This window comes from Grammomys surdaster, unplaced genomic scaffold (genome assembly GCF_004785775.1).
Source record: "Grammomys surdaster isolate TR1022 unplaced genomic scaffold, NIH_TR_1.0 137, whole genome shotgun sequence".
Classification (NCBI taxonomy): Eukaryota; Metazoa; Chordata; class Mammalia; order Rodentia; family Muridae; genus Grammomys; species Grammomys surdaster.
The window spans coordinates 3,881,777-3,943,302 of NW_021604595.1; the positions used below are offsets into that span (position 1 = coordinate 3,881,777).

The window sequence follows — 61,526 nt, forward strand, 5'->3', positions numbered from 1 at the left end:
GGAGGGAGGGAGGGAGGGAGAGAGAGAGAGAGAGAGAGAGAGAGAGAGAGAGAGAGAGAGAGAGGATAAGGCAAGAGAAAAATGAGAGCAACAAAATGACCAAGCACTAAGATTATATTCTATCTGAAATTATAAAAGTAGATTGTTGGGTCATTGCAAATATAGTTACTAACTGGCCTCAAGGGATAAAATAGATTCTATGATTACTTTAATAGTATGAATGGGACTAAGAGGGTTGGTGTTATGGTTTCATATATGCTGCTGTGATAAAAAAATACGCTGACAAAAAGCAACTTAGAGAAACAGGAATTTATATCAGCTTAGAGTTTTGGGTCTATCACTGATGGGAAATCAAAGGAGTAAGAACTTAAAACAACTGGTTGGTTCTTTAAAACAGAGAAAAATAGATGCATGTATCCTTACCCACTTATGGTTGGCTCAATTCATCTCCTCTTACACAGTCCAGGATTCCTTACCTAGGGAATGGTAACACTCATAGTGGGCTGGAATTTTCCAAATCAATTAACTTAATTAAGACATGCCCACAGGCCAACTCTATATAAACAATCCCTCACTGAGACTTTTCCTAAGTGATTCTAGATTTCTTCAAGTTGACAAAGCTAACCATCACAGGTAGTAGATGAAATAATTCCAAAATTTTCAACTAAAACAGAGGAAAATTAATTAGTAGTCACTTGTGGGAGAACTCATGCTGGCTTGTTGCTGGAAGGCTCTCTAGAAGTACATCCAGGATCCTCATATCCCTCAATAAAAGCCTAAGTTTTCTTCCTTTTCTGGCTATCCAAATCCCAGGAGTAGACAGCTTATATGGGCCTTGAAATGCTCTTGGATAATGTAAACCAGCAGGCAGTGATTAAGGTGAGCAAGATGCAATTGCCAATATAGCATTTCAACCAAAATGGTTCAAGGATATTACTTTTCTCATTTTCCATGCAATGTGTTGTGACAGAGATGGGCGTCTTCCCAGTGATGATGCAGACTAGAAATTGCTTCCCTTAGCCCAGACACTTTCTTGGAATTTATCTCAGCTGTAACTAGTGATGGTTCCTTACTCTGTTCTTCTTCTTTGTGTGTTTCTAAGGACCTTGCTGCAGACAAGCGTAGAAGGACAAAGGCATAGATATCCGTTTCTTGGAGAACTGAAAGGACAATAGCCCTATATTCCTACACTCCTCACTTTTTCCCCCTGCCTGCATCCAAGTACCCAATAAGAAGTAACTAACTTAAATGAAGAAGGCTTTATTCTGTCGCATAACTTGGAAGTACAGTCTACCTTGGCAGCTGGGTGGTTCACATCTGAAAGGATCAGGAAGCAGACTGGGTGGAATGCTGGTACTGAGCTGTTTTCCCACCTATGGTAGGTTGCTGCTTGCAGTTAGGGGTATCCACGCCTTTCAGTTAATCCCTTCTGGAAACATCACCCACCACAAGATATGTATCATCAATGCCTTGGGTGTTTCTTATTCCAGTCAACTAGCAATCAAAATTAACAATGACAGGTTCCATGTCATTTGGGCTAATTGGACAGTCACTCACACTGCCAGAACATTTTTGTGAGGATAAAAATTCTCTAGCAATGGTAAACATAAGAGTTCAAATTAAAATTTCCATTTCATTTACCTCATAGTCTCCAAAGGTGTGTCCAAAAATCTGGGTCTTCAATTTGTTTCCATTGATCAATCTGTCTGATGTGTGTGTGTGCGGTGTGTGTGTGTGTGTGTGTGTGTTTGTGAGTGTGTGTGTTTGTGTGTATGTGTGTGTGTTTCCATATGAAGTTGAAAATTGTCCTTTCAAGATATGTGAAGAATTGTGTTGGAATTTTGATGGGTATTACAGTGAATCTACAGATTGCTTTTGGTAGGATGGCCATTTTTACTATGTTAATCCTACTGACCCATGAGCATGGAAGATCTTGCCATCTTCTGACATCTCCTTTGATTTCTTTCTTCAATGTCTTAAAGGGTTTTTTTTTTTCATATAATTCTTTAGCTTGCTTGGTTAAAGTTATCCTAAGATATTTTCTATTATTTGACCCTATTGTGAAAGGTGTTGTTTCCCTAATGTTTTCTTTAATCATTTGTCATTTGTATATAGGATTAGTGACTTTTGTGAGTTAATTTTGTATCCAGCTACTTTGCTGAAAGTATCAGTTGTAGGAGCTTTCTGGTGAAAATTTTAGGATCACTTATGTATATTATCATACCATTGAAAATAAAGATATTTTGACTTCATCCTTTTTAATTTGTATCCCCCAATCTCCTTCATGTGTGTTGTTAATTTACTAGTATGAGATCTCTCCATTTTTTAAAATGTAGACATTTATTGTGAAAATTGCCTCTTAGAACCACCTTCATTGTGTGTTCTATAAGTTTGTATTTGCTGTGTATTCATTTTCATTCAATTCTAGGAAGTCTTTAAATTCTTTCTAAATTTCTGTCTTGACTCATTTTTCATTCAGCACTGAGTTTTCAGTTTCCATGAATTTGTAGGCTTTCTGTTGGTTCTATCGTTGATATTCAGCTTTAAATCATGGCCATCAGACAGGATGGAGGGTACTATTTCAACTTTTTGTATCAGTTTAGATTTGCTTTGTGTCCAAGTGTGGTTAATTTTGGAGAAAGTTCAATGAAATACTAAGAAGAAAGTATTTTTTTTCTGTTTAAGTGAAATGTTCTGTAAATATTTTAGGTACATATGGCTTAGAACATTTGTTAGCTCCAGCATTTCTCTGCTTAGTTTTTGTCTAGATAGCCTGTCTATTGATGAAAGCTGGGCTTAAAATCACCTACTATCAGTGTGTGACGGTCAATACGTGATTAGAACTGTGTCAGTGTTTCTTTTATGAGTTTAGGACCCCTTGTGTTTGATGCATAGATGCTTATAATTACAATATCCTCTTGGTGTATTTTCCTTTGATGAGTGTATAGTAACCTTCCCTATCTCTTCTGAATAGTTCTGGTTTAAAGTCTATTTTGTCAGATATCAAAATGGCTACCCCAGCTTGCTTCTTAGGTTCCTTTGTTTGAAATGTCTTTTCTCCATCATTTTACCTTGAGGGGATGTCTATCCTTTGGGGTTGAGGTATATTTCTTGGATGCAACAGAGGGACGGATCCTGTTCTCACATCATTCTGTTAGGCTTTATCTTTTATATTGGGGAGTTGACCATTGTTATTGAGAGATATCAGTAAGCAGTATATGTTGAATTCTGTTATTTTGTTATTGTGTTGTATGTTTTTCCTCTTTTCATTTGCTGATCTGGGATTATATTCCTTATGTTTTCTTGGGTGTGATTAACCTCGTTAGTTTGATGGTTTCCTTTTAGCACCTTCTTTAGGGCTGGGTTTTCAGATAAATACTGCTTAAATTTGGTTTTATCTTGGAATATCTTTCTTTCCCTATATTTTGTGATTAAAAATTTAGTTGGCTATAGTAGTCTGGGTTAGTATCTGTAGTCTCTTAGATTCTGTAGAACATCTGTACAGGCTCTTCTGGCTATTAGAGTCTACATTGAGAAGTTGGGTATAATTCTATTAGTTCTGCCTTTATATGTTATTTTGTCTTTTCCCCTTACAGCTTATAATATTTTTTCTTTGTTCTGTTTGTTTAGTGTTTTATTATGTGCCAAAGGGACTTTCTTTTCTGGTTCAGTCTATTTGGTGTTTTACATGCTTCTTGTACCTTGATAAACATCTCTTTAGGTTAGGAAAATTTTCTTCTATGATTTTGTTGAAAATATTTTCTGTGTCTTGTGTTTCTTCTCTTGTCTCTTTTTATATTATTTTTAGATTTTTTCATAGTGTCCAAGATTTCCTTGGATCCCTTGTGCCAGGATTATTATTTAGATTTAACATTTTCTTTGAGCAAGGTAGTCATTTCTTCTCTCATGTCTTCAATGCTTGAGAGTATCTCTTCCATCTCTTGTATTCTACTGGTGAGATTTGCCTCTGAGGTTCCTGTTTGTCCCTAATCTTTCATTTCCATATTTCCTTTAGTTTGGGTTTTCTTTATTGATTCTCTTTCCAGCTTTGGTTCTTGAAGCATTTTATTCATCTCCTTCTGCCATGTGTGTTTTCAGAGATTTCTTTAAGGAGCACATTCATTCCCTCTGTAAGGACTTCTATCATATTCATAAAGGCTATTTTGAGGTCTCTTTCTTCTGCTTCAGCTATGTTGCCATACTCAGGGAATGCTGCGGTGAGGTTACCGGGCTCTAGTGGAGACAGATCGTCCTGGCTGTTGTTGATTATGTTTTTATGCTGGAGCCTAGGCATCTGCATGTGGGAAGACTGTAATTCTAGGTACTGATATCTGGTCTTGTCTTTGTTGAGTGATATTTTGTTCCTTAGTTTCTGTTGCTCTCTCTGGTTCTTAGGAGAGTGTGGTGACTCTGTGTTGCATGGTAGGAAATTGTTCTGGGATTGATGTGGCCACTGGGGGAGTCCCAGGTAAAATGTGTTTCTAGATTAAGAGCTGATAGGTAAAACTGCAAGGAATGGGCCATTGAGGGGGTCTACAGGAAGGAGGAAAGCAGGGGGTTCCACCACAGTCTGCTTAGTCTCCTGGGAATGAGGTCAGAGAGTGAGGAGAGGCCAAATGCAACAGGCAGTCTGCTACAGATCTGGAAATGAGTCTGTGGGATTAGATTTGGAGGTGTTGAGGGAGAGGTGAAGATCTGCAGTTTTCCTACCTGCTTCACTGGCAGGAGGGGCCTGGGGATTCCAGGTAGCGGGCTGTTGGAGTTGGGACTGGGTTAAAGCAATGAGCAGAGGGAAGGAAATTTGGAGGGAAGATCTGTGTGATGGACTGCAGATGGAAACAGAGAGGAAGGGGAGGGCCCAGCAGGTTGTCTTTTCCAGAGCTAAGGATGAGACTGGGGGTCTGATTGTATTTGGAGGAGCTGAGGGAGAGGTGACCATCTATAGTCAGTCTAGCTGCTTCTCTGGCTGGAGTTTCAAGAGTCATTTATTTAAACACAAACTTTAAAGAGCAGATAAAAATAATGAAATTTAAAAAAATGTTTTCTTTTTCTATCCAATAATGGTCAACTTGAGAGTCTGAAGACTGGTGCATCTGTACCTTAAATGATGTTTTCTGAAAACATTTACGGATAGTTTCGCTATTAGATGTTCCAATCAACTCTCTTCCCATCTTGCAGATGTGAATGGTACCATTAAGAATATAAAAAGCTGGGCTGGAGAGATGGCTCAGCCATTAAAGGTTAGGCTCACAACCGAAAATATAAGAGTATAAAAAGCTGTTATTCGAGAGTCTTTACAGAGACACAAAGTTCACATGTCTTGCCAAGTTCCCACTAAGAAGTATACTGGCCATAAAGGTTTGGCTTCTGCTACTTTTTTGCCTGATCAACTTTATGTTAAGTAGAACGATTTTCAAGACAGGGTGACAATGATGATGTTTACTTCTACTCTACATTGTCATCCCTCTGCATCCATGGGACTGCTGGATCCAGAGCTACCCATGGGTCTTGAAATCTAAGGATGCTTTCTCCTTCATGTAAGATTCTGTATGTCTGCATACATCCCCCGGCATTTTTAAAACTCATCTCTAGATTACTTACTGTGACTGATTCCATGTAGATGCCCGGTAAACATCTACAATACTGTATAGCTTAGGGAATGAGGGCAAGAAAAATGGCTGTATGTGCTCAGCACAGATGCTATTTGTTTTCTGAATCCCCCCCCCCACACACAGTTAGTTGAATCCTCAGATGAAAAATCCACAGACACAGAGGAATTGTTGTCGTATTTCAACTCAACAGACATGTCATTCAAGCCTCTTAAAGGATTGCAAACCAGAGCACAAGAGTTCAGGAAAAATGATTATCTCAATGTTTGTGGAGTTTATGAATTTAATTAGCAGGTACTACATGCTTGGCTGCATATAGTATGTAATGATTTAAACATTATGCATAGACATGAGCGTGATACTCTCTTTGTCCTGTCTCCTTGTGCAATTATTTCAGCCACTCTATTGTTTTGTGAGACAGGCAACTGTCACTATAGGAACAACCTCTCTCAGAAGAGCCCCAGGATGGATAACAAAACACTGTGTTGCCCTTGTATAGCTTTATTGAAATAATACTATATAAATATTGGGGCATATCCTAGTTTACAGTGTGTTGTTAAATACACCATTTCATTTGATGCGTCTCTTTAATGGAGATTATCTGCAATGAACAGACAAGATAGAGACACAAAGTCTATATACCTCCCAAGGTCATACTGAAGTTGTTGCTGACTTGACTGCTATTGATTCTACAATGACTTCCTTGCCTGCTACCTCGGTGGCCTGAGGATATACAAGTTCTTGAACAAAGAGAAACCGGAAGTTCTTTTTTGCAAAATTCCAAAGGAAAGGCAAATGGGAGACGCTAAGAAGTCCCCAGTTCAAGTCAGGAGTAGTCCCAGTTACTGGATCCCAGTGGGAAAGGCCACTCCTGATTCTAGAAGATGTATTTGTCATAAACAATGTTACACCTCACTTGCTTTGTACCAAAAATTCTCCAAGATATAAATGACAGAAATATTGTCACAGAACAACCACTGCTCTGCCCTGCAGGAACTGAAAATAATCTACTGTCAAAGATAGACATCTGTCAGGCATACCTACATAGAATGATAAGTGTGAAAGTGAGAGATGGAAAGAAGGTCAAGAACTGAGCAGAGGTTGGGAAATGACCTCTGAGAGAACACAAGAGAAACAAGAAGACATTCCTCAATAGCCATAAATGGAAAAGGAACACAGGGTATGGCATATGCAAATACCAATAGGCTAGTGTGTGTGTGTGTGTGTGTGTGTGTGTGTGTGTGTGTGTGTATTGATTCCAAGAAACTAGGAGAAGTCCAACTTGGGTGAACTGTAAAATCTAAGTTCCTTACCAGCAATTCAGAGATGGTTTTGTTTGTTTGACGGAGTCTCACGTAGCCCAGGCTGGCCTTGAATTTATTATGTATCTGAAGTTGACCATGAACTTCTGATCCTCTTGTTTCCACCGTCCAAATACTCAGATTACGGGTATGTATTACCATACCTGGTTTATGTAGCGCTAGAGATGGAACCCTCGATTTGTATATACCAGACAAGCACTCTTTAAACTAAGCTAAAACCCCAGTCCAAGAGTGGAAGCAAACCATTGATCTTCTGGTTAGCAATGGACCTCGCTATCCAAACGAGCCACAGACACAGGCAATGTGTATTTTTATTTTAACAGTTTAGGTGTAGAGGCTGGAAATGATAGAGCAGAGGTCTTAAAACAGACCTCAGTTGTATAGAGGCTGAGAAAACAGTTGGATGACAGATGAGGTAGGGACAAAAGAAACATGTGAAAAAAATGGGTGGATGAGATCTTCAGAATGTAAACTTGGAAGACAGGGTTCTTGACTGGAGATGTAGGTGGTTGAGGGAGGGGAGACCCAAGAAATAACTCCAGCAAGATGAGTGTAGCAGGCTCCTGAGCTCAGAAAGCCTGTGGGGAAGAGTGGAAGCACAGGGTTGATCCTCAGCCCCTTAGCTCCTCCTACTCTCCCCCTAATCAGAGTTTTTCTTCTTCAGCATGAAGAATGAATGATACTTTAGACAATTCCATGTTACTTTGTTTTCCTTAGTTTTTCATAGAAAGGGTGACTCAGGGCAGCTCCCATGAGGGACAGTGGTCTCCCATAGGGTGTCATCCCCACCCCTCATACTTGACATTATTTTGACCACTAGATATAGATTACTTAAATGATGTAGATAAAACTATAAATGAACCGACTTCAAGACGCTGCTTTATTCTGAAACAGCAGAGAATTAAAACATAAGCAACACACGGAATATTAAAATATGTAATATACATCTATGCAGTTTGTCGTCAAGGACTCATCAGCCGGCACAGCCAAGGTCAGAAATGAAAAGGGAGAATTTCTTTTGGCACAAACATAATTCAGGTAAGCTGGCAGGGACTTCCGAATCTAAGATCTCTAACTAGTGCTGGAAGCCATTCTGAAGCAGCCCCCTTTTGGTAAGTATAGCCTTTAATTTGCTCAACGAAAGTTCATCCCCTGATGCTCACAGAACCAACCCTAAAACCAGGCCAGAAGTCTTTACAAGTAGAGACACAGTCCTTTTTAAAGACCGTGAGGCACACTAAAACTGTCGCTACTGGAGAGCATGGACCATTGTGTGAAATGTATTTTTTAAATGGCATATTAGAATATGTTGTCCTCTTGGTTGTAATACATGTCTGACTCCACAAGCTCCAAACCTGTACAGGAGTAGTTCCGGTTCATCTGGGCCAGATCAGTTTCGCTCTTCTTCCTCTTTAGTGGCTCTCCTTCCTGCATGTAGGACTTCTCCAAAGCAGGGGCACCTATAGCTGGAAGGCCTTTAGTAAATGGAACCTCCATACTGCTCGGTGGTTCAGCCTCATCTGAAGGGTTAGCTGTGGGCAAAAGCCGGTCACTCCGTAGCCTTTTTCTTATTTCCTCCTTTTTTGTCTGAAAAGTAATATTAAAGAACGAAAAGAACCCTGGTGACTTTGCTTTGTACGTGTTCTGTTCACATTGCTTGTCATGAACACATTCGCTTTTCTTCTTTGCCTACTCAGTCTTGGAACAGACAGTTGCTGGGGAACCCATGTTGAAAGAGACAAACAAAGGGCTTGCCCTCATAGCCATGGCTGCCAAGAAGGGAGGCAGACGTGAAGGACGCCAGACTAAACCTATGCTTGAGGAACGGTAGGCCTCCGATTGTGGGTTCAGGTGCTCAGAACTGCAGAAACTGATCTGATGGTCTTCAGAACCCTCTCTTAGCTCAACTCCCACCCTGCCCTGGTTGTCTTCCTTTCTCCAACCCCAATGGTAAATTTCCCCAAACTTGACTTAATTCAGAATAATGAATAGTATTTATTTAGGCTGTATAGATGAAACAATTTTCAACCCAGTTCATGGTGCTGCTTCATTACCACACAACTAAAATTAATTTTTGAGAGAGGGAAAAAAAAAGCAAAGTATCCAGTGCAAGAAGCACACAGGTATCCATGCATGCATTCTGTCTCAGGCTGTGGATAGGCAAGGTCTGGAGCATGCTCATTCGCACAGGCAGGCGACTCCTCAGAATCAGCACCCACGGCTCATACCTTTCGGCGCTGCTCTGCCGCCTGCATCTTTTCTTCTATGTCTTGGATTGTGAAATCCTTCACCTCCTTTTTCACCTTAAGCTTTTTCAGTCTGGCTGGTGGCTTTCTCAGTGGCTTTTCAGTAGTGTCCACCTGGAGGAAGACATTTAGTTTTTAGTGGAGAAGTGATTTACTGCCTTGGCCCGGGAGAGAAACAGGAGCCAGAAACAGTTTAAAATGCAAATTTCAAAATATAAATTTTCAACTGGCAGATAAATGCAGTAAAAACTTGAAATCTGTTAAGATCAGAATTATTTTATTGTTATTACTATTACTAATACGTGTGTGTGTGTGTGTGTGTGTGTCTGTGTGTGAGTGTGTGTGTGTTCGTGCGCACATGCGTGCACGTAAGGGCATGTCACTGCACGTAGATGGAGGACAACTTTCTGGTGTCACTTTCCCTTTCCACCAGCTTAGGCATCTGCACCTTAACCTGCTAAGACACAGAGACCTCTTGGAGTCCCAACCACAGACGTGTCAATGGTAAAATGTAGTTCATGTCTTCAAAGCACCAGGCTATTAGGACAAAGGCCGAGAATGCGCTTCATGAAGCCAGATGGCAGAGGACCCATGAGAGAGACCTCAAGGCTGAAAACTAAACAAAAAACATGGAGGTGTGGTATGTGAAAGTCTGGCTCAGTGGAAGAAATTCAGATTGTTTGATTGATTAATCTATAATCTTCAATAACAGCAATTGATTTCATAATCTTCCATGTTTTATAAATTATCTTCACTTGGCTAGAGATTAGCTTTTATTGCTCTTTGATCTTAGGATGGAGAGGGATCATTAGCTGTTATTGAGCAACAGTGCTTTGCTAGGCTTTGCTATTGGTATTTGACAACAGTAAAAAAATATCCCATTTTATGTGGATGACTACTCTTTGAGCGGTTCAGAACAGTGATAGTGATTTTCTAGTTACTTATCTAGTTATGAAAAATAAGATTATAATAAAGGGTTGCAAAGTTTTAACTTGCATTGTTCTCTAAAAATACAGCAAACATGGCACGCATTTACAATGGGAAATTAAAACAATATACGAACAACTTCCTAATCCTCTCCTCAGTCACCCCAATCCTGCTTTTCAATAGGAACCCAGTTTTTAAATCTCTCCCTCCCTCCATTCCTCCACTCCTTTGTGTGTGTGTGTGTGTGTGTGTGTGTGTGTGTGTGTGCAGGAATGCACATCCTATGGAACATAGATGAAGGTCTGAGGTTAGCCTCAGATGGCTGGCCTTGCTCTCCACTGTACTTCAGAGAAGAACACTTAGTCACTACTGCTTCTGCAGGATTGCTGGCCCTAGAGAGTCACGGGATCCACCTGTCTCTACTTTCCGTTTAGCTGTCGGAGAGCTGGGATTATATAGACATGAGTGACCGAGTCCAGCTTTATGTGGGCTCCAGGGAGCCAAACTTGGGTCCTCAGGGATTGTTTTCCCTGCTAAGCCATCCCTACGGCCCCTCCTTTTAAAGAGTGTGTTGTGTCTTTCTGGATGGTCTCTGTAATGCATGTCCATATACACTCATTAAAGGTAAGTAGATATCTATACCTATTCTATATACCTATATGTTACAAAGGCTAGAAAGATGGTCCAGTCAGTAATGTCCTTGTGAGGACCAAAGTTTGACCCCACTTCACACAACCCAAATAAAAAAAGCAAGACAGGATGCCATACATTTGTAATACCAGCAATGAGGAGTTGGTAAAAGGCATGTGTGTGTATTTGTATATATATGTATATATATGTATATGTATATATATAATGCAGGCATATATATGGCATCTGCGATGCTAAATAAGATCTAAGTATGATTGTACTGTACACAGTGCCCATGACTGATGTCTTCATTGAATATGGACATCTTTCTAGGTCAGTGTATATAGATTTATTTTGAATGGGGGGACTTCTTAATGAACTCTAAGCCTTCATTCTAAAATGAACCAATATATTGTTCTGGGTAATCTCTATAGAGACTTTTCTTTAAAGACACCAGAGCTATTAATATTTATTATAATTTCCTAAAGACTGACTCATCAGAATAAGGAAAATAGATCAGGCAGACAAAGAGAGGCCATTTCACACAGTAGAGAAAGGCCAATGATGGGACTCAGGCTTGCCTTTGGATCCCCAAAGTGACTTTCCACGAGTGCTTAACACACTCTGTGAGCTTGATATCCTCATCGGTAACACAGACTAACTAACTACCTTTCACAGGATCCCGTTGTTTGGTTTCTATCGCTTTCAAGGGAGGAGAAAGCCTGGAATTTCCACTTAGTAAAGGCAACTACTTTTCAGTGAAACCCAGTGCCTACTTTCAGGAGCAACACGTAACATCACAATCAATGGCAGAATAATCACAGTGATGTATACAGACAGGAAGGGCATCAGGAGCAGATGACAAACGGAACCGGAAGTGCTGAAGCAGTAGGCTCTATTACTAATGGCCACAGTGAGTCTGAGGTGAGCAAGTCTTTCCTTGGGATACTGTTCTCTTATTTATATAATCGTGACAGGCCAGAGGACTGGCTCCATTTCCATTTTAAAGATCTTGGATTCTTAGGAAGTCCTTAAAGTCTTTTTTCATTTTATTATAGGTGTTTTACCTGTACTATGTGCTTGCAGTACCCAAAGAGACTAGAAGAGGGTGCCTGGTCTCTAGGAATTACAAATGTCTAAGAACTGGTGTGCTGAGAATTGAACTCAGGACCTCTGGACGAGCAGCCAGTGCTCTCAACCAACACCCAACCTTCCAGCCCCATCTCAGAAAGTCTTTAAAAAGGAAAACTCTCACTAAACTCGTGGCTCTTTACAACCATGGGATGATTTTATGTAGTATGAGGTTTTTCACTACATGAAAACTGGGATATTCAGTAAAGCAAGTTCCCCCCATCTCCTGGCCCTCACTTTGTTATTTTTATGACATCTGGTTCTTAAGCTTCCTGCTGGCAAATGCTACTTGCTGCAAAGAGGGACATAGTTGCTATAGAGGCTCAAACTAGAGATACTTTGAAATTTACACAAAACCCTTATTATGGATGTTCGCTCAAGCCAATGAGGGAATGGCAAGCCAGACATCTCAAAGCAGTCTGAATCTTGACAGAAACTGTGAGCCAATAAAAGCTCAGAGAGTAGTTTGGGTTTTCTGATTGGGGAAGAAGCTTCCTGTGACCATCCGCAAACAATGCCTGTGGTTTCACCCTCTGCTTCCCTTTGAGACGTGGGCTCTACTTCTGAGGCTCTTGTTCGTTCTTCAGTTTGATATGTGATGCTAAAACCACCACCGCAGCAATCTGGCTTTAGGGGTCGCTCACTTTGTAGCAGAGTGCTTGCCTAGCGTGAAGGAAGATCTTGGTTTAATCTCCAGTCCTGTATAAATCAGGCATGGTGGTGCATGGCTGTGAACCCAGCTCTCAGAAGGTGGGAGCAGTGAGGTCATCCTTGGCTAAACAGTGAGTTCAAGGCCAGCCTGGGTGACAGGAAACCTTGCTTCAAAACAGACAAAGAAAACAGAATAAAAAGACCCTTGTGAACGGATTTGTATTCTTTACACATGAAGTTCGGGTAGGCAGAATCGTTGAAACCACGGCACTTACAGGTGATAATGATGTTTATATTATGCACAGAGATGTCTAGACTTGAAATCTCAAATACCTTGAAGTCAAGAGAAGCTATCAGTTAATGTGTTCATCGGGAATAGTGTCAGAAGACTGACCACGCTGAGCACAGCATTAGGAGCTAAGAGATGAATCACAGTTTTTGGCCATGCTATGTGTACGGGTCTGTCTTATACCTGATGCATGTTCCTTAGGGCTTTCCTAATTAGCTGTTGACCTACAAATAAACCCACCTTGGTTATGCTTCATAAGGGAGTCTCCTGCACAGAAGAGGCCAAAAGCTCCCTGCACCAGACATGGTCATTCCTGTTCTTTGGCCTCCAAGCCCTCAGTGAGGGAGGGAAGGGCACTGTGAATGCTGGCGTATTACTTGAGTCCTAACTCACACCTCTCCACGAGGCTCAGCACATAATATTAGACACTCTGCTGTAATGTGAGTTCCTTAACTACAACGAAGGTGACCCAGTCCAGAAACAGAGATATGACAATAAACTTTGACCAGACGGGAGGAATTAGTAAATAATTCACCGAGTTTGTGAAAAGCAGCCAGGGTATGCTAAAAGATGCAGGGGCGTGAGCTTGAGATCAGAGCCACCTGAAGGCAATAACACCCGTGAATGCATGAAAGCCAGACAGGCATGGATGCAAAGGTTGATCTCTACCACACACATTGACCCAGTCACATACAACCTAGGCACACTTACAGTGCGGTCACTTCAAGTCTCATTGTAATGCTTTAAAGTACCTGGGAGATTCCTTTTCTGAGCTGAGATTCAGCTTCTTACAGGCTCCCTCTTCATATGTGGATGTGGATGTGTTTGTGTGTGTGCACATGTTCGTGTGCAGGCATGTATGCATATGTGTGTATGCATATTCACATGAGGAGGTCAGAGGTGGATGCTGAGTGTCTCCCTCTATTGCTTTCCATGTTATTTATTGAGACAGGGTATGTTAGTTAGGGTTATTATTGCTGTGATGAAACACCACAACGAAAGGCTACTGGGGAGGAAAGGGTTTATTTTCATTACAGTTCCGCAGAACTGTTCATCACTGAAGGAAGTCAGGACAGGCACTCAAGCAGGGCAGTGACCTGGAGAGTCCCGATGCAGAGGACAAGGAGAAGGGCTATTTTTTTGGCTTTTTCTTCATGTCTTGTTCAGCTTCCTTTCTTATAGAACCCAGGACCACCACCCCAGGGTGACACCATGCACAATGAATTTGGCCCGCCTCCATCAATTGCTAATTGAGAAAATGAATTGCTGACAGCCTCGCATTACGGAGGCATTTTCTTATTACAGTTTCCTCCCTTCAGATGACTTTATCTTGTGTCAAGTTGGCGTAAAAACTAGCTGGCACACAGGCTCTCTCACTGAACCTGGAGCTCACCAATTCTTCAAGACTAGATCCTCAATGCAAATGAGTGTGGCCTTCTCAGGGGACTTCAGTTCAAAGTACAAACATGCTTGAAAACTGTTTATCCAGAGAGGACCTCATAAATGGTAAAATAGGGGGGAATAGGTAAAAGGGGTGCTGTGGTGGGCACAGGTGTTCCATGGACAAGTGGGGAGAGACTGGCTTCCTAAGATGCTCCCAGATTAGTGTAACGAAGGCACCTCACTTTCAGCATCTTTTATTCTTTTACACATCAAGGGAAAATGCGGTGAAGGATGAGAAGAGGGCCAGGGGAGGTCAGACCTGTGTCTGGAATTCCCCTGTGTTTGTGAATGTCAGTGCCCCATACCATAAATCTTATTTTTCAAGCATTCTCACACTTATCCTAGCTGCCTGCAACATGTATTCATTTTCTCCCTGCTAGGCATGGTGGCACACACCTGTAATCCTAGCACTTGGTCAGCTGACCCAGGAGGATGACAAGTTTGAGACAGGTTAGGCTATACAGCAAGATTCTGCCTCAGAAAACAAAAACCAACAAAGCTGAAATCCCCACAGAGCAGGGGAAGAAGCACTATTTGTTTGTTTGTTTGACTGGATTCATTGCCTCGTGGTAACCGCTGGCATTTTTGTCCATTTTAAAATTATTTCCTCTGTATTTCCCTTGGTTCCTTGGTTCGATTTTTAGTCAATTATGAGGCTTTCTAGGAATACCATCTACTCCAAAGTATGAGCAGTGTAACTTCTCAGACTTGATATGACTCTGTCCATCATTCTATTTTTAACTGTGATCTTTTTATTTTAGTTCTGAACTTCCTGCCAACTATCTAAGGTTTGTGCTGTGCTACATACTCAAGCTTCTTATATAAGATGAATGAGGCTTCATCTCTGGACACAGCCCTTACATCTCCTCCTCCTCACTTCTGAGATTTTCTGGGGGTTGACCTCAGTGTCTTTTCTTTCCTGAAAATGTATATTCAGGAATCTTTTAGAATTCTCTTTCACAACAAAGGGTTATGATCTACAACTACAAATGTTCCAGCCATTCCCCCCTGTTGATGACCTCAGCTTCACGTGCAGGCTTATGGTGGTGGTTCTTCAGGCTGGGCTGCCCGAGGAGTCTTCTAAAGGATTCTGAAAGCATGAAAGCCATGTCCTATGCTCAGGCACTAGTCCAAGGTGGGATCTGGGTCCCGGGAGTTTAAAATCTTTCTGAGTGACTTACTCTGACGTCAGGTTAAAAACCAGGACATTGGGTTATAAAGCAGACAGGGTTGTGTGTTGCTGCTCTGGCCTGGAACTTGCGGGTTTAATAACATAGAGGAAAAGATTGTAGTATACTTGTGATCTGTGACATAAAGTACTTTTGAGAGCATCCTATTAATGCTTTTCTATTCTATTCTATTCTATTCTATTCTATTCTATTCTATTCTATTCTATTCTATTCTATTCTATTCTATTCTATTCTATCCTGCCTTATATTACAACAGAATTTACTTTTAGTTCACTTAATGATATCAAAAGTCAACCCCATCATTGTCATAAATAGATGGATTTCTTCTTTTCTTTTTGTCTTTTCTTTTTCTTCCTTCCTTCCTTTCTTTCTTTCTTTCTTTCTTTCTTTCTTTCTTTCTTTCTTTCTTTCTTTCTTTTTTTTTTTTGGTTTTTCGAGACAGGGTTTCTCTATGTAGCCCTGGCTGTCCTGGAACTCACTCTGTAGACCAGGCTGGCCTTGAACTCAGAAATTTGCCTTCCTCTGCCTCCCAAGTGCTGGGATTAAAGGCGTGCACCACCACTGCCCAGCTGATGGATTTCTTCCTAATCATCCTGTGCACTCCCCTGTTAGATAGAAGTCAGAACTCATTTACCTTTGGTGACTAGCTCACTAATGTAAATTGTAATTTTATTCCCACAGGTGTTAGCATCAAGGAGTTACTGCATTTCCCTTAAGGAGGCATCACTTAGCAACAGAGTGTTTCCATATGTCTTCCTCCACTGGAATTGCTCTCCCATCTTTTGACATGGTTTCTTCCTTGTTCCCCAGAGACTCACCCATAGTTGGAAAAATAGCCTCTCCCCATCATTACAGAGCTGTTTTTTCTAGTAGATTCAAATACAATCAGATATTTATCATCCTCCAAACTGCACTGAATTGTGGCAATATTGTAGATATGTCAAATGACATTCTACTTTTTCCTTGCTGTGATAAAACACTGTGATGAAAGAAACTTCAGGAAGGAAGTTTGTTTTGGCTCATGGTTCTGGGTACAAACTATCATGCCACTAAGTCTCTGATAGGACTCTGGCCAGCTCAAGCGTGGCGAGCATGGCTCTGGCAGACCTAGCCCTTCTCTCCCATTCTCTTTGACTAGCTAAAAACAATTAGATTACATTCCTAAAGCTAGCCACCAAGGTCTATTCCCTTATTTGGCTACTTCCTCCTTCTGAAGTAAGGTCCAGCTATCAAAGTATTGAAGTCCAGTAATCAAAAGCCCCCCATTGGTTCATTTAATCAACATGCCCAATCAGAACATACCACCACATCCTAGCCCATTCTAAGACATCTTTCTTAGGCTATTGGAGATGGGAAGAACTGTGGGTAGTGCCATTCCCCAGGCTTGGAAGAACTTAGGGTGACACCATTCCCTGGGCTGGAATCCTAAACTGTAAGAAAAAGAGGAGGTTGGCGGAATGTGATCGTTTAGCATGCTTTGCTTTTTGATTGTGAATGCAATGTAACCAGCTACCTCACATTCCTGCAGCTGAAGGGGGCCTCTCCCCCACAGCAGGGGTGTCCTTCCCAACCTGGGATTAGGCATAAACCACTCAAATACCTATTTTCTCAGAGAGATCCTTCCTTAAGTGGGGAAGAAAAGTTAAAGTGGCTACTTTCTGACTCAAGCAGAAAAACAGCAGCCAATGACCTCACAGGTATAATTTTTAAGAGAAAAAAGGGACATCTGTGTTAGGTTGCAGCATTAGGAAGGTTGAGAACCACTGTTCTAACCTCTCTTTTGGCTGAGTCAAGTGATAGTTGGGAGTCTTGGCTTAAAGACAAAAGAACAAACAAACAAAATATTTACTTCTCATCAGAGTTTTATATAGAACTCACTAAAATCCTTAGGGCTGCAGGCATGACTCAGCCTATGTGACCACGAAGAAACAAGAAGGTTACAGAAATTGTCCTGCTGTTACTTTTCTTTGTTGATTCATCTTGTTTTATTTATTATTCTTTGATCTTTTTGATCCTCCAAATTCCTATTAAAAAAAAAAAGCATGTGTGTGCTGTGTCCCTGGACACAGTGGGACACACTTGTAATCCCAGTGATGAGATGAGAAAACAGGTAGAGCCCTGGAAACAGGTGGGCCAGCCTATATGGCAAAGTTCCAGGCTTAAGAGAGACCTTATCTGAAATAATAGGTGGGAACCATCCAAAGACTGGCATCTGAGGTTCTTCTCTCATCTCCACATGTATGCCATGTGCACGCATGCACACACATAGACACATTACATTTCCCACATGAATGAATACACACACACACACACACACACACACACACACACATACACACTCAAATAAAAATTTAGAGCTGGAGACGTTCATCAAATCAGTTCAAATCAGTGGAAAAATATGTTTCAAATTAAAGTCAAACAAAGACAAAAGGAGATGAAAGAAGAAGAAAAGTAACAAAGTAACAGGGTGACAATTTCTGGAATCTTCTTGTGTTCTCATGATCACACCTGTTCCCATGTAGCACGTCTGCTGGAGCTTTGGTGTTTTGTTTTGTTGTTTTCCCTTTTGGATAACCTGCAGTTTAGTTTTATAATCTACAAGGCGACGCTTAATAAAAATTGCTGGTAGTATGAAAGCTCGTTATTTACTGGGACTTATTATGTTCAAATTTAGTAAAGCCTGAAGAATGTTTTATTGGCCTCATTAATCATTAATGATCAGGGTGATTCTGAATCCACTGAGAATCACAGTATGCAGAAAATTTATGGAGGACAAATCTGGCTTAGATAAATGCTGTCATTTATTTGTAGGTCCTAAAGACTGGAAATAATGAGTTGTGATTAATCATATTTTGTTGCTAATTTTAAGTATAAGCAAACGTCAGGTACAAAAGCACTTGCCATGACATCATACGACTCTCCATTTCTAAATACTTTGCTCCGGCTCTGTATGATTCCTTGGACAATTAGCTCTTCCAGGATGTCTGATGACTTTGGTCGCTCCCAATTCTCCAGAAGTTGAGATTTATTGGTCAATCCATTGGCCACTGGGTCTTCCAAAAGGAAAAGCATAAAGAAAGAGAAATGTAAGAATAAAGAGTTTATCACTTAAATGTTAACTGGGGGCTGGAGAGAGAGCTCTGTGGGTAAGAGAACTTGTTGCAAAATCGTGAGGACCAGAGTTCAAATCCTCAGCACCCATGTAAAATGTCTGGCATAGTCATTGTATCTACAACTCCAGCATTTTTCAGGAAAACAGGGGACTGGGACAAGAGGATCCCTGGGGCTTGCTGGCCACACACACATACACACACACACACACACACACACACACACACACACACACACACAAAGTAAAGAATTTAAAAATGCTAAGTGCATGCCTTATACAAGTTGCTGAGTAAAATCTTATCTCAGCAGTTTTCTCTAAATATCTTGGTTTTTAAAAAACATTTTTACCATTTATCTATATCTATCTGTCTGTCTGTCTATCTATCTATCTATCTATCTATCTATCTATCTATCTATCTATCAATCATATCTATCTATCTATCTATCTATCTATCTATCTATCTATCTATCTATCTATCTATCTGTCTATCTATTATATGTGTGTGTGAGTGCATGTGTGTATGTGAGCGTGTGAATGTGTGTGTGTGTTTGTGTGTGTGTAGGGAGTTGGTCTTCTCCTTCCACCATGGGTATTCCAAGGATTGAAGTCAGTTTGGCAGTACCCATCTCCAGCCCTAGTATCTGGTTTCCATTATAAAGCTCTGTGAATTTTTTGAAGTTCGAGTTTCTGCTGTCTTTATAGAGGAAATGAATCAGCATAATCTATTCTTTATGGAACAAGTCTCATGTGAGCACAATCAAGTCTTGTCTCTGGGCTGCTATGTGCAGCCTTTTTGTTGTAACAACGTTCATATACTCCGGTTGGTCGGATGTCATTGATTTACTCCACTAATTACAAGGCTCAACTTCAGCTACAGCTTGAGACATTCTTCTGGTGACTCTTACGAGCTGCCGCTTGGTTTCTATGCTTTGTATACAAAAGGTAAACAGCATGAGGTTGCCAAGGGCTGTCTGGTTCTGCAACCCTGCTATACAGTTTCACCATCTGCTAGTTCTACAGAGAGAAAGCATGCCTTTTTTGAAAGAGTTCTTGAATCAGACCAGAATTAGAGAGAGAGCACTATCGGCTCAGATCTTAGAAATGATTTTCAAGATGAGCCCTGGATGGGGCCAGTCACAGGAAAGAATTTATGAACAGCCCTCTTGAGAGAGGCCTCCTCACCGTAAATCATCCATGTGAAGAAACAACCACCTCCACACCACCACACCATAAAATAAAAGATGCCTGCTTGTTGTCCCAAAGATGGCCCTGCTTTTCACGTCAAAAATGACACTGTGCAGAACCATCTGCAGTAAGTGCTCTTCAAAAAGCCCACTGTCAGTGGGCAGAGGTATTCGCAGCTGTTCCTGACCTCTGTGGTTACAAAGACAACTTTCATGAGTTTCTGTGGTTTGAAAACATATGCACAGACGGCTACACATGCTGACTAGCTGTTTCTCATTTCAGAGCATTAATCCACCTGTCACGGGAGAGGACTCCAACTGACCGTCACATGGCACCAGTAAAGGGCCAGTCAGCTCAGTATTTTCCAGTGCTGGCTCTTTAGCTTTGTAGGTGTGTGAAATAGAGCCCATTCTTACTGAAAAGTGTTCTGCATGGTCTTATAGAAAGTATTCAAATGTGTTAGCAGAACTTGGTAACATAGAGGACAATTCAATGTGCAGGTCGTAAGTAAATACCTCCGTAGGTTCAGAATGACTTTATTGTTATCAATATTGTTAAAAGGTGGGCTTGCCTAAAGCAGAGCACACGCCTATAATCCTAGAACTTGGGAGGTTGAGACAGGAAAATCAGGTGTTTCGTGTCATCCCTATTTGAGACCCCCATATCAAAACCAAAACCAAGCAAATAAAAAAGGTGAACCTACCAAGAAGGGTTATCAGAGTAATGACCACTGTTTACTGAGTGTTTGATCACCTTAAAATGCTAATTTCTTTATAGTCTGTATAGCACCCAGTTCAACTACCAATCTGTGAGAGAAGAGCTCTAATCCCTATTTTATCAATAACTACGCTGCTGTGATAGAAGTTAATTGCTCAAGGCAATGAGGCTAGAGTGGTAACTAGGACTGAATTCAATTTCAACACCAAGTTCTCAACCTCACTAGTCTCTTTCCTAGTTGATACAAGATTAGTTGAGCCACAGGTATCCCATCTCTCCCAGATGTTTCCAACAGGTACCGTTAATGTAAGGAAATGAATGTAACCATTGCAACCCAATGTCTTGTGAGTCTACTAAAGTATTTGCCTTAATGAGTAGAGTAGCGACCCTAGACAGAGATTCTTAGGAAATTCCAGTCATTTCAACTCATTCTTCTGTTTTGTTTTTGTTTTTCTGGAACATTGGAATGTATTAGGTAGGGTGGGGTTAACAATAACCCCATGTTTCTGTTTTATTATGAAGTATGTTCATGACTTCTCTCACTGTTATGACCACATAGCTGACAAAAAGCTTATGGGAAGAAGGAAGGTTTTATTTTGGCTTACAGTTGGGAGAAGTAGAGTCTTCAGGGAGATGAAGGCATGACACTGGGAGCAGCTTGGTTGGACACTGACCAAGAAGCAGACTGTGCTCTCATGGTTTCCTCCCCTTTTCCTTTTTAATCCAGTCTAGGACCCCAGCTCATAGGATGGAGCCACCCACATCCACCATGGGTCTCATGGGATAGAGCCACCCACATCTACCATGTGTCTTCTTTCTTTGGTTCATCCACTCTAGAATCATCTTCACAGACTAAATTGAGCTGTCTGTCTCAGGTTTGTCTTAAGTTTTTCTTAATCTGATTACGTTGACAATTGAGACTTAAAGGAGTGCTCAGTTACCATAGTAAATATAGAGAGCGTAAGAACACCCAAATGGAGGAACAGTGTAGGAAACAAAAGGCCTGAATATATCAAGGTCTGAAAAGATAGAAAAGGGGCGTGGCAAGAGAAGCACTTGCTGTGGAAGTATAAGGACTGGAGTTTGTATCCTAAGACTCTGAATAAAAGCTGAGTGAAGGGACTGGCAAGATGGCTCAATGGTTAAGAGCACGGACTGCTCTTCCAGAGGTTCTGAGTTCATTCTAACCAAATGGTGGCTCATAACCATCTGTAATGGAATCTGATGCCCTCTTCTGGCATGCAGGCGCTCTGGCATTCATATATATAAAATAAATAAACCTTTAGAAAAAAAAAAAAGGCTGGTGAATGTGAGAGTCCGCCTAGAATCCCAGCAGGCAGGAAGCAGAGATGATGTCCCCAGAGCTATCTGGCTAGTTAAAACAGTAAGCTCTGGCTTTCTCAAGACACTCTGCCTCTATATCATGCAGGCATCAACTGACGAAGATATCTGATGTCAACCTTAGGTCTCTGTACACACACATGTACCTCTACTCAGATATATACCCTATATAATGCAAACATTATTTTATCAGTTGGATCTCCTAGGGCTGGAGTTGCAAGTGGTTGTGAGCTACCTGACATGGGTGCTGGGAACCAAACCCAGGTCCTATGTCCCAACAATAAGTGCTAGTAACCACTAAGCCATCACTTTGGCTCCAATCCTGGCTATTTTCTGATTCTTATGTGTAATCAGAGGAGAAACAATGGGGATGTGGAATAAACGTTTTCCCTCTAAACTAAAACAATGTTCATTCCCTCCAGATCTGTGCTGTTCATTTTGTTCCAAAAGCTGACCAACTATAAATAAGATGTCATCACTCAACAGCAAAAAAAGAGCTCAAAGGAGGGGAAACCACAGCCATTGCCTCAGAAGGGCCACAAATAGCTTTTAAATAGCACACTAGATCATAATTACTTCTTTTTATGTTTTTACTGTGTATTCTCTGATGTTGTGGATGGGGAGATGTACGGGGACAGTTTAATGAAGGTTTTATTTATTTTTACAAATGTAAACTTTTCCCTTAAGAAGATGACGACACTGTGGGGTTTATATTCCCTTAAGCCCTGTGGTTTCTACTCCTAAAATGTGTTTTCAATTCTCAGCAAGGGTTCTTGGTTTTTTTTTTTGTTTGTTTTTTTGTTTTGTTTTTTAAAGATGGCTTTAATTAATTCATCCACAAGATTAATGACTAGCAGTATTTACACACATGATAAAGGCCTAAGACTAAATTCTAATGTCTTGCAGATAAGAATCTTGATATATAAAGTACACTATGACCCAAAAAAGAAGTGATCAATGGGCCGTCAGATACTTGCATTATATATTTAGAGGTCTACCAGATGTCTGGGGGATAGCAACAAGAACAGAGGCAGAGGTTACCTGAATTTATTCTCCTGTTTGTTTTACTAGGAGTTGGAGAAGTTTCTGGAATAGTCCCAGGCAAGCTCCCCATCTGCGCTTGTTGGTCCAGATTTTTGGCATTGTCTACGGTGTCCTTGGGCCATGCAGCTTCAGCTTGGGGACTGCAATTCTCTTTGGAAGAAGTTACTCTGCTATCAGCCTGTGAAAAGAGAACAGCTTGATGAGAGTCAATATTTCTTAGGAAAAGAACAATATAGGACTGCTTTGTGAGCATCTACCAGTTAGCATCTGCAGTCCTCTCATTAGTAATCACAACCTGTGGATGTTATGTTATACAGCAAAGTGAGCTAGCAGATGTTCCCAAGATGGTAAGGCTATTGAAAATTTTCACAGGAATACTGGGTGCAATCACAATTGTTCTTATAAGAGACAAGCAGGGAGAGAGAGGGTTATGGTTCGAATACAAAATGTCCTTAAAGGTTCATGTATTGAAGGCTTGGTCCCCAGCTGGTAGCCCTGTTGAGAGGTGACTGAATCACAAGAATGATAATCTGCTCAGTGGAATGACACTTTGATGAATGGTAGCTGAATGGAATTAGGGTGAGGTACATAGTTAAAAACAATAAGAAACTGAGGAATGTATTCTTGTCTTTAGATTCTTGCTTTTTGCTCTCTTTACTTCCAATTTGTAATAAGATGAGCAACTTTCTCAACCAAGCTCTTTGCTGTCATACTTTGCTTCATAGTAATGGAGGCAAATACACATGGATGGAGACCTCTGAAACTTCTAGCAAAAATAATTTCTGCTTAAGTTGCTTATCTCAAACACTTGTCATAGCAACAGAAAACTTACTAACATGGGAAATTATTGATACTACAAATCCCATTAGTGTAACTACTACTGATTGTGTGATTCAGAACCTTATGGACTTGGATTATGGAGAAACTTAAGAAAGTTTGGAGATACAGGCTAGAGAAACCCTAGAATAATGTAAGCTGAGTTCAGTGGGAAATCATGAAGAGACTACAGAAGTCAAGATTATCAATAGAACTGCTGATAGTAAAAATATTCTCATGAGGTTTCAAATGGAAATAAGAACTCTAGTGGGGATTGGACAAGGGGCCATACATTTGAATTCTAGCAAAGGACTCTACATTTTACCTATGCTCTGAGAATTTGTGTAAGGCTAAATTTCAAGTTGACAGACAGACTAATTTTCTAGAGAACATTCTCAGGAAGAATATATTTACATTGTGGCATGGTTATTGCTGGCTCCTTTTAGCCTAATTTACAGTAAAACCTGTTATCAAAAATCAGAGCAAAAGGAATAGAAAAAAAAAACCTAGCCGTATAGACAGAAAAGGACTATGTTTATAGTTGGTAAGGAAATTATCATCAAGTACTTGGCTTTGAGATAATAGAAAAATTACCTAGAGGAAACATCAGAGGTTGGCCTGGTAGCATCCATCTAATGGCTCATTGTAACTCACGGGAAAAGCTTTGCTTTGAGACGAGAGCTCTGGAGAATCTGCCTATACAGGGCTACCTGGAAGGTATTTTTCTGTGTTTAGTCATCCATGTACATAGAGGCATCAGAGGATATTTCCCCCTAGGAACAGTCCTTGGCCTCATTCTCATGATTCTAGTTTTTAAGGCATCTAGAATGCAAGAGTTCTGGGATGATTGAGGCTTCCATCAAGATTACTAAGGAAAGTCTAAGGAATCAGGCAATTGCATGGCAGAGTTTATGTACTTGCAAGTGTGCCCCTGAAAGGGCATAGCAAGAAGTCGTAAGGGTGAAACCTAAGCTGCCATGTCATGAAAAACAGGGACAAGGAACATCTATGAGGACATTTCTGCCAGTGATCACAGCCAACTGGGAAAAGGAATATGAGCTTTGACCAGCAAGGCTGTGGCAGTGGGGTTCACCAAGCCCTTGAGGTCTGCATCTTGCCACCACATGTATCTGAAGCTCAATGTGAAGAAGAAAATTTGCTGTTTGCCACGCTAAGTTCCAGTCTGGTTTGGTCTCTTCCTTCCCATTCCTCTTTTTGGAACAGAAATGTTTGATCTGTATGGTTGCATTTTAGAAGTATATAACTTTATAATATTCTCTTATATTTTTATCATTGCTAGAGATCAGATTTAGAGCCTTGTATGTTAACTATAGGCAAGTGTACTACCATTGAGCCACACTCACAGCTTTTGAAATTTTTGTGTGGACTCATAGCTAAGGGTTTGATGCAAGTCTTAGTCTAACCCATATGAAGTGGTTGCACAGTAGGGCTCAAAGCCACCATTTTCAACCCTACTGTGGACAGCAAGACGAACAAATTCAGTCATCGATCAGGTATGAAACTAGAGATACCACTGCATAAAAAATGAATATTTTTAAAAATGCAGGTTTTGTAGTTTAACATGTAATAAACCCCATTAAAATAACCAGGTACTATAGAAGAGGACCATGGTGTTCAAGTCTGTATTAACTGAGATAGGCTGGAGTCACCAGTTTTCCAGTCAAACTATAATCTCAGCATTGTAGAGAAGGGATTTTGTAGATGTAATTGCACCTACAGCCTAGTGACTTAAAGTAGAAGAGATTCTTTAGACCATCTGGGTAAGTCTCTGCTAATCAGTTGAAAGGCTTCTGGAGTAGACCTGAGGTCTACCGGAGGGAGGAGAACGTGTGCCTGTGGGCTGCAGTTTCCCCTCTAGCCTGCCCCTTCTTGTCTCATCCTATAAGCATTCCTTTGTCATCCATTTATCTTTCTATCCATCAATCCACCCACCTACTCATTCATCCATTCATCCTTCTGGATCTGTTCCTCTGGTAGAATCCTGACTGATACAGAGACTCAACAGAAAATGGTAGACACCACCCCCTGGATAGAAGCATTATCAACATGTTGGTATTATTGTCACCTAAGTGTATTTGCTCATAGAATACTTTAAAAAGGTAAATTAGAACTGTCTAAAAAGCCAATGAAAAGAAGTTCAGAATCATTCAGTTCTTGGGGAACTACAAAATAAAATGTAAAAGTTCCTGCAGAGAGTTAATTACGGAGTAACTTGGAGACATGGAAACTCCACTCCTTAGTTTATGCCCTAGCAAAATGAAAATAGCATTTAGGTAAAAATTTGTGCATGGCGCCTATAATTACTATTCATAATGTTCAAAAAGTGGAAACAACTCAACTCAAATGTCTATCAACTGATGGCTAGGGAAAGAAAATGTATCATAACCATGCAAAAATATTATTTAACAATAACCAGCGATTAATTACAGACATACGTCATAACATAGACATTGAAAAACGTTCTTAAATGAGAGGACCCAGTCACAAAGACTGTTCCTGCTCAGACCAGGTAGACTCAGTCACAGTAGGTAGGCTCATAGACTGTGTAGGGCAAAGGGATTTGGGGGACAGGGTCAGTGAGGGGAAGAGGATTAACTGCTCATAGGCAGTCATTTATTTGGGGAAGGACGTACCAAAAATAGATGACACAAATGGCTGTCACCTGCATATTTTAAGGATGGACTATGTAGTGCATGAATTTTACTACAATTAAACTGTTATTAAAAATAAAATAGGTTAGATTCTTTGTGAAGTCACATATTTGTATGATACATTTTTTTCCCCACACTGACAATATATTAGAGACATTTACCCAGTTTGATGACATTCTATTTAATGGCAAAGAGTAGTTTTTTACGGAAAATGGTGTTAGTTCTTATGTAGTTGACCATGTAACTGCACCATAATTTATTTAGCCCATTCCTGAGACTTCTAATTTTCCAGTATTATCAAACAGGCTAGTTTATATACATATTTGTTAGCAGATTTTGTTACAGTTCCCAGATATATACATTCTAGCTGAGAGCCTATGCATTTTCAGTACTCTATATATTTCTAGAGGGTTCTCCATAAGCACTGCACCAATTCCTAAGTCCCTGCTCCATTGCTTATATAGTCTGCAAGCCACTAATAAAAGACACAGGTCCCTGTGAAACTTTTCATAGTCTCATAGCAAAGGAATGAAAATGTAGTGTGTTTTTCTTCTACCTGTTCACCATCATAGGCATCATCACCAATAATGAGAAATCAGACTCCTGAGAAGCACTGTCTTAGTTGTGGTTACTATTGCCGTGATGAGACACCATGATTGAAACAACTTGGGGAAAAAAGGGTTTATTTGGGTCACACTCCCATATCACTCACTGTTCATCATCAAAGAAAGTCAGGACAGGAACTCAAAAAAGGCAGGGTCCTAGAGTCAGAGCGGATGCAGTGACATGGAGGGGTGCTGCTCACTGGCTTACTCTTCATGGCTTACTTAGCCTGCTTTCTTACAGAACTGAGGACCACCAGCCCAGGGATGGCCTGACCTACAATAGGCTGGGATATCCTCCATCAGTCACTAATTAAGAAAATGCTCTACAGGCTTGTCTATAACCCAGTCTCATGGAGGCATTTTTCAACTGGGATTCCCTCTTTTCAATTGACTATAGCTTGCATACAAGTTGACATAAAAGTAACCAGTACAAGAGCCTATCCATACAACATACTTATACTACACACAATATATAACATGCACACATGTTGAGCCTTATCCTGGGTCTAGAGAAATGGCTTGAGCCTGGCTCAATTTTTACAACCTGTCATGTTCACTTCTGCTATGGAGTGACTCAGCACAGCCCACATGACCTGGCCGAACCCTTGGCTGCCTGGCAACTGCTGATGTAGTAGTAGAATAATCTCATAGGCCCCACCAGATCACCCTATACCCCTCGTCATCTGATTTTTAAAAGCGAGAGACTGATGCAAGTGGTTCTTCTCAGGCTTCTGACACCCACCATCCTGCTCAGCCCTGGAGATACCTGGCAGGTCTGGGCTTCTCTCCTTGCAAAGAGCCTCCCACCCCCCCACACGCATATTATTTGATATGTCTAGCAAAGGAAAATGAGATTGCTCTAGTTTCTTTTCTGTTGTGACAAAACCACACTGAAAAAAGAAAAAAAAAGCAACTTAGGTAAAGAAAGGATCTTGTTTCTACTTCCAGGCTATAGTCCACCACTGGAGGAAATCAAAGCAGGAACTCAAGACAGGAACTTAAAGCAGAAACCATGGAGTAATGTTGCTCATGGATCACTTTCTGGCTTGCTTGAAGGCACATACATAGTTACCTTTCCAATATAGTCTAGGACCACTTGCTAGGGATGGTGGCACCCACAGTGGGATTGGACCTTCTACATCTATATCAATTAGCAATCAAGATAATCCCTCCACAGACATTCCCAGAGGCCAATCTGATCTGGGCACAATTAAGGATGGCTTAGAGCCTTCAGATGGCTCTAGGATATGTCCAGCCGACTAAGCTGACCAAGACACTTTGTGATGCTTTCCTTTCGAGGTCATAGTTCCTGTTGAACTTAAACATGTATAAACCCTTTTGTGAGTTAGGAAACCAGAAGAGCTGGCTTTCTTCCCCACATTCTGCTTGGGATAGACTCAAATGACCTTACAATGGCTTCCTCGTCACCAGAGCTGCTTGGTTTGGGATGGGAACCCCAGCAAGGATCTCTCCTCATTTGTGTTTACAGACAGGCACTTTTGAGTCCTGGCAGTGGATAAAACTTAATGTGTAACAGACAGAACACGATCTTTTAGCATCCCCTAACATATACCAGCCTTCGGTTCCGAGAAAGAGATGAAAGGTTTTTTCTCTTTGGAAAACTAAAAACACCTTTCACATGTCATGTCAATTTGTAACATGTTTTAGGAACGTTGGCCCCATTTTATGATCTAGATCGAGGTAGCTGTAAATCAAAGACACCAGCATTACTGACAAATAACTGAATCTCATTGGGGATGTGGCCAGCAGTGCTCAGATCTGTCTATGCAGGCAAGGTTTATATTTTTACACTAGCATGTATTATATATTGTATTGACCTATCTGTATTACATAAGACAGAGTACTGGGCATGGTGAAAGAAGGAGGGTGGAAGGTTCTTTTTCTCAAGATGAAGTTGTCAAAGTATATGGTTAAGGTATTTATATATTTTGTATATTTCAATGCCTTGGAGATAACACTTTTATCAAGTTTAGCATTAAAAACTTAGCATTAAAACAGCTTGTCCCAAGCTGACAGCTGTGTGTGAGAGAGAGAGTCACCAGCATTCTTTAAAAAAAAAAAATCAGTTTAAAAAAAGACACTGGTTTCACTATAGACAGGTGTCTGTTGTTTGCTTTTTATGGTTGGTGTGTGTGTGTGTGTGTGTGTGTTTAAGTAGTGTAAGTACTGTATATACTGCTGTAGCTTCTTTTGGGAAACATATTTTCCAAACAGCTTGGCAGGAATTACTTGTTGATACTCCCTGAGCTGAAATCTTCAATCACTTCCCAAGTAGAAGCATGTATAAATACATTTGCTTGTGGACCTATGGGAAGACTTTGTTCTTCAGAACTAGAAGTTTTGCTAATTTACTTTTAGTAATTTAATTACAAATAGCAGCCCCTCAAAAACCACTCAGGAACGACTATTTAACAAGATTGAAGAGGGCTGAGAAGTGGCTCAGCAGGTGAAGCTCTCAGTGTGCAAGCATGAGGAGATGAGTCTGGATCTCCAGCACCCACACAAAAATCTGAGTGTGCTGTGTGCCTGTATTCCCAGTGCTGGAAGACAGAGACAGCGAGACTCTAGGGGCTTGTTGGTTAGCCAGTCTAGCCAATGAATGAGTGCCAGGGTCAGTGAGAGGCAGTCTCTTAAAGAAATAAGGCGCAGGTCAATGAGATGGCTCAGTGGGAAAAGCACTTGCTGCCAAGCCCACCGACCCGAGTTCGATCCTTGGGACCCACATGATGGAAGAAAAGAACTGACTTTCACAGGTTGTTCAGTGACCTCTACTGGTGTGTACACACAATATATAAAATGCAATACAAATATTGAAGTGGGCAGCAGAGGAAGGTACCCAACATCAACCTCTGGCTTTCACAAATGCATAGATGCACTCACCTTTGCTCCTGGCACACACATGTGTACCTACACAGACATGCTTGCACACACACACACACACACACACACACAAACACACACACACATCATTTTAAGAAGTAACTTAGTCCTTTTGGCAGTCAAAAAGCAAGGCTTTTATCAGATGTTAGAGAAAACCTATGAAGGGTCTTCCATGGTCACTCACTAATTTCTAAAGTCTCTGTCTCTTAATTTTAGGTCAGGAATGTTGAGTTACTCATATAGAAGAAGAACATTTCTCCTACTGAGAAAGCTGCCCATGCTTCTTCTGTTATGATGCATTATTTTTCTGTAATACCTTCACACCTATTGAGACAAAGGTCAAAGTGATCCGGAAACCCATAGACAACTCCCAAGGAATTTAATTTAGAATTTATTTTAAAGTTAAAAATATGCTAAGAAATATAAATGCTTCATATAAGCAAACATGTTCATCTCAGTGTTTTATTTATTTATTTTTTGACATCTCTGAACTCCTAAACTGGAGGGATAGTCATGGAGGCATTGCTATTGTGATGGTCACTGAATGTTTTAATTATTATACCCTTCCCAGTTCAGATTTGCAAAGTTAAGTGCACAGGAAGAGAAGATGTAGTTGGGAGACAAGCAAGTCTGTTTTCCAGTGATTTTAATGATGAACTTCCTCCTAGTCCCCATCATTAGCCTCATCATGCCGCTGGAAGATAAGAACAGGGTAGGGAATCTGGGGATCGGGGGATGGGAAAACATGGAATCACAAGGTATTCGTTTGTGGTTGGTTTGTCTGAATCAGTGTGCTATAGGTAAAATGACAAAGACTGTTTCTGTCTGTAGGGACAGCTCACAGTGGGAGGATACAATAAATGAACAATGTGTAAGTTCTCTCCTCCAACAGGAGAAAGTAGATCAATCTCACCAGCATGGTGGCCAGGAGCAGGTATCCAGAAGCAGCAAAGGGAAGAGTGCCTAGGAATTGTCTAAAAGATAGGATGTGTGACCTGTACGGAAAAAGGGGAGAACGGCGGGTACAATGGTTCCTTGGGGTGGAAAAGGAAGTACTTGCTGAACATCAAGAAGGTTTGCTTAAAACATGGACATGGGAAGGAGAAAGCTGAAGAAGGTGTCAGGGTCAGCTCAAGGGTAAACATGGACAACTGAGCTAAGACTTGTAAGGATTTTATGTCAGGATAATGAAAATATTGTCCTAACTTATTTTCTGCTGCTACTGTGTGTGAAAAATGGGTGTAAGCACTTTATGTGAATTAAATTCACTCAACTCTCATAAGAATGTGACAGAGATAAATATTACCATTTCTGTTACTTTATAGATTAGGAAATGGACACGGTAGAGGTTAAAGGATTGCATGTCTGTGGGACACTGTCTTGACTGTCAATTGATGTAGGAGGTTCCAGTCTACTGTGGGCAGCGCCATTCCCTAGGCAGGTAATCCTGGGCTGTATAAAAAGGCTAGGTAAGCATGAGCCTATGAATGAGGCAGCAAGCAGCCTTATCCATGGTTTCTGCTTTAAGTTTCTCCTTAAGTCTCTGTGATCTGGAAGTGTGAGCCAAATAAATCCTCCTCCCAAGTTACTTTTGGTGGTGTTATTTGTCATAGCAACAGAGAGAAAACTGGACAGACATCTAGGACCCTTTGTAGACTCTGGTGGCTTGACAAATACACTAATCCTTCTGACTTGTGTATTTGACACTTGGAAGGGCTTGACTTGTGACCCTGACACCTAGTCTATTTAATAAAACCATATTTGGTGATAATTCTATGGTCGAGCAAATGAAAGTAGCTATAAAAGAAATATGAATAGTGAAAGATTTCCTATGTACAATCTTACTTGATAAATTAATTAAAAAGATAAGGAGTCTTAGCATCGTAATCTAAATTTCATATTTGTATTTTTTGGGGGGGAAAGAGAGGAGAAATGTGGAATCAAAGCAACAATAACTGAGGTGCCCAGAGAGCTACCTTACAGCTCATGAGCCTGTGGCAGAGAAGGGCCTTCAAAGCAGAGGGTAATGCTGGGTCAGGGGTGGAGCTCTCACTGAGGGATAGATTGGAAGCTCATCGGTCCTGCTTCCCAGCAGGTCTAGAAATGACCTTCCACTGGGCCAGGGAACAGCACGGGAAAGGCAGGGAGGTGTGGGCAGGCCCAGAAGCAAGCACTGAAGGCCATTTGCCTTGTAAGAGCAAGAGTCTGTAGAGAGGAAGGGTAGTACAGAGAACATGACATGAGCAAGCCAGGACAGAGGGTTAGTACCCGATGAGGAGGTCTTTCTTGAGAAGACAGGAGGCAGAGCACTGGTGGAGCGATTAGGTTGTGGCAAGAAAAGCAAAAGACCCTGAGTCCAAAGTCATCCTTGGCTATATAAAATCCTGCCTCAAAAAAAAAAAAGTATCAATACCTTAATCAAACTCAGAAAATCACTGTTAGGAACAGAAAGCAGAACACAGCATTTTCGTGGGTGGCGTCTGGACACAGGCTTCTCGCAGAACACTAGGGACTGAGCTATGGAGGCCTATAGCACACCTCAGTTGGCTGTCTATCTATCTATCTATCTATCTATCTATCTATCTATCTATCTATCTATCTATCTATCTATCTATCTATCTAAAGATGTGTCCCAGGTTTGCCTTGAACTCACTGTGTAGCTGAGGATGGCCTCCCCCTGCTTCCTGAGCGCTGGCATCACGGGCGTGCACTAGCACACCTGAGTAATGCATTGTCGGGATGAAAGCCAGGACCCTGTGGATGCCAACCCAGCACTCTAACCACTGAGCCACAAGCCCCGTCCTTCCAGCTTGCTTTTTACATCCACTCCAGGAGCTCAGATGTGCCACAAAGGTGCGAGGTGCTATCGGTGGCCCCTAAGCATGCTCACACCATGAGAAGACAGTGTTTGCCTCTCACACAGCAGCCCGAAGAATGCCTTGTGGAAAGGGTGGCCCTGAGTGGCTGGGAGCTGCTTCCCTCAGCCTGAAAAAGAGGATTACAGGCTCTCCTCCACTCTTCAAAAGTTCAGTTTTGATGAAGTATGTGGTGGACCTCTCCCTGGGTCACCCCAGTGAGTTGAGGTCTTGATACCAATGAGATGCCTATTCTGTTGGTGAAATTATAACTTTCCTGACAGAAGAGAAAGAATTCTAAAGTGACTCTTGTGCCCTTCCCTCTAGCTATATTAGATGAGTGAGACAATTGTTCCCAAGAAGTTGGAATGAGTTTGTGTCAGGGGCAGGTTTTGGCTCGTCCACGCAGGTCTGACAGACCACTTTTGGTGGAGAGTCTGGAGCTGAGACCGTGGTCGAGTCAGTGATAGGCAAGAGCACACCGGGATCAGGACTGACTAATTGTGTGCTTCTTGCCCTAAAACAATTTAATTACATTTGTATGTGTGTGTGCATGTGTGTGGAGCTCAGAAAACAGTTTCAGGAGTCAGCACTTTCCTTCTGCCATGTGACACCAGGGCATTGAACGTGGGTCTTCAGACTTGGCATCAGTACCCTTATCCACTAAGCCATCTCTTCCTTAGTTTAGACCTATACTTCACATCAGGACCCCAAAGACAGACTTGGGGAGTCTCTGAACCTCTGTCTTTGTTCTTGTTCCTATGTGGCCACATTGAAAAAAAAACTTAAAATTTTCCCTGCTTTTCTCTATTGTTTTTTAAAATAGGCTGATGGAGTATAAATGGCCAAACCTAACTTATTAGGTCTCTTGGGGCCTAACCAATATTATAGAGTCGGGGAAGGATGATAAACAGCCTAGCTTCTGGCCCACACTGCCTTGTGGGACGTTCCCCAATATCTTCAGGTAACGATAAAAGCTTGAGACACAGTGGATTGGAAAAGGGAAATCTTAAAAACCAGATTCCCTCTGTCTTTGTCCTCCAAAGCTGAACGACTCATGTAGCTGGATGGTTGACAGAGCTCTGTGTGCGGTAAAGAAAAACAGGACAGCAGTTCCAGGACCAGCGTTAGCTGGCAACGCTCAGGAAACTCCCACCTTCCCATGAGACATCAGGCTGATGGCAGAAACCACTACACCTCCTGTTAACCTGCCTGGGCTGTGATTTCATGCGCGTGTCTGCAGACACGGGTACACAGAGGCATGTACACAATCTTGATTTAGAAACACCAGCCAACAGTGGCAGAATAAACTTGCTGCCTCAATCACATACCTACTAAGAGGGCAGTGAACTGTCCAGTGGCCCCAGATCACTTCAGAGCTTCCTAAATGTGGAAGTGTGGGAAACCTCAGTCTCTTCCGTCCTCCCCTCCCCTCTCCTCCTTTTCCCTCTCTCTGTCTTCTTTCTTTTCTCCTCCTGTGTCCTCTCTCCCTTCTGCTCTCTCTGACAGTTTCTTGTTATGCAGCTCCAGTACTCACTATGTAGTCCAGGCGTATGCTGCCACAAGCTCTGTGATTGTCTGTTACCTTGGATCCCTCTTCCCAGCCCTTCCTGGGAGAGGGTATGCGGCTCTGGCTCTGGTCCTCTGTTTGCTGGGAAGGTCCACAGCCCATTGCTCCTCCTCTCTAGGCTGTGCCCTCGGAGCTTCTATCTTGTCCCGGAGTCTTTGTTCTCCAGTCAGGTCTCAGCACTCCCTCCTCCCATATCTCCAGACTCAGCATCTGGGCAGTTGCTGGAAACCTGTTGCCATAATAAACAGGCGTCACAGTCACACAGACTTGGGACCTGAGCGAGCGTGACTTTTGTAAGGGACAACTAGAAGATCTGAGAAGCTATCCAAATCTCTACTACGACGTAGGGAAGGGAAGGGCTGAGTCTAAACAACCTGCTGGACACTCATTTCTTTTCCTTTGCCAGGACCGCGGGATACGCCCCCATGCCCCTTATCTGGTCCAGGCATCAGCAGCAACCTGTGGCAGGCTAGGAAGCAGACAGCCAGCGGAAGACAATGCCACAGGATGTGCTACCTCAGAAAGGATGGTCACACAAGAAATAAACCCCACTCCGTTGATGAAAATCACCCAGGACCACAACTAATTCTATGGCTGCCAGCCGGTCTTGAAATCATTTTTGACTTGCAAAGTCCACTTTAGGAGTGGTTGCACAGCGGGGAGTGGGGAGGAATGGTATGTGTACCTTGTGCAGAGAATGAAACCAACAGGGTGTCTCCCTCCTCTCACCTCCATCAAAAGAGGCGGAGCAGGGAACTGTGGGTTGCTCACACAAGCAACACAAGTTTCAGAACTTTCATCCTATTTTCGACTCTGTTTTCCTTTCGGAGGACTAAGAAGGTGGAGTCTCAACTCTTTGTTTTCAAGGCTGTAAATTTAGGCTTAGGGAAGCAACTTGTGACTATCCCAAAATCTCCAGGGAGCTAGTTACTGAAGGAGCTGTGACAAGGACCCAGGGGGCTTGCTCTGTCCCTCCATGTCTCCAAACAACTGGAAAATGCAACCCAGGTTTCTTGGAAATGCAAGACTCCCTGTGATCTTCCCAAAGAACCCCGAGGCCAGCTCTGCTGTAAATTCCTAGATTGTATGGCTGCTTTATAAGGTACATTTGTTTACTGCAGTCCAGGCTGGCCTCAGTTTACTATTATAACTCAGGAGGACCTTGAACTCCAGATCTTCCTGCCTCTGCTTCGCAAGGTTTGTGATTACAGTGTATGAAATTACTTTAAATTTTTTATTTTTGGCCTTTTTGAGACAAGGTCTTCCTCTGTAGCCTGGTCCTCAGTACAGAACACAGGCCCATCTCTGACTCACGGAAATCCCCCTGCCTCAGCCTCTCAAGTACTGGGATCATAGGTGTGAGTCATCATTCTGAGGTTTGTTTTTCAGCCATTCTGTTGCTCTCTTACTGCTCAAATAAGGATAGATTCTGTTTTTAAAGGGTTGAAAGAGACCAAGATACAACCATTATTTAGCAATTTAAAAATTATTCAAGATTTGAAACCCTATGTCTATAATAAATTTTACCAGAATATGGCTCATCTGGCCTGTTTGCATACCATCCAGGGTGCGTTTGTGTTACCACGAGCAGAACTGAGTAGCTACTGCAGAGAACATATGGTCTGCAGAGCTTAAGAGTCTCATTATTTAGATTTTGTAGAAAATATTCCAGCCTCTTAATTTTATTTGTTTGTTGTTTATATCTTGGTTTTCTGAAACAGGGTCTTTTGATGTAACTCATCATTCTCCTGCCTCAAACCTCCTCTGTGCCATGATACTAGGGGTACACCATAGTGCCTGCCTGGACATTGACTCTGGATCTTGACTTCGTCTTTACCCTTATACTTAAAAGGGTGTGCATGCATGTGCGTGTGCAAACGTTTGTGCATGTGCATGTGTGTGTATATGCGTGTGCCTGCTTTTGTGTGTGTGTGTGTGTGTGTTGGGCATAGGGGTAGGAATAGGGAGATGGGTAGGACTCATTTAACAGTCGTGCTTCCAGCCTGTGAGACACTGAATGAGGCTCCATTCAGCTGAACAGCCCCCTCCCTCCCCTTTGCTGGAGTGTCCTGCTCCACAGGAGGGCTACACAGTACTGAATAAACCTTAGATTGGTTGATTTGCTATTTTTTTAATCAGAGCTGGGTGGGGGTTAGGGGGTTGTGCATTGCCATTTCTTGAAACAAGAAAAGAAAGTAGCAGACTGTCAGACGGGGTAGCAGTTCAAGTACCACCTTAACTTCTAAGATCTCATTCTGTCTATCTATCTATCTATCTATCTATCTATCTATCTATCTATCTATCTATCTATGTGTATGCTCTGGTGTTCTGCCTACACATATGCCTGTGCACTATGTGTGTGCCTAGTGACTGTGGAGGCCAGAAGAGGGCATTGGATCCCATGAAACTAGAATTATGAGTGGCTGTGAGCCACCATGTGGATGCTGGGGATTGAACCTGGGTCCTCTGCAAGAGCAACAGGTGCTCTAACCATTGAGCAATCTCTCCAGGCCCCAAAGATCTCATTTTAAAGTTGCACGTTTCAGGTCTTCCCATCCCTCTTGTGATCATTTCAACCTGATAAACCGTGGTTCTGAGGGCACGTACCCTTGTGACGTCTATTTGTGTTACTCAGATCTGAGCTCTCTGTCTCTTAACCCACTCTACCAGAGTCTACTCCCAAGGCAGCCCACAAAGCATTTTGTGATGAGGGGAAATATCATCACCAAGAAAAACTTGCATCCTTGCACCTCACACAAGATGACAACACAAAGCCCCAGGCCAGCCCTCAATAATACCAGACAAAGATTTAAATAGAGTTGACCCCAATGCAGAACGCAGGCATGTTTGCTTTGTCCCTTTAAGGGACTTGATGTGACAAGCACAGAGCAACCAGAAACAAACAAGCCCATAAACAGGGGGACAATTGTTTGCCCAGCCTCGGCTTCCTTGGCATTAGGCCAACAATCTTTAACGTTTGCTCATTCAATACAAATTGGGTAAACACAGAGAGAAAGCACCAATCTTGAGACACCAATCAGAGAAGGGCAACTTAGTAGGAAATGTTGCTGAAATAGTCCCATGGAATTATAAGACTTCCATTGATATCCGCCCTTGTGACTCTGGTGTGAGCTGAACCCCGCTTAGGCATTTAAGTATGCAGAGAGCTCTGTGGGGGGTGCAGATGAGGAGGTGCGGTCTTTGCTAACTGGCATCTAGGAAGTTGAGTTTGCCTTTCAGAAACCGGCAACAACTCCTTCAGGTTCCACGTGGCAATTTCACACACTGATACCCTCACAATGAAAGAAAAGTAATATTTAAGTGATTTTTTTTTCTCCTTCTAATTTTGGCAGTACGTGGGCACAAAGCGCTGAGACTTTTTGAATTACTGGTGTGATTTTCCCATGCTGGCCTTCACCATATTGTTTGACGCTCTAGGGGAATTTGGCTGCTTAAGGAACTGGGGGGGGGGGGAGGGGGGGGGGAATAAAAAAAAAAAGTTCCCAAAAAGACTTTATTTTTTTTTTTTTTTTTTTTTTAATTCTTGTGCTTGGAATGTGCCTGAAAGAACACTGGGCCAGCTGGTGACATTCTTGTCCCAGCGCTGCTGCTCTGGACTGCAGACTAGCCTCTTGGGAGTCATCTAGGGTGGGAGGGAGTAATGGCTCCTCCCTCTTCAGATGAGTGCGCTGTCCCAGAGAGGCTGGGGAACCACCAGCTCTTGGAACTCTGATTCTCAAAGCTAGACCTGTCACAACTGTTCTGGAATCAACTCTGATGTTCGCCGTAGCGCCGATTCTCAGCAACATAAACAGACAGATTAAATCTATGTTTGTAATTCCTTTGTGCTGGCAATTAAACCCAAGGCCTCATCGACCCTTCAGATAGACCCACAGCACCAGACCTGGCTTCTCTAACACATATTCTGATAATTCTGATACAAATGGATGCCTGGCAGAAAATAACTCAGCCTTCAGAAAGAGACATCTACTTTGACCTTGGGAAATTAGTTCATTTTCCCCTTTCAGTTATTCTGTGAGATAGGAGATCATAGGCTGGTAAAGTAATCATTATACAAGTCTGAGGATATCCAGAACTCACATAAAAGTTGGGTATGGCGTCCTGCATCTATGACCCCAATGCTTGGTGGTGGCCAGACAAGCAGGTCCCTGGGGCTCACTGTTTAGCGCCCTCAACCTTCCCACCCCCACTCCAGCCAATCAGTGAGATCCAGTTTCAATGACTCGTCCTGTCATAAAAAAATCAAGGTAGAAAGCCATTGAGAAAGTCATACAACATTGACACTGTCATGGTTTGAATATGCTTGGCCCAGGGAGTGGCACTATTTGGAGGTGTGGCCCTGTTGGAGTACGTGTGTCACTGTGGGCATGGGCTTTTATACCTCAGTTCTAGCTCCCTGGAAGTGGGTCTTCTCTTAGAGGCCTGCAGGTGAAGATGTAGATCTCTCAGCTCCTCCTGCACCATGCCTGCCTGGATACTGCCATGCTCCCACCTTGATGATACTGGACGGAACCTCTGAACCTGTAAGGCAGCCCCAATTAAATGTTGTCCTTATAAGAGTTGCCTTGGTCACGGTGTCTGTTCACAGCAGTCCTAACTAACTAAGACAGAAGTTGGTACCAGGAGTGCCCTTGAAGAAAATCTTCTCTCCAGCAGTCATAGAACTTGAGTTGCAGAAAATGAAACTGAAGCCCTCATTATAAAGTCGGCTGAATTACAGCAAAATTTCAAGTCTCAGCCTCAGAGGGCGTCAGTATTTAAAGTAAGGGCATTAATTGGCACAGAATGGGACCCTGTAATTTGGGATGGGGATGTGTGGGAGGACTCTATTGAAGCTGAGAACGTTGAATCCTCAGATTCTCAAGGGTTTACCTCACCTGAGGAAGTAGTACCCGCAGCCCCACTCTGAAATAATGCCTCTTTCACATGAAGAAATTAATCCTTTAGAGCTGATAAACCAGCATTGATTTTCTCTGAAGGAAATACCAGGCAAGACAATACTGATGTTCCTCAAGGCCCACCAATAGTTTCTTCTAGACCTAGAACTAGACTCAAGGCAAAGCAGGAACCTAGAGGAGAGGTAGAAAGTGTGGTCCATGAGGAAATGCTTACACTACTAAGGTGCTTAATGAGTCTGCTAATTCATTCAAGCAGACGTCTGGAGAATATGTGTGGGAATGGATTTTAAGGGTGTGGGATGACGGTGGAAAGAACATAAAACTAGATCAGGCTGAGTTTATTGACATGGGCCCTCTGAGTGGAGATTCTAGGTTTAGTATGGAAGCTCACATCATTAAAAAGGTGTTAGAAGTTTGTTTGAATGGTTGGCTGAAGCATTTATCAAAAGATGGCCTACTGAAAAGGAGTTGAAGATGCCTGATATCCCTTGGCTTAGTGTTGATGAAGGGACTTTAAGGCTCAGAGAAATTGCAATGCTAGAGTGGATACACTATGTAAGACCTAATCCTCCACACTGGGAAGGCCAAGAAGACAGGCCCATCATGAATCCTATAAGTTGGAAACTGGTGAGAAGGGCACCAACATTTGAAGAGTTTTGTCCTTGCCCTTTTCGTTGTGCCAGACCTTAGGGTTGGAGATGCTGCTGCTCAATTAAACAAATTAAATGCAATGTGTTTGATTGGGCCTGAGGTAGCAAGGGCCAGGTAGCAGCACTGAGTCACCAGAGACAAGGTGATCGTAGTTATTATAATGGGCAGCATAGACAACACAAAGTTCATATGACCTAGCCTATAATGGTCAGTACAGAAGAGGTGAAATTTATAATGACATGACTCATTTGGATCTTTGGTACTGGCTAATCAGTCATGGTGTTTCCAGGCACGAAATAAATAAGAAGCCTACTGCAATTCTGTTTGATCTGTATAAGCCAAAAAATTCTCAAACAAACGAAAGAAATGCTACATTGGATCATGGCAAAAGGCAACCTGGGCCAGTGAATCAATTTCCAGACTAGAGACAGTTTGCAGGCCCAGAACCCCTTGAAGGAAGGGGTGGCCAGGTTCCCCTGCAGAAGGATCTTGATCAGACACCTAAAAGTTTTGCTGTTAACCTCTCTCCAGTTCGTTCCTCGAGGAACCTATGGCTTTTTACAAGGGTAACTGTACACTGGGGGAAAGGAAATACTCAGACTTTCCAGGGTCTATTGACGCTGATCTCAGAAGATCCCAGGAGAAGGTATTTGCTAGATCAATAGCTGCATACCATGTACCAGGAGATGTGTCAATAAGAAACACTGTGACCCTCCAGTTAAAGTAGGGCCTTATGGAGGCCAGGTGGTTAATGGAGTTTTGACTGATGTCCAACTCACAGTAGGTCTAGTAGGTCCCTGAACACATTATGTGATCATTTCCCCAGTTCCAGAATGTATAATTGGGATAGATATACTTCGAAATTGGCAGAATTCTCACATTGGTTCCCTGACCTGTGGAGTGAGGGCTGTTATGGTTGGAAAGGCTAAATGGAAGCCTTCAGAGTTGCCTCTGCCAAAGAAAATAGTGACTCAAAATCAGTATCATATTCTTGGAGGAACTGCAGAAATTACTGCTACCAACAAGGACTTGAAAGATGCAGGGGTGGTGGTTCCCACCACATCTCCCTTTAACTCTTCTATCTGGCCATCGGAGAAGACAGATGATGGATAATGGAGAATGGCAGTTGTCTACTTAAAACTAAATCAGGTAGTAACTCCTATTGCCGCTGCTGTACCAGATGTAGTTTTGTTACTTGAACAATTTAACACATCTCCTGGTACCTGGTATGCAGTTATTGATCTAGCAAATGCCTCTTAAGGACCACCAGAAGCAATTTGCTTTCAGTTGGCAAGGCCAGCAGTATACCTTTATAGTTTGCCTCATGGATACATTAACTCTCCTGTCCTGAGTCATAACTAAGTTAGAAGGGATCTTGATCGTCTGTCTCTTCCACAAACTATCTCATTGGTGCACTATACTGATGACATTATGCTGATTGGATCAAGTGAGCAGGAGGTTGGACTCATTGGTAACACATGTGTATCAGAGGATGGGAAATAAATCCAACCAAAATTCAAGGATAGTCTATGTCAGTGAAATTCCTAGGAGCCCAGTGGTGTGGGGCATGCGGAGATATTCCTTCTAAGGTAAGAGATAAGTTACTGCACCTGGCCCCTCCCACCTCCAAGAAAGAAGCACAACGTTTAGTGGGTCTATTTAGATTCTAGACACAGCACACTCCTCACTTGCCTGTGTTACTCGGGCCCATATACCAAGTGACCTGGAAAGCTGCTAGCTTTGTGTGGGACCTGCAACAGGAGAAGGCTCTTCAACAGGTCCAGGCTGCTGTGCAGGAAGATTCACTTCGACTGTTTGTGCTTACTTGCCAGCACATCTGTTGGACCCTACTTGTACAGATGACCAGCTTAACCAACTAGCTTCGTGAGGCTGAGTAACTACTATATTCTTAGACTTCCCATCCACACTTGCTCACTGTTGGGTGAATCGGACTACAGACTGAAAGCCATCACAATACATTCCCTCAATACAGAGACATTCCATGAGTTCTGTGACTCTAGAGAGTCCTGACTAATACAATAGGTATTATAGATATGGCCCCTGAACTAGCTTCCACTGGAAAAGAAGCATTCAGTTCTTCTGCCGTCTGTGGCTCACCAGGCAGTTTTCACACACCTGTTGGCAACACCATCATTGCTTACAGAAATGGCTCTCCTAGATTTTATTCCTCAAATAATTACTGAGCATCTATTCAATAGTCTTCTGGGCCACATTTTGGTCCAAGCCACTTAGGGTCAGCTTTTCAGCTGTGCATCATCATCGTCATCGTCATCACCATCTTCATCATCATCATCAGCCGCAGCAGCAGCGGAAGTTGTTGTTACAGTATTGCTTGTGATGCTAGCGATGGAATCTAATACATGCTAAACACATGCCTTCATCCACGCACCCAGCTGAGCTACACCTCTGCGCACCAGGCAGAATTCATATAATGACAACCATGAACCGAGCAATGTGGACTTGCGGATTCTGGGAGACCAAAAATGAGAAATTATCAAACATTCCTTGTTCAAAAACAAAACCAGAATTCAGTACTAGTTTGGAAGGGGATATGCTAATCCAAGGCTCCACGTTGGTTTTTGCACACAGCCCAAGTGGCTGCAGGTGGTGTGTTAGCATTAAGTAACTAAAGGTCCAAGGCAGGCCTGAGCTGTGATCGCTCCCAATGGCCTTAATTCTACCTCATCTGTATGAATCCCGGAATCCAGATTCCTTAGCACTCAATAGAGGAGGATGCTCAACACACGCAGGTGCTGCAGGTGCTGCGGGTGCTGAGGGTGCTGCAGGTGCTGAGGGTGGCTGAGGGTGCTGCGGGTGCTGCGGGTGCTGCGGGTGCTGCGGGTGTGGCTGCTGCGAAGTGGACTATATTCAGATGTGGATACTTCCCAGAAAGCATTGCGGTGGGTAACATCCCTCTCCCTGGCAGGTTTTGTAGGCAATCGCCCCACTGGTACTCGGCCGGCCGCACAGAACCTCCAAAGACTTGAAAGAAGTAACTGAAGAAATATCTGAAGTAGGCTGGCCTAAAAACTTTCCTGCTGAGTTATTCCCTTCCGCGTCCCCTCTTAGAGTTAATTCCGGTGGACTTGCAATTAGACTGAGCGAGCGGTTACAGATAAGTGCTGAAAAGGTAAGAGAGACAGTTATCTGCTGTGATATTAGAAAGGATGGCTCCCAGCAGGGAGGATCTTAATTGCAAAGGGCTCGGAATAACGTAGTAAGATTGTGCTTTCAGTTGTTCTGAACAGATAGATGGATAGATAGCTCCTCCAAGGGCAACAGGGCATAGGTCAGATTTACTAGTCCCTTATACTTTTAGCTTTGGTTGAATGAAATTCAGCAAAGGTTTAAAGATATTTTTATTTCTCACTCCATTTTCCCCTTCTCCTTCATCTGTTTTATAAGATATAGCATGTGAAACCTGGTATGGTTGACACAGGGCTGTAATCCCAGCACTTGTAAGGGTGAGTCAGGAGAATTGCCACGATCTTTGAGGTCAGCCTGGGCTACATAGTGTTTACAAAACCAACCCACCAAACAAACAACAGACAACAAACAAAACTCTGGGAATGGTAGTCCATGTCTGTAATCCTAGCACTTGGTGGAGGTAGAGATTGAAGAACCCAATAATTCAAGGCCAGCCTGGGCTACAAAATGAGTTGGAGATTAGCTTGGGCTAAGTAAAACCCTGTCTTAAAAAAAAAATCAGTACATATATACCACATACACAAAACAGAGCAATCAACAGAACAAGGAAAAGGCAAGGTTAAAGGTAAAATTACTTCAACTATACAATTACCATATATCAAGATACCATGATAACTTCCTGTAGCCTTATCTCCTGATGCATCATGGTCCAGAGAGTTCAACCTCCTGTCCTTGTGGTGTCATGGAGAGAGGTGTTTTCTGTCTTTAAAAACAAATAGCAATATATGCAACCTGGCTGACAAGTCCTTAGACCTGGGGTACCAGATAGCATGGGACAGGGAATCCCTGTGAAATGGACACCAACTGGTCTGCCCAGAAAGTCTCCAGGCTATAAATAGTGCTTGGGGAACACACCTGGGTGGAGTCTAGGAATGGTCAAGGGACTCAGCTGAGAAGAGAGACTGGGCAGGACCAGGATGGCTAGGATTTGTAAGAGGGAGGATTGTGGAGAGTTTCAGAGGCCTGAGTAGTAAAGACTCATTTACATTAGCACAGAAGAAAGTTACCCAAAGCAGAGAGGGAAATTACTAAAAAGGAACAGAGAGGAGAGGGCACAGAGTTGTCAGCACCCGTCCACACTAGTCAGACTGGAAGACACTCTTTACTATGTGATCTTACCTAATGTATGGTAAAAGAAAGGCCTGGCTTTGGCATGTTGCATGACAGCAGAATGATTGCCTCATGTGCATGCATGCAAAATGCACCAAGTTCCATATCTAGCACCAAATAAGAGAGAAAGAAGAAAGACCTGAAACAGAGCTGAAGCAATGAAAATGCACACCGAAAACCCAGTTCAGAAACATTGGATTCCCTGTGACCCCCAAAGTGAAAACTGATTAAATCTGACATCTTGCCAGGCAATGAAGCAGGAAAGCGTGGAGCCATAATTAGAGATCAGTCAGACCTTATCCATGAGTAGCATAGATGTTTGAATTCTAAACAAAGACACGAATGTTTGTTCTAGTTTCCTTTCTGTTGCTGTGACAAACACCACAGCCAAAGCAATTTAGAAAGGATTTTTCTGGCTGGTGCTTCCTCATTGTCATGGTCTGTCATTGAGAGATGTCCTGGTGGAAACTCAAGCAAGATCTTAAAGCAAAAGTTGTGGAGAAAACTGATGGCTGGCTTGCCTTAAGACACATGTTTCACCTGTCCAGGGAACATCACTTCCCATGTTGGCTGGGTCCTCTTACATCAATTAATAATCAATTATAAATAATCAGTCTACTTGACCCCAGAGATGTCTACAAGCCAATCAGATCTGGCTATTCTCAAAATCAAGAACTCCTTCTCAGATGACTCTAGGCTATGTCAAATTGACAGTTAAATGTCACCAGGACACATGTTTCATTGTTGTGTTTCGTACACTCATAGACTCATAGAATCAAGGAGAATGAATAAGAGAGTGAGAAACAAAAACATCTGAATGGGCTTTTCTTTTTCTTTCTTTTTTTCTTTTCTTGTTTATTGCTTTTGTTGTTTCTTTAAAAGACAAGGTTTCTCTATATAGCCATGGCAGTCCTGGAACTCACTGTGTAGACCAGGCTGGCTTCAAACTCACAGAGATCCACCAGCCTCTGTCTTTCAAGTTCTGGGATCAAAGGCCCAAGACACTCCTGCCAAGTCCAAGTGAACTTTTGAGTCTGAAACTTTCATGTATGAGATTACAAAAATATATTGAATGAGATTAATAAACTATTTGACATTACTGGAGAACAGATGAGAGACCTAGAAGACATAGCAATGAGGTTATCCCAAATAAAACCTATGACAGAAAAGATTAAAACCCCAAAGGGCCAGTATCATGAACTGAAGGACAACTTCACACACCCCAAATATATATAACTGGAAATACATTGTATGGCATGAAGTCATAGAACAAGACTAAGAGGGGAGAAAAAGAAACATACTTGAAGTGAAGAAAAAAAAAAACCTGGTGATATCTTTGGATAAGTTTCCAAAGATTTAAAAACCAATCCCCCAAACAAACAAAAACAATGACCTCCCCCTGCCCCAAACACTCTTCCAAGTAACTGACAGGTAAGTTGTGTGTGGTAGCTAGCTCATGCCTGCAGTCTCAGCCCTTGGAGACTGAGGCAGGAGAATAGATGTGAGTTTGAGCTATCCAAGGGCACATAATGAGTTCTATGCCAGCCTGGGCTATTTAATGAGACTTGTCATAGAAGTATGAGGCCACTTGAACGACACTTCCTAAGGACATGCAGCAATAGTTGCCCGTGACTTCATGTCTCATAGCTGGCGTTAGTTCTGTGATCTTGTAGATAATTTTTTCTTGTCCGAACATCTAAGTGTGGATAAAAAGAATAAGCTCTTATTCTTTTTAAAGACCAAAAGGCTTATCATCTATGCCAATTGTTTATTGAGACAGTGCCAGAGAAGGGACAACAATGTCTTCAGGTCTCTTTTAAGGAAAGGGTGCTGGCTAGGGTGATGCTCCTAGAGAGACTCACTTTCTGGTTTTACTCGGAGAGAAGTGAAGGTGGCTACTCTCTCCCAGCCTGCTAAGGAAGCTGGAGGCCTTCTGTGCTAATAGTGGCTTTTGAGATACTGATGCTGGAGATTAAGTCATTAAGAACCACTGGGGGGCGATCTCACCGCACCAATACTAAGTGCTACTCTTGCTTTTACTGTGTCCAAGGCTCCTATGAATAAACTTAGGTAGATGCTCTGATGCTACTGTCTACGATACAATTAAGTGCTAATCCACTAATTATGTCTCCTCTCAAAGTAACAGTGATGATCAGTGGAAGCAGCCCATACAGCAGGGCAGACTTACGAGCTTGGAGTGTTTACTCCCTTTTCTAGTTTCCCTTTTACAGGGGAATTTTCTGAAGAAAGTGGGAAATGACTGGGCAGCAAGTGGAGATGTCCAAGAGGCAAGTTTATCAATAAACATGAGACCAGCCACAAGATGATCCCCCCAGCATCTTTTTCAAAGAAATATGACTGGAGTCCGACATTCGGAGTCCTATCTCCTAAGAGCTCTGACTGTCCTTCAGCTGGCTCCTCCGTGAGTCTGCTGCATTTAATATGGGCTTTTTAAATTCCTAATATAGGCTTAGCCAGTGTGCCTTGCAGAGATAGCCATAAGGATACAACGTAAGCAGTAAGGATACAGTGTAGTCCCTACCCCAGGGTACCAGAGTCTGGGGTGGGGGTGGGGGGATGCAGACAATGGATTATTATCAAACCTCTTTTTGCAAACCCCACGGATGATATGAAGAAGAGTTTAAGTGCCTGTGAGATGGTCTAACATGGGAAGGGATGGCGAGAAACTGATATCTGAGGGACAGATGAAGGAGCAACTTGGGGAACAGTTCTCTAGGTTGACCTGTAGTCTAGGAAACCTGGACTAACTAGAGAGATGTGATGTCCTTTAATGACAGGACACTCTCAAGATAATGTTAAGAGTTTGAAGTTTTTTTATTCAGCAAATTTAATGTCGAGCGATCCATTAATGTTTTTGTGAGATCAATCTGGCTTCTGCTTTGGAAAAATGTTTGGAAGGGAACTGGAATCAAAGCAGCGGAACTGATGGAGGAGGCAGGGGGACAGTCTCGTCATCAGGAGATACTTGACAAATGCTTCAGAGAAGAGAGGATAAAACAGATCCCAGACACACAGTGAGCAAAGCAGGTAAGGCAGGAGCGAGGTGTCGATGGTGACCCTTTAGCATCTGACATGGGATGTGGTGGGAGGAGCTGACGTTTACTGAACTTAGAAAGGTGGGATGATGGACAGACGAGTCAGGGCTCAGTTTTAAACATAATCATTTTGGATGCCAGGAGAGGTAAGGAGCTGAGGGAGGTGATGTAAGGCAGAGACTCAGTTTTAGGAATCACCACTGAAAAGCGCCAGAAACAGGTGAGATTACCTCCAGGGACAGTAAAGTAAGTGTACTAAGAACCCAGGAGAACCAGACTAAGAACCAGCATGTGCAAATGGAGAGAAGATCTTTTCAGATGGAGTCACTTGTGTCCAGAGAACTTGCACGTTACACTGTAGAGCCCCCTCAGTGACTCAAAAACATAATCAGTTAATCCAAAGGATGTAGAATCCAGCTTAGAGTTTGAAAAGGAAACGGCACATGATAGTCAGAAGTAATCCGTGGATGTTATATTGGATTTCCACAGCTGTGACTGAATGCTGGTCATATACGACTGAAAAGTTGAAGGGTTGATTTGGGCTCACTGTCTTAAAGAATTTTTGTCTGTGGTCATTTGGTTTCATGGGTTTGGACAGGAGCTCTGGGCACTGGAATTTCTTCATTACATTGCTGACAGAAAGTACGGGGAAGCAGACAGGAAGAGGTCAGGGAAAACATACCTCAAAGGGCTGGGGTCTAGTGACCTACTTCCTTGTAGCCAGGCCCAACCACCTAAGGTTTTCAAAAATTCCTCAGATAGCGCCACCAGCTGTGCATTTACTCAGGAACCCGTTGGGAGAAGATTTCATATTGAACCGTAACAGATGGGGTATAGATTTAGACACGAGAGGTAAAAATTTAAGACTTGGAAGGATGCTTTCAGGATTTTAGAACACTAAACATATTTTTAAACACACAAGTAGAGAACAACTGTACAGGATAAGAATGATAAATAGAACTTTTAGTGTTTAAAGCTAAGAACTGTTTCATGGGGGCTTGTGGTTCCGACTTGCGGCTGGGGTGTGTTAACCCTGCTCAGGCAGATGAAGGGGAGGGGCTAGGCTACATACCATCCACACTACCATCAGGGTGCAAGATGGCAGCATGGAGCCTAAGATGGAGGGCCCAGCTAGGGTGAGAAGCAGCATAGGCTGGGGACAAAGATGGGGTTCCCTATCTCCTGGGTGCCCAGGCACTGCTGGGAGCCTCGAGGAGTCAGGACAGCAGGCAGGAGGAGGGGAGATTCCAGCTTAGGTCAGTGACTGTCTGGAGTTCTAGGAGCCTTCTGCAGGAGACTTAGAGACACAGGCCTTATCTGTTTATTGGTAATAGAAAATGGACACATAGGAGTTACTCAGGGTAGACCAGAGATTAAATACCTTTTACAGAAAGGGATGTCCAGGAAGGAAAGCTTATTAACCAAACCCTCAGGGTCTATCTAGATACCTCATTAACATGGAGCTCTGTGCTCTGTCCTGTGTCACTAGTTGAAACGATCCTCATGAGGGGTGTCATGGTCATGTGCTCCAGGACAGGAACTAGGTCAGGGATAGATAAAACACCTACCCTTCTCAGATACGAAAATTACTGGGGTTTCTAAATGCGCTCAACCTGCCCGGTTTTTGTCTGGTGACACGGTTCCACTGGCCCCGTGGGCTGGAACAATTACTTAGCTGTTAAGAGCCCATACTGCTCTTGTGGAAGACCAGAGTTAGATTTCCAGAACCCATATCAGGTGGCTCAAAACTGCCTGCAACTTCAACTCGAGGGGGACCCATCATACTCTTCTGACCTCTGTGGCACCCACACCCCCACACATACCCCCACACAGACACACACTGTCACCAAAACCAAAATGAGTTGACTATCTCCACCGGGGATTCTCTAATGCCACATCTAGGGATGTAGAGAAACACTTGCCTGTCTGCCCAGAGCTTTGGGATGGTCACAGTATCTGTGTTTGAAACAGAGAATCTGGAAACAGCTCAGATAGCTGTCTCAAGATAACCGATAAAGAAATCGTGGCATATTTACTGAAACACAACACTACACAATGCAACCTGTAATGGGAAGGGATAAGCGATACCACTGTCTGATACATTTTAATGGGCAGAAGATTGCGGCATGCAGCGTGTCTAATCACAGAAAGTTCGAGAACACTGTTTAGAAACATAAGTGTGACTCTCCAGCGAACTAGTCAAAATCAATCGAGAACATTTGTCCACTGTCAGCAGACTTGGGCTCAGGGAACAGAGATGGGACATGAAGCTTGCAAAGAGCATGTTCTGGTTATTTAGCCAGTACAGCAAGAAGCAAACTCTATACGTGTCTTTTTCTATGTAGAAAGAATCTTAAGTGGGCTAGAGAGATGACTCAGTTTGTAATGCTCTGGTCTTGCGAGCGTGAGGAGTTACCTTAGATCCCTAGCTAGAGTCCTTGTGCTAAAAGGCTGGCCTGGTGGCATGCACTTGCAACCTCTGAACTATGGAGGTGAAATGAGCAGACCCCTAGAGCTAGCTCACTGGTCAGCCAGCTTGGCAACTTAAGTAAGGTCTAAGGCCAGTGAGAGATCTTGTCCCCATCCCAACCCCTCAAAAAAGGTAGGGAACACCTGAAGCCTAGACATGCACGCATACACACACACACACACACACACACACACACACACACACGTACACACACAAAGTGGAGATTACATGAAGGATAACACTTAGTGGTTTTCATTCTGGTGGAGAATGTTGAAAGGTTAGTGAGATGAGAAGAGCCACAGATCTCAGGAAATATATTTTATTTTCTACTTTTTTGTTTTCCTTCTAAGGTGGAAAGTTCTAAAATACATTTGGTTTCAATTTCCTCATCTGTGTAATTACTCAGGCCAGAACTTTTAAAATTAGGACACAGTTGCTTCACACTCCAGGTTGGGACAATGTTTCAGTAAACTCACCCACTGGAGGTTGAAAATTCTGTAGATGGAACTTACATGTCGTCCACCTGCACACTGAATAGCCTGGCGTGCCAACAGGAGGCTGTGTTCACTAGCCTGTGCTCCTCCCGCTGTGATCACGTGGTTGAGGGGGAGCTGGAATTCACTGCTGCTCTCCAGCACATCAGAAGAGTTTCTTAAAGTACATATCTCTAGCTCAATGAAGGGAGAAAAATCAAAGTACACAATTTTCAGTGCCATTTTTACTGAGTATCACGTTATGTGTGTAGAGTGTGTGCACACACAGGTTTGTGTATAAGCCAGTGCATGTGTGTGTCTGTGGAGGCTGGAGGTCAACCTGGAGTGTTGTTCCATCTTAGTTTTAGAAAGTCTTTCACTGGGAAACTGGGACTCTTCAGCTAGCTTGGACCAAGTTGGCCAGCAAGCTCCAGGGATCCACCAATCCATCTCTGCCTCACCAGCTCTGGGATTAAACATGTGTCTGTGCCCAGGACTAGACCTTTCGGTGCGATCTGGAGATTGAACTCGGGCCCTTTGCTTGCATGGCAAGCACGATGCAGATCAAGCCAGCTCCCCATCCCCGTGTGTCACTCTGTTCGGCTTTAAAACAGAAACATCACCATTTAGGGTTCACATATTCCTACTCCCCCTACTTCCATAACCTGGAGATCCAGAGAGTGTTCCAATGGGAACGCAAAGCCTCAGAATCTGAACACAGGTTCTAGAGAATAAACTGTATAAAACAATGGATCAAAAAGCACTTTCATTTCAAAGTGAGAATCACATAAAGCAGACCCAGATGCAGAGTTCTGTTTGATTCTTGCAATCAGAGCATTTTAAAGGAGATGGCTATAATTACAAGATGTAGCTCTGAGATGTCCCTCAAATGCTCAGGCATGGGACTCCTCGCTTCTCTTAGCAGACAGGGATAATGTGAAAAATTTGAGAGGTAACGATTGAGACTTCAGTGGGTGTTAGAGTCACATAGAAGCCAAGCAGAGAATAGGAACCATATTTTGGGACTTGGAAGCATGTGAATTTTCTACCTTCCCACATGGCATTTAACTCTTAAAGACTGTTCATTTCGGTTCTAGAATGTTCTATTCCATGGTGCTCTGAGCAGTGCATGCAATAAGAATGTATCTATTTGATCCAACAGACATTGCAAGTTGCTTCAGAATATAAATAGGACTATATTAAAACTAGTGGCAGCGTCGGCCTGCTGCTGGTCTGGTGGACCACTCCACTCTTTTAGGCCATTTCTTGGTGAAATTCGGAGCTGTACACTGGACTCAGGATTGCATTAATTCTGGCCTTGCCTGGGAAGACACATTCCTATCTACTCATGTTTTTGGTTTGACAGATGAGTAAAAGGGGGTTGTGGAGGTGTTGCTTGCTTCCAAAGCCTAAACTCACAAGTGGCGTCTTCTTGCTTCCTATTCTGTCAGAGTAAATGATGCTACTATTTTTGGTTCGGTGTTCTTTTCCATTTCTGGTTATCATGATCAGAGACAGGGGTGAGGCGGAGGGGAAGGAAAAAAGAAATTCTACTTTGTTCCTAAGATATTCTCTGATCTGTTAGGCAACTTGTTGGTTATTATCCCAGGATCTCTCACATGCTATGTCCCTTGGCTGATGAGGGTGTGTTTGTGTGTGTGTGTGTGCACACGCATACGCACGTGATTACCTGGAAAAGTCCTGTGTAATGAAACATATAAAGTCTTACCCCAAAGTCTAGGCTAAGAAATACCTTAAGGTCTGTGAACTTAACGCTTCTTTAATAGTTTGTCAAAGCCTGATCCTCCTTAATGCTAGGGTCTTTGAAAGGGACCAAAGAGGCTCAATCTTATCAGAGCATAGTAGCAGTCATTGAAAAGGCATGTACATATGATCCACAGGGGAATTTTTTAAGTCTTTAGAATAAACCTCCTGAAAAATCCCATACCATATATACACACATATATGTATACACACACATACACATTTTTTTCTATAGAGCTGGCCCTGGTTGCTGGGTTACTGGTGACCCAGCCCCAGGGGTGTGAAAGCATGACCCCACAGACTGACCATCTCTGATTCCTCTCAGGCCCAGGTCTAGGGCTTTGAGTTGGCCCACCCCAACATCTACCTCATTGATGAACTGCTGGAGTGCATGAAGGAGGCCAGTCCTATAGATCTAAACTTGAGGATCTCCATGATACAGGACAACAACAGGATATTCTAGAGGAGTCCTAGCAAGGTCCCAGTATTGATAGAGTAACAGAAGCCAGAGGCCTGGTACCAGACCAACGAGTCAGTGCAATAAACATTTGCAGGGAAAGAAGTGTGGACACGAGGGTAAACTGTGGGACACACTGTGACACACTACAGCTTCCACAGTGAGATTTTTTTCTGTTGTGGGGGGTGGGGGGAGTAGGTTGAAAGGGTAGAGAGTGGGTACAAGTGAGGGGGAGGTGGGTGGGATTGGGATACATGATGTGCATGATATGGGATGCAGAGAACCCTCCCAAAAAGTTTAAAAGAGATGAAGATCTAAAACATGGAAAGTTTAATTCTAATAAGCAATCTAATAAAATGAGAATTTAAACAAATGAGCAAACAGAGTCTAATGACGTAGCCATCATCAATTAGGTGGAAGCGTTTCTGACAGGAAATGGCAAACTGGGAGAGTGCGCCCTGGCATTCTAGAGGTTTACTGCCGTTGGTACAAGACACACAATTTTTTCTTCAGTGCTTCAGAAAGTAGAGGAAAGACGGTTTAGGAGACTCTTAGAGGACTGTGTGTGTTTGTGTATGTGTTTGTGTGTGTTGGTGAATTTGTTTAGCTATTTTATTGAGTTCTTATATCTACCACCCTTCAAACCCTTATTCCACCCTATTCTGCTCTAACTCCACAACAATTGGTAGGAGAGGAAGAAGGTTAGAGGGGAAAGGGGGTGTAGACCTCTTCAGACTACTCCCTGATGATTAGGGGCTTTGAGTTCCTTGGGGCAAGTTCAGTCTCGATGGTCAGGATATCCAATTTGTTCTTGTTTCTTTGATCATGACCACTTGGCAAACTTCAACAACAACCAGGAACAGCAGCAGAGACAGCATTAGGGGGAACAGGAGACACCACACCCCTCTCGAGGTTCTCCCATTTATACCCTCTTCAGAGTCTCCAAAATTAAACTATCTGCAAAAATCATGCCCCTCCTAGAGCATGAGATGGTCATAGTTAGCAGCTATGGACAAACTGAAGCAGCACATATCCCACACCTGGAGTTAAAACAAAAATATAGTCACAGAACATAACTGGGCTTTAAAAGAACCCCAACTCTCACTGCATGTGTGAGTACATGAGTGCACTCATGTATGTGTGGTATACTCACACCTGCATATTTGGATGTACTCTCCCATGTAGCATGTATGAAGGCCAGACCTTGACATCTGGATGTCTTTGTCAATTCTTTCTCCATTTTCTTTTTTTAAGGTAAGGCCTCTCTTGCCCTGAGTCCAAAGCCTGTGGCTTTTGGTAGATTGGCTGTCCAGTGTGTCTCTAGGATCTGGCTTCCTCTATCCCTTATCAAAAGCGCTATGGACACACCCCTCCTTGCCTGTCATTTTACAAGAGTGCTGGAGAGCCAAACTGAGGTCCACATGCTTTGGGCAGCAAGCAATTTACCTACTGAGCTATCTCCCTACATCCCCAGCCTCTATCCACTGTGTTTTTCATGAAAGAAGAGGCATCGTATATATGTAGGGCATATGGACAAGGTCACCAAGCTCACTGCAGACTTGACACTGACTATACTTGAATAAGAAAAAATGGGAGATGATAGTTTGACAAGGGTCTTCAGTATGCCCCTTCCGGGTGAATGAGTCCAGCACGGTCTCTCAGACTTCAGTACCTTCATTCAGCTGCCCCTTCACTCAGAAATGTCTGACTTCCTCATCTACTGAGGGTAGGGAGTGGGGTGGTTGGATGTGGTGCTAGTTGGCAGGGAGTGGGGGATGGGGAAAGAACTCCTGTTCTTTCAGTGGTCGGTCAGCAATGGTTCTCTTTTTTTCCCTCAGAAGCTTTTATGAAGAGTTAGACTTCTCGTCTCTGTTTTTTGAAGACTTCTTGCCCTCCATTCACACAGCCTGCCTGGACCCTGAGAAGCCTGAGAGCAGGGATGTACGTGCCCCTCCACAGGTGCTCGTTCCTTACTTTTCTCATTGCTTGAGGCAATGCCTAACAAAAGCAGAGAAAGAGAGAGAGAGAGAGAGAGAGAGAGAGAGAGAGAGAGAGAGAGAGAGAGAGACAGAGAGAGACACACAGAGAGAGACACACAGAGAGAGACACACAGAGAGAGACACAGAGAGAGAAACAGAGAAACACAGAGAGAAACAGAGACAGACAGAAAGAGACAGAGAGATGGAGGTCTTTTTGGTTCACAGTTCCACAGAAGCATTCCATTATGACTGAGGAATGGGGTCCTCTCTGAGCTTGCATGAGGCCGCTTGCTCCTGTCTCTGCCAGTCAGGAAGCAGAGAAAGGGATGTGTACCCAGCCTTCCTTCTCCATTTCCTCTTTTTATTCAGTCCCATGGGATGACACCACCTACATTCAGGGAGGCTCTTCCCCTTCAACCAGTCTTCTTTGGGAACAGCTTCATGGACATATCTAAAGCAGCACCTCACCGGAGACCTTCACATCCCAGTGAGGGTGAAATGAATTGTGATCAACATCTTTCTGAAAGTAGCTTTGATGTTAATATCTACCAATTGAAAAAAGAGTATTTAGAAGGAAAAAACCAACCCTCACATCTTGCCTTTGAGAATATCTGTCTCATTACGTTCAAATCTTGTTATGCTAATTTAAACAAGCAATAGATCTCCCAGCTTGTGCTGGTAGCTCACCCACTGAAGTCACATTCACTTTGGTCCATTGGATTAACGGTTCGTAAATAGCCCAGGATACTGGGATAGTTTGTTGCCAGGGAATATTACGTCAACGAAACAGGATGGGTTGTGGAGCAACACTGTTCTGCTTTCCAACCTTTCCAGAGTATTCCTTTGCTTCCATTCTTGTGACCTTATTTCCACCACTCTTGTTCTACTATCAGTGTTTATTTTACCATCATGGACCGTCTTTAGCCACAGCCCACATGCAAGGTTCTAGAAAGTCTGGTAGGCATCTAGGTGGTCAAGGTGATTTCTTTATCACTCATGCTGTAGGGAATCTGTGATCTGAGTATCTCTTGCCCCACTACCTGGGAAAGCTAGATGCTGGCTCATACTTTGCTTGGCAAGACCAAACAGTTACAAAGCCGCACAGTGATGTATTGGGGCTAAGGAGTGTTATCTCCTTGCTAAGGGAATGGATTCCATGCAGATATTCTTGATGAAATCTACCATTTCTCTTCACTAAGGGTACCACTGTGGACTAGTGAGCTGCTTTAGGCAAGGCTTCCATAACAACTTATCTTGTACCAGGCAATATAAACAACCACGATGAAAACCGTTATAGTTACAGAGGCTCAAAGCCCAAACTGAAGGCATCCATTCACTCTGTTCCTGATAAGTAGGAGATAGGTAGGAGACCTCAAGTTGGGATCAACTGTAGAACTGCTTTGGTGGCCTTTATTCGTGTGAAAGACCCATCTGAAATGTGGATGGTACCTTTTTGTAGTGTCCTACATAAAAATGGATGTGGCTCTGCTCCCTGGAGAACCCTGACTTAAATAGTAAATATCCTAATATTTTTGTGAGATTGTCAACTCTTTTTGTGATTTATTGGTTTATCTGTTTACATCCTCTGTTTTTCCTGTTTATAACTTTTCCATTCTTTTCTTTTGTGGCCAGAAATTGGTCTTGTTCAGTCTTTTAGTGAACTGGACATTAGTTTAGTTCTGCTCTGATTGTGTGTGTGTGTGATTGTTAGGTATTGTATTTCCTGTTTCTTTCAGTTTGTTCTCTTGCCTTTTTTTAAAGTTCTTAAATTGAAAATCTAGTTCATCTATTTTCTAACTTGTTTTTGTTTACATTAGATGATACATCCTATTATTGGAGCTATAATATTTAGATATTTATTATACTTTATCAGTAAGTTTAAATATTCAATATTTCTTATAAACGTTGTCATTAACTTAGTCACCCACAAACAATTAAATCACCTATTTAAGTTCCAGCTTCCTGGATTTTTACATTTTTTTCTTCTACACTTGATTTTCAGTTTTACTAAACCTAGAATATGAGTCATTGGTGTTTAAGTATATTATTCAAAATGAAGTTGTAAAATAATTCTCTCTGCATTTATTAAGTACAATTCCTCAAAGAAGAAACATCTCTCATTAACTTTTTTTTTTTTTGGCATTGGTAAAAGAGATTCAGGATGATTTTTTTTTTATCTTCTTTATACAGTCAGTTTTTAGAACCGTGGTGGCCAATGTGCTAGATTTCATACACTAGCACTCTCTGTGTTTTATTTATGTCTGTCATTTTTAGTGTTAAGCATTTGATTTTAAGCTCTGAGACACACATATTAGGGTCATTAATGCAGGAGGAGGAAAACTCAGTGTTCTGGATTAGTCTCCAGGAAGGAGAAGGAGCATGCTGTGTGTTTCTATTGCTTTAGTTTTAGGGCATAACATGAACTTGACATATGCCGTGTTAACTGCTCTATGTCCAGGCCAGCCTGGGGTGGGGATTCAACGGTGATCCTATCATGTAACATACAGTTTTATCCTTTGATGAACAAGAGAGACACACAAGTCTGTTCCTTGGTCAATTCTGGTCCTAAAAACTATTACCAATCTATGGCAACTAGAAGCTTGCTTTTTCCTTCCTGGCGTTCCATGCTAAATAATGCTTTAGTGGGGACTGGAGAGATAGCCCGGTCAGTGAAATGTTTGTATCGCAAATGCAAGGACTGAGTCCAATACACAGGAGTCATGTTAAAAAAAAAAAAAAAAGAGCCAGGTGTAGTGGTGTGAACGTGTAGCTCCAGAGCCGGGGAGGCAGAGACCGGTGAATCCGGGACTTTCTGGCCAGATAGTCTAGCTACTTGGTGCAGTCCAGGACAGCAAAAGATTCTGTGTTAAAAAAAAAAAGGAAGTAGATAATAGATAATATCTGTGATGGTGTGTGTGTGTGTGTGTGTGTGTGTGTGTGAGAGAGAGAGAGAGAGAGAGAGAGAGAGAGAGAGAGAGAGAGAGAGAGGATGCTTTGTCGGTCTCAGTCATTTTGCTCAGTAAACTGTAAGCTGAATCTTCAGACACGCTTGCTGTCTTGTGTTCTGCCAGCACCATGATCTAAAGAATAACCTAAATCCACAGCCTCGACGCAGAGTGCATTCAGTGCACAGGGAGCCGCCTATGACTATAAATGCTGCTGGTCATGCTTCCTTTGCTAACTTCCCACTGGCCAGCAGCAGGCACCATTACTTACTCATGTTCCCCTGCACCGTGTTCCACTGACTAGGTCCGTCACAGTGATTCCTGATGATTTATCTGAGAGCTTGTACCCCTCTCTGTGTAGTGGAGAACTCAGGTTCAAGTCCTTATTTGTCTTCCCAGGTGCCCATGATAAACTTAAGCCCACAATGCACTCAAGTCCCACTTCCCCTTTCATGTCATATGAATCTCAGTGTCAGAACAAAGGACCTCTATTGTTCATGACCCCTGGCCTTGACCTTGTCCTGTGGTTGGAGTGTAAGCATGGAAGCTTAAACTTCAGATGGCAGCAGACCCAGGCCCATTGCTTGTGTCTGAGGCCAAGTCAACCCCTTTAACTTTCATTTACTTCATCTATAGAAACACAATGGTTTCTCAGAGACACTGTGAGGTTCTAAAGAGGGAAGTGGTCACGAACCCTTAGCACAGTGCTGGCACCCAGGGCTTAGAACCATCAGGTGTAATTATTTGCCTCTCCTCTTATCATTGGCCCAGGCTTGATTCTGTATCTGAGGGCTTCACGTTCACAGAGAGACAGTGGCTGGCATCTCAGGCCATCAGCCCAATACTGAAACAAAATGGACCACAACTTGCAAGACTCATGCTTTGATCACTAGCGATGTTTATGTTATTAATGACATCCTTCCTCAAGCAGGAATTATAACTTATTCTCTGGGTGGTGTTCCCTTCTTTGGTATGTTCTGACTGTTAATATTACTAATATATTCCTGACCTTGAGTTAGGTTAACCACCCTTTGTAGCTCACGTGGCTTCTACTGTCTCAAACAGTTCTACAGTTTATTCTCCCTGATTCTAGGCTTCCCACGGTTCTTTAGTTAATAACACCCTGCCACCCACATCATGAATTATAGTCACATGGCTCCTGGTTCATTGATTCCTCCAGGAAACCCACCAAGATTTATCAGAGGAGGCAGGCTCAGGAACCTCGTATCTTAACCTATAAATATTTGATGGATAGATAATAGCTGCAGAAGTTACTCTGTTGTTGCTAGGACAAAATATCTGAAAAAAAATCAATCGGTCAAATGAAGGATTATTTTGTCTAGTGGACTGGGGAGATGCCACCCACATTGGTGAAGAGGGCCCAGCAGCAGGGAACACAGGTAACATCTGCAGTCAGGAAGCAAAGAGAGAGGCTGCTGGTGCTCTGTTCAAATGTATCATCTTCCCACTTTCATTTGGTTTGGTGTCACAACCATAGAATGGTGCTGTCCACATTTAGGGTGGGTCTCTCTTCCTCAGTTAAAGTTCTCTAGCAATGCCCTACAACCATGTCTGGAAACGTCTCCCAGGTGATTCATGACAACAAAGATTATCCCAGTAATTGTACTAAACCTTTCCTGTATCCAACAGGATATCAAGAGGCTCATGGACTGAAGGCTTGGTCTTCAGCTGCCAGCATTAAAGGGATGTTAATAAGGGTGATATAACTTCACCAGGGGATAATGAATCTACACGTCCGTAGCAGAACACACTACATGGAGTTGAGGCCTTGCTGGAGGAGGTAGGTCACTGGCGACATGCCTTTGAAGGGCATTCCACACCCACCAGACCCTTCCTATCTCTACTTTCAAACGACCATGAAGGTGTAATTTTGACATATTAAACAGTTTTCATCATGAGCTTCAGTCTCATCCCAGACCCAAAGTGATAAGACAAGGCAACAACAGACTTAGACTATGATTCAAAACAAGTCACTCCCCCTTCAAGTTGAGTTCTCAGGTCTTTTGTTTGAACACATGATCCCTAGCTGGTAGCATTGCTTGGGGGAGGTTGTGGAACCTTTAAGAGATGGAGCCTTGCTAGAGAACGTGGATCCCTGGTGGTGACCCTTGAGGGTTTATAGCCTGGCCTCTCTTCTTCATGGCACCCTGCTTCCTCATGGCAGATGTGTTGAGCCAGCTTCTTGCTTCAGTAACCTGTGCCTTCCCCTCTGTGGTGGGATGATCTCCTTGAACCGTGAGCCAGAAGGAACCCTTCCTCCTTTCAGTTGCTTTCCTGTCAGGTGTTTGGTTATAGCAACTGGGATCCAACCAGGTTTGACCTAGTTATGCAAATTATTTGTTTTATAGACAGTAACGAGCTGGATGAGGCAAGGGGAATCCTTGCGTGCTGCTTCTGGGAGTGTGAACTGGTGCAATCATTATGGAAACACGGATGGAGCTTTCTCAAAACCCTAGAAATAGAGCTCTCATGTAGTCCTGCTCTACCGCTCCTGTGTATTTACCCAAAGGAATTTAATTTATACTTGCAGGGAAATGGGTGGAATGCTCAGATATCTACGTTCCCTTGGTTGGGTTATTCTTGTTCTGCTTCCTCCATTACTGGTGTAGTAGCAGTGACTTTTTTTTTTTTTTTGCGTTTGTCTGTGTTTTAGTTTCTTAGAATTTGTACCTTGCATCTTTAAATTGCACCACATCATATTTACACACTATTATCCTACGTTGTAGATATGAAGAAAGCCTTAGAACAGCTATTTCCTCCACTCCTGTTTATTGCTGTCATTATTTACAGGGCAGTTGAATTTATTTTAAATAATTACTTTATACTAAGCATAAGAAAAAAAGACACGTTTAGGAGTGAAACTGCCATTCCTGGAGGTCTGTCTGCCTTTGTGTAGATCTAGTGATTCCCTGGTTTTTCTTTCTTTGTGACATCATTCCTCAAGGACTCTTTGCAGGAGAGGTCCATTGCATTGGTGATATACTATTTTGGCTTTCCATCTCTACAAACTTGGGCTCAGAGGGCATGATGATCCTAATACTGAAGAGAAGCACGTTTTCTCCAGAGAACAGAATGACATTTTCGATAGGGGAAAGCTGAAACTCCCTCCATGGTCATTTAGGGCTCCACATGCTACTAGAGCGATTAAAAGAAGCTCACTGGCCTTTCTTGAGTCATCAATATCTATTCCTAAAGGGACATTATGTTACTGCTACATAATCTGAGTAAGGAAGCTTATGCCTAGAACCCAGCAGGCTCGTTGGCATGCCTTTTAACACCCCATATCCTCATCCAGCTCATAGTCCTGAACAACGGAATGTTGGAGCCACCTCGTAAAGACAGGACCACTGAAGACTCAGATCCTACAGGAATAAGGCTTAAGTCACTCTACAAATGTCTTGCTACAAGCAGTGAAGGAATGTTGCATGGGTCAAAGATGCCATGAACGCCAGCTCGGGCCTTGTGAACACCTGTTGACACAGAGACTTTAGCAACTACATTCTATGTGATAAGTACTTTTTTTTTCCTGTTTTCCCCAAGGCCTTTTAGGAGGCTCACTAATGCTAACTAATTTTATTCGTCTTACACTGACAGAGTTATTAGTACAATTTTTGTGTGTCTGCCTCACTGGAAATAAGGACTTTTCCCCCTGAGAAGGTCAGGTGTGAGGTCTGATGGCAGAGGAGGTAGAGCCTGGTGGACATTGTAGCTAACTCCTGCAGACCCATTGCTCACTGAACCTCACTCTACTTGCTGAGTCAAGCTGAAGATGGCCAGAATGGACTGCCAGTGGCTCCTTGGTCTTTTGGTTCAGTTTGGCTGATTACAGGCATCAGGAGGAGACACAAGGATGGGAAGAGAATGGGATTGGATTACATATTATCTCAATCTGTCCCATGTCGCCTTGCTACAGATTGACCACATCTGTCACCACAGGCAGCATCCTGTCAGGTAGCTCTTCTGATACAGCTTTACTCTTGGATTCCAGTATCTCACTTTTCTTCTTACACTTCAGATCAAGGGGTATCAGAGGCTTTTAGCCTTTGCCAGGCCAAGGGTGCTGTGCTAAATGTACTGCTTTCTTAAGATATATGCATATCACTGGACTCTTCTCTGTATCCTAGCATTCTCTCTCTCTCTCTCTCTCTCTCTCTCTCTCTCTCTCTCTCTCTCTCTCTCTCTCTCTCTCTCTCTCTC

The 61,526-nt window shown here is 42.6% G+C and overlaps 1 protein-coding gene across 1 annotated transcript; it reads right to left on the reverse strand.

Moving 5' to 3' along the window:
• Positions 1-7,792: 7,792 nt before the first annotated feature.
• Positions 7,793-34,454, reverse strand: Stmnd1 (stathmin domain containing 1). Its single transcript, XM_028763087.1, has 5 exons — positions 34,272-34,454; positions 22,835-23,015; positions 18,340-18,491; positions 9,160-9,291; positions 7,793-8,518 (listed from the first exon to the last, which is right to left on the reverse strand). Exons 1-5 carry the CDS (start codon positions 34,356-34,358, stop codon positions 8,231-8,233), a joined length of 840 nt encoding a protein of 279 aa, XP_028618920.1. The 5' UTR covers positions 34,359-34,454; the 3' UTR covers positions 7,793-8,230.
• Positions 34,455-61,526: the final 27,072 nt, after the last annotated feature.

What these genes read in the sequence shown, in the direction of transcription:
- Stmnd1 (XM_028763087.1), bottom strand. Translation starts at nt 34,358, where the DNA reads ATGGGCTGTGGACCTTCCCAGCAAACAGAGGACCAGAGCCAGAGCCGC. An exon ending in AAACAGGAGAATAAATTCAG is followed by an intron (nt 18,492 to 22,834) that starts GTAACCTCTGCC and finishes TCCTTTTGGAAG; the next exon opens with ACCCAGTGGCCAATGGATTG. An exon ending in GAGAGTCGTATGATGTCATG is followed by an intron (nt 9,292 to 18,339) that starts GCAAGTGCTTTT and finishes GTCTTCCTCCAG; the next exon opens with GTGGACACTACTGAAAAGCC.